This window comes from Nomascus leucogenys, chromosome 5 (assembly GCF_006542625.1).
Source record: "Nomascus leucogenys isolate Asia chromosome 5, Asia_NLE_v1, whole genome shotgun sequence".
Classification (NCBI taxonomy): Eukaryota; Metazoa; Chordata; class Mammalia; order Primates; family Hylobatidae; genus Nomascus; species Nomascus leucogenys.
In genome coordinates, this window is record NC_044385.1 from 112,549,708 (window position 1) to 112,621,796 (window position 72,089).

Genomic DNA, 72,089 nt, shown 5'->3' on the forward strand with positions numbered 1-72,089 from the left:
CAAAGCTAAATTGTATCTTCTTTTATAATACACTTCTGAATTTAAATTGTCCTTTTGCCAGTGTCTGAAGCTACCTTGCAAAACTTAATGCATGTCTGAAAATAAACAAACAAACAAACGAAACGACCAGAATGCACCTCTCTGCAGGAATGAGTTTCAGGAGAGAATTGAAGAGAAAGGTTTATAACTAGGCATTTTTCAATTAACAATTAGGGTATTCCTGACAGTAAAGTAATGAGGGGGTAAGGAGAGAGATAGATGTTTTTCTAGTGTGTTCTTGTCATGATTAGGGAAAGAATAGTATTCTAACAGTGATGTCCACTGATATTAAAATATAATTTCAGAAAGGAGATAAGGCTGAGGGAGGAATTTCTGCTAAATCTCTGATTTTCTTTGAGGATATATAAAGAATAGCTATTTCACTACATAACAAGGGTGCTCAAAAGGGACATTTATTGTAGTGAAAGAAATCCCTAAAATTACATATTAATGGTCTCATGGGGGATTAGAACAATATTTTCATAATGTGTTCATGAAATAACACACTTAGAAATAACATCAGTTTATTTATTTATCTTAAACTGAAGATTGGTTTCAGATGTAATTGATCAGCTGAGGAGTCAGTGTTGCAACATAGGCCACCCCAAGGGATAAGGGTAGCAGTATATTACACATATATTAGACATACTTTCTTTTTTTTTTTTCTTTTTCTTTTTTTTTTTTTTTTGAGACAGAGTCTCACTCTGTCACCAGGCTGGAGTGAAGTCGCACCATCTCGGCTCACTGCAACCTCTACCTCCCTGGTTCAAGCGATTCTCCTGCCTCAGCTTCCCGAGTAGCTGGGACTACAGCACACGCTACCACTCTCAGCTAATTTTTGTATTTTTTAGTAGAGACAGGGTTTCACCATGTTGGCCAGGATGGTCTCAGTTTTTGGACCTCGTGATCTGCCCACCTCCCAAAGTGCTGGGATTATAGGTGCGAGCCACCACGCCAGGCCTAGACATACTTTATTTATTTATTTATTTATTTATTTATTTATTTATTTATTTTTATTATTATTATTATTATACTTTAAGTTTTAGGATACATGTGCACAATGTGCAGGTTTGTTACATATGTATACGTGTGCCATGTTGGTTTGCTGCACCCATTAACTCATCATTTAGCATTAGGTATATCTCCTAATGCTATCCCTCCCCTCTCCCCCCACCCCACAACAGTCCCCAGAGTGTGATGTTCCCCTTCCTGTGTCCATGTGTTCTCATTGTTCAATTCCCACCTATGAGTGAGAACATGCGGTGTTTGGTTTCTTGTCCTTGCGATAGTTTACTGAGAATGATGGTTTCCAGTTTCATCCATGTCCCTACAAAGGACATGAACTCATCATTTTTTATGGCCGCATAGTATCCCCTGGTGTATATATGCCACATTTTCTTAATCCAGTCTATCATTGTTGGACATTTGGGTTGGTTCCAAGTCTTTGCTATTGTGAATAGTGCCGCAATAAACATACGTGTGCATGTGTCTTTATAGCAGCATGATTTATAGTCCTTTGGGTATATACCCAGTAATGAGATGGCTGGGTCAAATGGTATTTCTAGTTCTAGATCCCTGAGGAATAGCCACACTGACTTCCACAATGGTTGAACTAGTTTACAGTCCCACCAACAGTGTAAAACTGTTCCTACTTCTCCACATCCTCTCCAGCACCTGTTGTTTCCTGACTTTTTAATGATGGCCATTCTAACTGGTGTGAGATGGTATCTCATTGTGGTTTTGATTTGCATTTCTCTGATGGCCAGTGATGATGAGCATTTTTTCATGTGTTTTTTGGCTGCATAAATGTCTTCTTTTGAGAAGTGTCTGTCCATGTCCTTCGCCCACTTTTTGATGGGGTTGTTTGTTTTTTCCTTGTAGATTTTTTTGAGTTCATTGTAGATTCTGGATATTAGCCCTTTGTCAGATGAGTAGGTTGCAAAAATTTTCTCTGATTTTGTAGGTTGCCTGTTCACTCTGATGGTGGTTTCTTTTGCTGTGCAGAAGCTCTTTAGTTTAATTAGATCCCATTCGTCAATTTTGGCTTTTGTTGCCGTTGCTTTTGGTGTTTTAGACATGAAGTCCTTGCCCATGCCTATGTCCTGAATGGTATTGCCTAGGTTTTCTTCTAGGGTTTTTATGATTTTAGGTCTAACATGTAAGTCTTTAATCCATCTTGAATTAATTTTTGTATAAGGTGTAAGGAAGGCATCCAGTTTCAGCTTTCTACATATGGCTAGCCAGTTTTCCCAGCACCATTTATTAAATAGGGAATCCTTATCCCATTGCTTGTTTTTGTCAGGTTTGTCAAAGATCAGATAGTTGTAGATATGCAGCATTATTTCTGAGGGCTCTGTTCTGTTCTATGGATCTATGTGTCTGTTTTGGTACCAGTACCATGCTGTTTTGCTTAGAACTTTAAGCATGTTGCAATGTCTTCTTAATGCTTGATGGACTCCATCAGGTGCAATCACTTCTTGGCAGATTGGAAACGTCTTTCTCTTTTCTTGGCTTATTTTGCTAACACATCTTCAAGGCATTCTTTAAAACATGTAATTGTACTGTCTGCATATCTATTGAACTCTGTCTAATATTTTGAGGTGCCTGTGCCTATGGAACAATAGTACAATACTCTTTGGAGCTGCATGCCTGACCAATCTTTTAAGACAAAACTCTTTATAGAAGCTCAGTTGGTACACGGGATTAGGTTGGGGATTCTATCAGAGACTTCTATTAGACTTTTAAATATTTGCCACTTTGGGACTACTACACTCAGGCCTGCCTTTGGCAATAGAGAGCAAGAATACTGGCATCACTTTCCCATATGACACCTACAAGCCCATATTTTGTAACATTTTTAAACTTATAATAATAATTGGATACATTTGTAGTTTATTATTATATTAATAATTAAAATATATGGAGAGTATATACATATATTCTTTTTGCATGAAGAAAACGAGTTTAAAGGTTTCTCTGTGTAAAGTCATAAATAGATGCTGAAAATCTAGACAGATATATCAATAACAGCTCTTATAGAATGCTATTTTCAATAATCCTTATTTTTGTATATTTTGTACATGTTATATATGCCAAGATCATTTACTGCATATAATCTCTGAAATGAGATCTTTAAACTTAGTTGTGCTCCTACTGTTTCGCTTTTTAACTCTGTTTCCAAGTTATGAAAGCATACGATTTTAGTTGGTAATCCAGTCTGAATGATGTTTCATTACAACTTTGAAGATTGCCTAATTTGAGTAGGGGATTATTTATATTTAGAGCAATAGATGAGGATCGAGCTTAGAAACATAAAGTGTGTTAAGATAACAGAAGTATACTGAGGCTAACGTGTACCTACTAACAAGTTAGTTAGTGTTCACCCTTTCTCAACTCCGTGTTCAGTGATGTCATGTGGGTAGCATTACGTCAGCCATGGTGGGAGAATTTACAGTACAGAAATGGGCAATACGGTGGACCTTTGAATAACAGGTTGTGAAGTACTCAGGTCCACTTATAGGTGGATTTTTCTCAACCTAATGCAAGAAAAATATATTTATGGTATAGAAAATCTCACAAGGATGACGGCAGGGCTTGGGTATGGACATTTCGTATATGTAGGGGTTCTCTGAAACCAATCTCCCATGTATTCCCAGAGATAGCTGTAGTTACAAATCAGTTCCCTTCTCCCTTCCACCTCAGAGTTAGATTTTAACATTTGCTATCCAGCCATCAATCACAGATGCCTTGTGTTTTATTCTTGACAGTTTAGGTCAATTTTGTCCAACCCATGGCCCATAGGCTGCAAGCCGCCCAGGCCGGCTTTGAATGCGACCCAACACAAACTTGTAAACTTTCTTAAAACATTATGAGATTTTTTTGGTGATTTTTTTTTAGCTCATCTATTATTGTTAGTGTTATTGTATTTAATTTGTGGCCCAAGACGATTTTTCTTCTTCCGATGTAGCCCAGGGAAGTCAAAGACTGGAAATTCCTGGTGTAGGCTATATTTGATACACAGTAAATGAAATTAGAAAATTGTATACAGCAAAAATTTATTTATGATTGCATCATAAAGAGTAATGTGGAAGCTTTTCTAAGTGTAAATGAGAGTTTTTAAGGAACTAGAGGCAGAGGGCAGGGCAGTGGTTGCTGCAGTATCCTAAAGAAGGATTTGTAACTCTCTAGTTGTGGTAGGAGGCAAATGAAATGAAGAGAGCTTCACAAATGTGTGTTCAGAAAGGTTCATGGATACATACCAGGTTTTAAGCCTAAGCAGCTCTTGTCAACAAATACAGTAAAATTGAGAGGAAAGTGATTTAATTTATAATGAAATAGACATAGGTATATAGATACAAAATCACGTGGAGCAGAGAGGCTATGTTGTACTTTTTTATTATTATACTCTAAGTTCTAGGGTACATGTGCACAACGTGCAGGTTTGTTACATATGTGTACATGCGCCATGTTGGAGTGCTGCACTCATTAACTCGTCATTTACATTAGGTATATCTCCTAATGCTATCCCTCCCCCTTCCCCCCTTCACACACCCACAACAGGCCCTGGTGTGTGATGTTCCCCTTCCTGGGTCCAAGTGTTCTCATTGTTCAATTCCCACCTATGTTGTACTTTTTAAAAAAATATTTCATTCCGGAAATCCTGAATTGGCCTGAAATTATACCCATGAAGGTAGTCTACTCTGCAACCATTCTCTGAGCATAGCACCTGGAGGGACCAAAACAAAACAAAACAAAGAAAGAAAAAGGAAAAGAAGAAGAAATTCAATTTTTCCCCCAGAAGAAAATTAGAGAACTTCTTTAACATATTTTTAACATATTTATTTTCATTAAATTTGCTTTTTAGTTTCTGCTAAAAATATACAACATTTTTGAACATTATGTGTGCATTATGTCTTTTAAATTCTTTCCCTGGAGTTTATCGATTTTTAAAAATTGATATTTATATTTATTTACTCATTTATTTATTTTGTGACAGGAGATGGCTTTGTCACCCAGGCTGAAGTGCAGTGCCACCATCATAGCTCATTGGCGCCTCTAACTCCTGGGCTCAAGCTGTCCTCCCGCCTCTGAATAGCTGGAATTTCATAGTGCACCAATACACCCAGCTAATTTTTTAAAGTTTTTTTGAAAAGACAATGTCTCACTGTGTTGCCCCAGGCTGGTCTTGAAGTCCCAGGCTCAAGTGATTCTCCCACCTCAGCCTCTCAAAGCAGTGGGATTATAGCCGTGGGCCACCACACTCAGTCTTTTACTGATTAAAAAAAAAAAGTTATGTGATTGATCACACAGATTTGAGGACCTTAAATCCAGGACTACTTATGCCACTACAGTTGTCACCTGAGATCTGTAATGAATTAGTTACAGGACTTTCTGCGGATACAAAAATATACTGATGCTCAAGCCCAATATAAAAAATGGTGTCATATTTGCAAATAACCTGCACACATCCTCCCAAAACACTAAATAATCTCTAGATTATGTATAATACTTAATACAATGTAAATACTGTGTAAATAGTTGTTGTACTATTATGTTTAGGGAATAATGGCAAAGAAAACAAAGTCTGCAGACACTTTTTATTCTCCAAATATTTTTTATCGGTTTTTGGTTGGATTCAGGAATGCAGAACCCAGCGATAGTGAGGGCCGACTGTCCTATGATGAACAGACCGTCGCGTTCCAGGACATAAGCACATCTCTCTGGGCTTATTTTATTTTTTTAACCAAAGGTGCATAACCAGAATGTAACCAAAAAGGACTAATTGAAGTATATTCTACACAATAAATGACATGTACTCTGCAAAAGTGTCAAGGTCATGAAGGCTGAAGAATGGTTCCAAATTGAAGGAGACTGAAGAAAGACATTACCAAATCCGATGAATGATTCTGAATTGTATCTGGGTCAGCTAGTTGCCTGACTGCTCTAATAAGGAAGGCTCCACTGGTCTTGGTTCCAAGTTGTAGGTTGAGTCCAGTCTGGTACCACGTGTTCATATTCTCAGCAGCTAACTGAAGCACATTTTTCCACAGTCAGAATTCAGGACAGGTTCAACTGCACAAAGATATTTCAAGTGTCTGCTCACTTCACATCTAAAACATCTAATTGGCTAAAGCAAGTCACAAGACCAACCCCAATGTCAAGGAGTTCATATGGATGCATAATACCGTCACTACAGGGCAGTGAAGAATTGAGATCAATAATTCAAGCTACCACACTAGCTAAGTGCCTTACACTTTCCTTGGCTTGCTACATGGTATAACACACAGTGGCAAATTCCCATCTCAAGTGACAATTAGTGCCAACCACATTGCTGAACCCATGGATGATGCTGATGCTGAATGATCTACTACTGTAAAATCTTTTTACTCTGTTGATGAAGAGGTTGCCATGCCAATGTTCTATAACTATGGTGGTTCTAGGGAAACATAGCTTTTTGGAAATTTACATTTACCTATTATAAAATCTGCAAACATCTTATAGCAGAAGTTCCAATTATATGGTCTGGAAAAGTAATTACAAATATGACCAAAAAAGAAAAACCAACAACATTGTGAACAAGGGGGGCTAGTAAGCATGAAATATGAGGGTGACAAAGTGAAAAATTCCCAAATTTCCTCAAAAGGGTAAGAAATAAATAATTCTGTCATTTCCATGACAGTTAAAAAGAATAAAAAATGAAGTGTTGTTTTTAAAAATAAAGAAAAAATAAAACAGTGAAAAATATAAGCTAGCTTTAGAGTCACAATGCCCAGATTTATGTACTGGCTCCAACATGTAGAAGGCCTGTTAACTGATATAAATTATCTCACCTATCCAATTCTTAACATCCTAATCTCTAAATCCAGACAATAAGAAGAATATAGTTCATGGAACTGTTTGAGAATTAAAAGAAGTAATACATGTAATTCCCATAAAGTGGTGGCTGGTTGGCCCTATTTAAAAAGTGTGTGGAACTTGTCAATACATTGAAATTATTATTTTATAATTATTTATTATCAATTTTGAGTACAGTAATGAAATGTCATTTATTAGTTTTAAAATAAACAAATATATTACTGATCTTAAAAAAGTTCCTAAGACTTAGTTATATATTATCATATACACATATTACAACATATATTTTGATGATAACTATATACAATATTCTTCATTATACATCTTATCTATGACAATATACGCATAAAATATTGCTGTCATTAGAAAATTTATTGTGTATTTTTTGTTAATAAAATAAATGTGATAATCTGGTTAATCATTTGGAAGAAAAATAAAGATTATTCTTCCCAGAATCATTTTAGATTATTCTTATAAATATGAATAACTCATATGTTAATAAAAATTGACATATTTTAACATATAAAATAAAAGATTTAAAGGCAGTAAAAATTAGTTAGAACTTTCATCATGTGAGGATGATAACAAAAACTATAAAAATTTTGCTAGCTAGCATTCTAGAAGAAAATGACATCTTTTTGTAATAAAACACATAATAAACTCGAATGCAGAGGAATATTGAAAGATTACATTATAATAACTTGTTAATGAATTTCAATTATATACATTTAAATTTTAATTAACAAAAACAGTTAAAAGTAACAATTTAAATCCTAAAATGTATCTTTTTTCTCAAGTATAAGTAACACATCTAGCCAAGCAAAAAAATGCATATAGATGAACTTCTTTGACCTCACAGATTAGATCAAGGATCTAGGTGCTTTCCAATAAAATATTTTTATTAATTTATTTGCTCTACTCTTGATTCGTGAACACTACAGATGAACCCTATAATAATTCTTTCCCAGCTGAAATTTGTTTCTGAAAAAAGGTACTTCACTTATTTGTTGTATTAACTACCTAATCCTCTGTTCAACACATTTCTTAATGCATGCAGGTATAAATTAATGTATTGTCTTATCATGTATTCAACATGCATGCTTACTAATGCCATACTTAGTTAATGAATATCTTCTAGATGAAGGACAATGTGCTAGAAACATGAATGGACACTAAAGTCAAGGATGTATATGAGACATTAATTTGGTATTTCATCATTTAACTTCATAGAATGTAAGAATTGTAGTGCATTATGAATTACTAATAGCCTGTAAACTCTTAGGGAAATGCTCTCTAGAACAGTCTGACACATTGCAATAGTTCACTTTCCTTTGCAATATCACAGCATTGGCTTTTACTATTCATTAAAGAGGAGATTTCTAATATATGAAAGGTGTTTCGATATTTGGAGGACCAAACAGTATTCATGAGACCACTTTAAGTAATTTCATAATATCCTGGACCTTACTTAGGCCTCTCTACTGCCTACATTTGCTCCACAGACAGACTTAATTACCTGCTCAATCATGAACACACGTTTCATCCTTTCTAGTCTCTATCATCTCCATTTAGTAATTTTTTTTAACTCTAAAATTTGAAAAGTCATCCCCATTATTTATAAGTGACAGGGCAACTTGCACTCCTGCCTCTCAGCCTCCCCAACTCATGTATACACACGGAAATGCACAAATCTTCAATATACTACAAACTATTGGTAAAATCAGAATGTACTTTCTATAGAAACATATCTTCCATTCGATTCCTTTGACTTCTTTCATAACAGTTAGTCATTCTTAAGTTCCTGCGGTAATCACATTCATTTTTAGTTCACCTAAACATGGAAGGCTTTACTGACTCACCTGGAAACTGTGATCTCACCACTACTAAGTTATCCTCATGCATTTTTATTGGCTGTAATAATGATAACGATGGTGTTAAAACCAACAATATCAATATGGCAATGTCTGTGATTACTTTGCATGTATTGTTTATTCATGCAACAAAACTGATGTGGCTATTGCAATCTACTTTTAACAAACAGGTGAGAGAGAATTTAAATAATTTGCCCAAGGTAACATAGCCTAGGCTATTTGTTTTATTCAAATCTATCTATCTATCTATCTATCTATCTATCTATCTATCCATCTAACTATCATCTAATTGTGTAAAACATGCATCTTTTTATCTATAATTGGATATATACAATATTTATGTTATAGTCTGTCTATAGTTTTAGAGATATATTTTATAACACAGTAACTGCAGTTAATAATTTATTATATACTTGAAAATTACTAAGAGAATAGATTTTAAATGTTCTCAAAACAAAAAAGTTAATTAAGTGAAGAGATAATCGTATTAATTATCCTGATTTCAGCATTCCACAATGTATACAGATATCAAAACATCACATTTTACCTCATAAATATATACAATAATAAATATTTCAAATGTTATGATTATTCCATGATTCTTATATCTTAATAGGTATATTATATTTCCCTTTTTTTAATTTAAGTGTATTTATTAACTCATTAGATTGTCAAATAATTTTAGAGAGGGCTATAATCTCTCTATTATCTTTCTACCTATCTATCTACCTAGTCCATTGGTTTTCTTGGCATAGTGGCCTGCCTGTAAAATAAAATAGTTGCTCATTAGGTGTTGTTTAAATTTAATAGTTGGTAAAAAAAGATACATCAAGGACTACAAATATATTGACTACTTTAACATCATAAAGCCCACCAATAGCTCATGTATAAAATTACATTAAATCTTACAGCAGTTTTCTTAGTTTTTTTTTTCTAATATATGTGTGTGGGCTGTGATCCTGACAAGCTTCGGAAAAACTCTCAGACTCTTGTTACTGTGGTGATCAAAGATCTGTTTGTATAACTGCAATCTCATTTCTTTTGGAGGATCAGAATGAAAAGAAATTGAGAATTCTTATGCTTGTTTTTCATCATGTTATTTTGTTATAGGGCTGTTGGTATTGGAAAATAGGAATCATATAATTTCAGAACAATTTTAGAAGAAGTATTTTGGTTTTATCTGAAATTAAGATTATACACTTTAGTAGCTTATAGTAATTCACTGATGAAACAATATTTCTAAATATATAAGAATAAATATAAATATAAATTATTAATATAAACAGAGAAACAATAAAGGAAGGTATTTTTAATTTTAAGAGAGACATTTAAATGGTTGCTATAAGGTAATATGTTATGTTCAGATTACTATGGTGGCAGCAATAATTATAACTGAACCACTGAGATGGGGGAGGGTATTAGAAGAAAGGAGAAAAAAGAAATAAATTTTGACTGCTGTGAAAATACATAATTTTGTAAATTTTATAATATCTTGTGACTATATTATTAAGATCTCTCCCTGTGATTGAAAGAAGCCAGTACGAGTAAAATTCATGAATGTTATGCTTTATTGGCTTCTCAGTAGTTCTGCTACTGTTCATCATATATATATATTAAGTTACATATATATGGATACATATATATGTAACTGCCGGGAGGCAGAGCTTGCAGTGAGCTGAGATCTCGCTACCACACTCCAGCCTGGGCGACAGTGCGAGACTCCGTCTCAAAAAAAAAAAAAAGAAACAGGTCAGATTTTCATAGTCTGTACTCCCCATGTGTCTATCAATCTAAATACCATGATGAGAATAAAATCATAACTCTGAGACAGTTTAAGCAAACTGTTTCTGAAAATTCAGCTATAATATGCTCAGGACACACACACACACACACACACACACACACACACACACACACACAGTTTCTCAGGATCACTGAGACAAAGGCAGATGGAAACCAAGTCATAGGTAAAATAAAATTTGTCTTCTCATTGTACAAGTTTAACTTGGGTTTGCACAGCCTAAAAGAGAAAGTCAAATATGATTTGCTCTGTTCTGAAGCCAAAATGGCATGTACACATCAAAGGCTCGATGCTGATAAATTGGATTATTTCTGCAGAAACAAAATAAATGCCTACTTGGAAGTACTTTATGTCATTTGTATAATTCCCTTTATCTCTGAAGTATATATTGATCATAATACTCTGGACCTAACAATTAAGATATTTCCTCAGTTTTCCATTTATCAAAAATAACTTCTAACTCTTCTTCAGGAGTAAAAAATATACTATGTCTAATACGAGTTATATTACTATAAAAATGTAAAATCCAAGGCAATTTAAACCCTTAACTGAAAACAAGACTGTAATCAAGAATATTATTTCTATGGAATTTGGAAAATAAGCCCGTGTCTGAACTGTATTTAAGGCAATTAAGAAAAATTACACATTGTTTTTCTTAATGATCTACAATCCCTGAAAAAGAAAACAAGTGGGCTAGAAATGAACAAATAAATAGACACTTTAAAAGTTTTATGTTCGGTAATCAAGAGTTTCAGAATTATTTGCCAGTAAAGTGATTCACGCCAATTTATAACTTATCCACCTCCTCCAAATTTGGCTAGCTTAAAATTCCATCTGATTTTTTAAAGCATATGTAATAGGTAATATTATTCAATGTGTATCTTCATTTGCTTTATCTGTACTTTTTTTATCTGTACATATAATTATTTAGGGAAAATAAGTTTCAAGAATATTGTTTTTTACAATATTGAAGACTGCTACTTCAAACTAAGAGTAAACTATTATAACACAACCATGTGAAAGATTCAGATATCCCTTCCAATTAATCTACACATACTCAGTGTAACTAATGTCCATTAAGTAGAACTACTATTTTGGAATGAATTATGCTGTTAGCACTTAGTGATAAGAGCTGTTCTAGCTATAAGACCTACCACTTCTTTTCTGTAACCAGACAAAAAACCAATTGACACAGTAAATTCATTGTAATGTTTTTAAAAAAGAGAACAAAGATTATACCCTTTAAGTGATATACCATTTATGCACTTATAAATGGATTCTTGCTTTATTGTAACAGCGTCATGGAATTTGTCTAGAGTGCATCTGCTTTCAAAAACAAACAAGTTAAGAACACTGTAATATTACATCCTCATGCCATAGTCATCCATCTAAATATGCAAAGAAATATAAATTGTTTTGTTACTTTTAGGATGCCACAAAACAGTCTTTCCTCTGAAATGTTAAATGATGCATGTTCTATACTATAAAGTTACATATTATATATATATAGTATATATATAATTATATATACTATATGTATTAGACATAGTTATATACTATACTATATATAGTATATAGTATATACTAATACATACTAATATATACTATATAGTATATACTAAGATATACTATTTTCAAAAGGTGGTTCCTTAGTGAGAAAATTACAATTGTGGTTTTGTATTGAAAAACAAGAAATCGATCTCCATAATTACAAGATAAGATTCTTTTTGTCAATATCTAGTACTCTTAGTATTTGAAATTCAACAAGGAAAAGACCCTGCGAGGTCTTTGGTGTAACACTTAAATGGTATAACATTTTTTCTCATTTCTTAAAAAAATTACAATGAATTTACACTATACTCTACTATATACTATACTATATAGTATATGGTATAGAGTTATACTACTATAACTAAGTAATTTTCCTAAAACATAAATTAAGGTATCGAAAATGTTAATGTGTTTTCATGGTTTTTCTTCATGATGTTGATTCTTACACTATACTATATTCTATTGTATAAGTTTTCCCTTGTTTTCTCCCACTGTATTGTATGAAGATTAGAACAAAACATTACCTACTCTAACACACAGAATCAAAATTTCTGAACTCTTTACACTCTAATGTCTATTTGATTATGTGGTATCTATGTTAAAATATTAATATAATATGAAATATTGAAGTTATATACTCTTGGATATTAACAGGGCAATTCTACATCTATATACAATATAATTCAAATTTCTACAAGCACAATGCTTTATGTTAAAAAATGAAAACATTTTTCTCCTGTTTGTTGAAGGTATTAATCCCATGAGTTTCTTGTACACATTTTCACAAAGTTCTGCAACCTGATTTCTACAGGAAATTTCAGATTAATAACTAAGCTTATGGATTTCGAGAACAACTGTAGTGAATTCAGAGATTTTACAAATTCTAAATAAAGTCGTAAATGTAATTCATCTACAAGGGACATTGTCAACATACGCAGTATTGAACAAGTTATTCTCCTTCAAACCTCGCAGGGTCTTTGCCTTGTTGAATTTCAAATACAAACAGCCCTAGATATTGACAAAAGGAATCGTATCTTGTTGTAATTATGGAGATCCATTTCTTGCTTTTTCAATACAAAACCACATTTGTAATTTTCTTACTAAGAAACCACTTTTTGAAAATAGATGAATGAGACTGACATAACACACCTGTAGCTGGGTCATCAAATCAGACTCACAGCAATTGGAGATCTTAGTCATTATTACGGTTTACCAATAAATCAAAAGACAGAAGAGATCAAAAGACACAGGTGAAACAAAGTTTGAGACAACTCTTGGGTTCATCTTAGCTGTTTTAGAGTGCATCCAGACTGAGATCCAGCATATGATGTATCTAAGTGATACACAAAGAAGCATCGCCTTCAAAAAGGGACCTATCTCAGTCAGAAAATATCTCCACCTTTTTTTGTCCAATAATGCTGTTTCTGACATTCTTCAGTAGTCATCAGCCATATGACATAAGTTTCAAATTTTGGACCATAAGCTACACGGACAGAATATGTTTCTTCTGTTAAAAGACATCATAAGGAGGACATCAAATGTTTCGTGGGTATTTTTACAGAATCATTTTATTGATTCTTATTTTTGTGTTCCCCTAAGGTTACAGACTAGCTGCTCTCCCTTTCCTTACCAGGAATATAATTTAGGAAAGTACCACAAAGATTAAAATTAAGATAAGGACTCTTAAGAGATACAGCCCTGCATTAATTGGACTATTTATTTTGAAAAATCTGTCTAGAAATTATATCACATTATATTCCTAAATCATGTATTGATTTTTGCACTTGAAGCTGAATAGTCAAAACATTCATTTTGTTGAGTTTTTAGGATCATCATAATTTATTTTATTTTGCTATCCAACAAAAGGTAAACATAATGGCAGACAAAATCTTATGGGCTAGGAGTGAGAATAAAGTATAAAATCACAGTGAACCACAAAGACATAAAAGAAATAAAGTCTCCAACAGGAAATGATTAAATTTGATCTTAAGAATGTATTCTGTGCTTTCTTCTTAATTAGAAAATAAGAAATAAAAAGTCAATACTGTTCATTAACTACCCAGCTAATAATGGAAGTTAATTTCTCAATGTCAAATACATATCAGGATAAATACTATAATAAGAATCATCTGGTTCAAAATCCTAATTTTCTGAGGATATGAAATTTTCTCGAGTTAGTATATCCAGGCAGGACAGAGCATGACAGCATAAGATTTTATCACACTACTAAGAGTGGCACACAATTTAAAACTTACTAATGATTTTAATGGAATTTCCATTTACCATTTTTGAACCATGACTGACCACAGGCAATCAAAGCCACAGAAAGCCAAACCATGGATATTATTATATAGGATTTTGAGTTAACGAGTCTCTTCTTTCAACGTCTGAAAAATATTTTGCCACTTCCATCTGAACTCATGGTTTTGGGTAAGAAACCTCCTGCCTTTCTAATTTCTTCTCTGATATCACTTAAACCTGGCTGCTTTCAACATAGTTTGATTATGGTTTATACAAGCTTAATTATGAAGTGTATTGGCACGGATTTCTTTGAGGTTATTCTGGTAGACTTTGGTCTGGTTCTTGAATCTATACTTTTATTTATGTATCTTGCCAAATTTGGGAAATTTTCCGCCAGTATTTCTTAGAATACATTTTTCGCCCCACTCATTCTTCTACCCTTTCTGTTTTCCAATGATAAAAAATTATATTTTATGTTATATTTCCACAGCTCCCTGAATGCCTCTTTATTTTTATAAGGAATTTTCTGAAGGAAGAATGTTGCACAGATTCAGTAATAACTATTGTTCTTTTTTTAGCCACTGATTTTTTTCTTGTCCTCTCCATTTTGTTATTTTTGAGCCCATAATCTGAAGTTATTGTATTTTCAGTTCTTTCATTTGTTATATCTTCTATTGTTTGTAAAGACTTTCTATTTCTTTCCTAACACTTCCGATTTTTTTTCACTTGTTTCAATCATGCTCATAATTGCTCACTGAAGCTTCTTTATCATGGCTGCTTCAAAATCTTGTCAGATAATTCTACCACTTTGGTGTTGGTATCTATTGGGTGACTTTCTTAATTTAGGTTGAGATCTTGATTATTGGTATGATGAATACTTTCTTTTGAAATATCGATGTTTTTATATACTGTCATGTGACCCTGAATCTTAATCTCCTGTTTTAGCTGACATTTTCTGACACTAGTTAGCATGGAAATGGGGAAGGTTCTGCTTCATTACTGATAAGTGAAAGTACAAGTTCAGGTTCTCCACTATAAGTTATTTGACAGGCAACAAGCTACTATCTTCCTTATTGTTGGGCAGGTGTGAGTTTAACTTAGTTTACACTGACACCATGTGGGACAAGCTGTGTCAAAGCTCTGACTCTCCCCTATACCTCTTCTGACACTATGCCCGTGGAGAGAGGGATAGCGCAATAATGATATCCTGGCTTCCAAACTGACCTTCTTTGAGATCACTTCAGGGATATTGGGATGCTTTATTACAGTGGGGTGAAGCTCAGGCTTCCCACTCAGGTTTTGCTTGCATGTGCGGGATTTAGGTTAATGTTTTGTTGTTGTTGTTGTTGTTTTCTTTTTTGTTGTTGTTTGTTTGTTTCTCCATGTTGTTTAAATGTAGGGGATTGGTTACTTCTGAAAGTTGTCTGTTATACTAGCTGCACTCTTCCTGATGTTTTGACTAGAGACAGGTGAGTCTGTGGGGGATAGGGGAGCTTGCCATGGTATTTGTGTTGTCAGTTTCTTCAAGTCAAAATCGGAATTTTTGTGGGAAAAAAAGGAAACCTTAGTGAACTCAGCATCATGTGTTTTTGAGGGTCACCAAGTCCTCTCTCCAACTTTTAGAGGCTTCTTATGTATTTTTGACATGCTTTGTCTAGTTTTTATATTTGTACTTATTGAAAGAAAGAGAGGACACATATCAATTCCATCTTCCTGGAAACCAAATTTTTTGTAAATACTAATTTTAAGTTCTATTGATCTATATATTATATTTTTATTGTGCATTTGATCTATGCTTAAAATTCTACTATTAGTTTGTAGGGTATAATGTACACAATTTATTAACATTTACATATGTTTATATGTTTATAAATTGACTACATTATACCATACAATTTATAAACATTTACATATCTAGAAGTTGATTAATTCACTTAACAGTGATCTGTTGAGTAACTGTTACATAAAAGAAATTAGTCTGGATGTTGAATTACAGAGTATATACTCACATGATACTCATATTTTAGTTGGAGAAGCTATAAAACAAAAAGAAATCTACAAAATAAAATAAATGAATATATAGGATAATGTCAGGAAATAACTTTTCAATCAAATATATTCCTTTTATTCAGTAAACTTCCAAGAATTTTTTTGATGAGTTGAAAATTGGGCCATGATATGAATAAAGAATTAATTCCTATTTCTTGTGAACCAAAATGATACCTACCTCTCTTTCTCTCTTGCCATGGTACAAATTTGACTTCTCTATGCTATTATCATGACAGAGGAGCCTGAGGTCATTCTGATACTTTTATCTTCCATATCCTTTATTCAACTTTTGAAATATCTATTTTAATGTTGACATTGAGAAATTTTATTAGAAGATATCTAGTTGCTAATTTATTTTCCATTTGTTGATTTTGTTTAATACCCCATAAAATGTCTTCACATAAAGTACATATTTACTTAGAACAGAAAATTTATTTTTAGCTCTTCACTGTATTGTTGCTTATATTTTTTACATTTACTTCTCTTCTGTAATTTCTACTATACGGATTTCAAAAAACTATTTTACAACTTTCTTATTATGTTTGCTCATCAATATTAGTTTGGGAATCCTTTTATTTTGAATTATGGAAGAGTGCTAGAGCTAATCCTGGTGTCTCTATCACAGTGTTGGTAAGTATATTAACTATTAGTGCTATATTTTCAAGTTCAGTAATTATGTTTTTCTTGTGAAATAATATTCTGATACATATTTCCTCTTTTATATGTGTTATACATAATACACATATATAAAGTATATGCATATATACTATATATTTTTTATATTTTGTATATATAACACATATATATGTATATATTCCTTTTTAATCTTATTTAGAATACAACATTTTTGCAAGAATTCATTATTTTTATTATGTTGATTCTGTTATATCAAGGACCATTTAATTTAATTGCTTATAATCATTCTATGATTTATGTTAATAAAAAATTAGAAGTGCTTTTGTATATTTTCATTTGTAAAAAAAGTTTTCCTGTAACTTTTTTCCTGAAATTGATTTTATAATGGAGTATTTTCAGAGACTGGATTGGCCCATTTTTAAATCATTTTATACCTGTCAATGAGGAGTTATATATATATATATATAACTTCATTCTGGAATTCTCTAGTGTGAATATTAGGGAACTTTTACCCTCTCATTATTTGTGTTCCTGCTCTTGTTCCAGGTCCCTTACCTGGAAGTTTAGCATTTATTTCAGAAATTAATTTTAATGTGAAGAATAATGAATAAATTACTAGAAGCAGTTAGGTGGTTTTTAACCTCGCCATAAGACTAGATGATTCTTGTTTTTTATTTTATTTATTTATTTTTTTGAGACGGAGTCTTGCTCTGTCACCCAGGCTGGAGTGCAGTGGCTCAATCTCCACTCACTGCAAGTTCGGCCTCCCAGGTTCACACCATTCTCCTGCCTCAGCCTCCCGCGTAGCTGGGACCACAGGCGCCCGCCACCACCCCCCGCTAATTTTTTGTATTTTTAGTAGAGACAGGGTTTCACTGTGTTAGCCGAGATGGTCTCGATCTCCTGACCTCGTGATCCGCCCGCCTCGGCCTCCCAAAGTGCTGGGATTACAGGCATGAGCCACCGCGCTGGGCCATTTCTTGTTTTTATTAAATCTATTTCTATGTTGGTTTTGACAACTTTCACTTACTTAGGGTGATGCAACCTCTATTCTCCCTACTATCTGCCTTTTAAAAATCACATTTAAGCAAGGTCCTCTAATTTGGGTACCTCAGTCCAAAGGAAGCAAAACTTGGACATGAAAACTATTGTCAATGTTTCAGTGCAAGAATCAAGTAGAATTCCAGACATTCTTTTCATAAACTCCCTGTACTAATCCTACTTCATGCTAAAAAAATCTTAATAGTATCATCACAACGTTTCCACTTGAGATTTTTCTGAACAAATTAGACAGTTATTCCCTCTGTTCGTAACAATTAGTCTTATTTTTCTTGCATCTATATGCCTTTGGGATTCTGAAAAGACTTTGAGTTAAAAGCAGACATTTGATTTCTACATTGTTACTTCTTAATTAAATATTTTGTCCATTATTTATTTTAATATAATAAATATCTACCTGAAAACTTGTATGAAAATATTAAATATCACTTTAGTATTTTTCAATATGTAAATGATTTATAATTTTATGACATACTGGATATTAGAATACATACATTATTTTCATTAGAAGCGTTGCTTTACATTAGAAGGAATATTATTTACCTAATTAGAGTATTCTTTTCATAAAGGATTTCAAAGTTTTTTTTTCTTTTATTGTGTATTCGTTTTTGTCAAAAACAGACCAAATATAAAGAAATGTAGAGATTAAAGTAAACCATTACAAGGCCTGAAATTATCTACTACCTGCTTAATATTAAGTGATAAAGACCTGATTTATTCTTAAAATATTTATCTAACAAGTGATTTTATTAGAGTTCAAGCAAAATACTTAATATCCTGGCTATTTTACTCTTATTTTGAGGCAACCCTTGTTTCCTTTTTGAAAATGTGTTTATGTGTACGTGTGTGTGTTATCAACTCGGAAGTTTCAAAATTATATGGAACTCTGTTTCTCCTTGAGTCACCCTGCTGTGGAGTGTGAATAAATCTAACCAGCTATTTCCTCAGGCTTATCTGTGTGTCTAACTCCAGTGGAGGTACATGGAAAAACATCCATCTGAGAAGTAAATGAATTATTCTGCAAACCATGTCTTACCATTAAAATGAAGACATTAAATTCTCAGCTTCATACTTAAAAAGCATCAGCAGGTGGTTTATAATTTTAAAATAAAATATTTAATAAATTACTTGAACGTGTACCTAATTTATAATATATGATTTAGTAAAATTATTTATACATAAAATAGACCTGAGACTAAGAAGCAATGTAGTATTTTATTAATTTTGGAGCAAAGTGAGGTTGTTGCTTCACATATGCTATTTTTCTCTGACAAATACTAATCCAGTTTCATTTTGCCATGCCTTAAAGACTAAGTTAAAATTCATAATTGATAAGAAAAATTGAGTTTTACTGTTAGCAACATATCTCCATTTTCTCCTACTTAAGAGTAGTTAAAAAAATCATTAACTGTACACATTGAAACCCTCAAATACCACAAGGTTACACACAGAAATGAAATACCAGTCTTACATAATTTATTCCTTAGAGAAATAGTATTTTTAAAAATTTACAACTATAGCATTCATTGCCATGTTGAGTATTAGATGGACACATAACTACATATTTATATATGTTTATAACATTTTTTAGTCTTAACTGAATTGCAAGTATTTATTTTGAATTGAGTACATTATATTCTATTGTAGTACTATAAATGTTGTCAAGATTATTACTGAAATACAGTACCTTATTAATTTAAAAGCTCACACGTATGGATTTGAGGTTAACTGATGACATTACAGAGTATTTACTGAATATAGAAGAGTTCTTTTTTGTTTTGTTTTGTTTTAGTTTTTTGGAATCAGAGTCTTATATCTCACTCTGTCCCCCAGGCCAGAGTGAGTGGCATAGTGGCGTGATCCTGGATCGCACGAGAGATCCTCACACCTCAGCCTCCTGAGTAGCTGGGGCCACAGACACGCACCACCACATCTGGTTAATTTTTCTACATTTGTAGAGATGAGATTTCACCATGTTACTCAGGCTGATCTCAAAATCCTGGCCTCGAGTGATCCACCCTGCCTTGACCTCCAAAACTGCTGGGATTATAGGCATGACCTGCTGCGCCCAGCCCAAACGTAATGAGCTCTAAATTTTAGAAAGCAGTTCTTAGGATAGTCAGTCATTGAAATTCAAGAGGATCTCTATCTGATGTTATGCTAATATACTAATATAACTAATATCCTAATAACCAATATACTAATCAGTGGGCAAAGGTAACGTTAAAATTAAAAAGAGTAATTTAGTTGCAGAAGTATTTTAATGTCACACTTTGTTTTAATTTCAAGCATATCATATTTCATGTCATTGGACTGTGCTGGTTATCAATTTATTGAATTAGAACTCCACATTCATATTTCATTGCTTGCAGTGTAATAATATAGTCTGGCTCGCTAAACATTTTTCCCATGATACCTCGCGCAATCTTAAAATTTACAGGTAGAAGGTATTGAGGTTCTTTGAAGGAGAAAGTGGCTTCTCTCCTTTATTCCATTGTGCTTGCGTTCCCTTTTCTCATCTGTCATGACTTCCATATGGAGAATGCTCATAGTCACTCACCCCCATCCTGTTTCAACATCTCCTCAGGAAACGGCTTCCCAGTGAGTTTCCCTGAGTTCACGGCAAGTTGCACTGGTACGTCAGAAGGCAGAATTGCAAGAATGTCCTTAGGCTTTCCTAAGCATCTCTGCACAAGGTTTTCAGTTAATTTAATCAGCACAACAGAGGATTGTTCACTGCTTGGTTGTCCTAACTTATGGTACCTCAATGGACTTTCCCATCCAGTAACTCAAGGCCAAAAACTTTTCAACACAGTCTGAAATTTGGGTTCTAATTGGAATTGAAGGAGCTTTTTCATTTGTTTTTCTTTGTTTCCTCTGTTTCAGCCCTCAAGAGAGTGGTTTTCCCTATATTTGATATTCTTTTATTCATTAGTGTTCTTTTAATAATTCACATTTAACCTGTAGTTATTAATTATTTACATGTTAACTTTCCTCTGTCAAATTGTTGTATGGTTTCTATCGCTTGATTTCCCTACAAGATACATGTATTAACACAGAAAAGCAATTAAATTTGACACTAAACTATTTCAAAGACAATGATCAGATCACTAAGAATAGTCAAAACTATTATTTTACACTCTTTTCTTGTTGCTATCTGCTTTATGCAGTATCAGCATCATTCAGTGCAATTTTTTTAAAGGCAGAAATACAAAATGAGAAGGAAAAAACCTTCAAATAAACTTATTTTTTTCAACACTGGGATCAAATACACGATTAGGGATCAGAGTGCCTTCCAGCTCTGAGGATGTGGCTGTCCTGTTTTTAAACACTGGCCAACTCATTCCTCAATGTATTTTCTTTCTTGTCTGGAAAACACAGGTTTAAAAATACATCTGCATCTAATTTTAAATGTGTACATATCTTTTATTAACTTTTAACAAAAGCAATTAGTCTCAATAAACCGACCTATTTCAATCATAATGATATTTCCATTGCTTTGCCAGTTCTGGTCTTTTAACTTTTTGGCACTGAGCCTTTTTTTTTTTTTAGTTTGCTTCCCTGAAAGCTCATTAATAGAGAAAGAGTCTTTAAGAAACAAGTAATACTTTAAGACAATAATTTGGGAAATTAGATATGGAATTGATGCTCTTAAATGTAGTAATCAGACCGTGCTTTGAAAGCTTAATGATGGATTCGATACATGTTAAGCATACTATGTTATAATGTATACAAAATCACAAGAATATACAATAATATATGTTTGGCAAAAGTTCTAAAGTTGGGAAGAGTTGTTAAAATTTTGATTAGAAAATTTTTTTTGTGTCTCACAAATTAGTACCAATGAGTAAAGTTGAGAATGGTATGACATTAAAATAGTGACAATTACAGCTTTTTTATATGAAGTATATATAAGTATATATATGAGGTCTATATATCAGATCTACCTCAATACTCATGACAACACCTTAATGGAAAGTAACTGTCTTACTACTCTTACAGGTGAAGAAATGTAGATTTATAGTTTATGCAGTATGCCCAAAGTCACACAATTGATAAGTGACAGAGGCATGGTTTAAAATCAAGTTATTTGAACTTACAGTTCATATTATTTATATTTAACTTATTGGTTTAAAAATCAAGTTAGTCCATTTTTCTAAATTTTATTAAAAACTATTCACAAATATGTTTGCTTTATGTTTACAAAAATTATAAATATAATTTCAGATAAGGAAAAATTAAATCCCTTAAATTACTCAGGTTTATTATAAAATTAGATATATTAAAATTGCAATCAATATTCCAAAAATTATTCAATTGACAGCAATATAAGAAAGAATAGAGAGATATAAGAATGGGAATTTTCACTGACCATTTTCTATATCCACCCCAAACACTATATTATGTAAGCTGGAAATGCTAGTCTTTGAAATATTTTGAAACAATGTTAAATGATTATTAACTTTTTCAGATTATGTTTGTGTTGTGTTATTAACTTTTCAGATTATGTAAGTTTGTGAATAATAGAGCTTTATAATAAAAAGATGTAAACAAGACACATTTTATTTTTCTTCCAGGACTGCTATAACATTTCTACCACATAAAGTTCTTAGCAACTTAGGTTCCATTTCTTGAGCTTGATGGGTGACATCATTCTGACAGTTAACATCTTGCCAGTTGGGTTTTTCTGGAATCAACTCGGAGTTAAAGATTGGTGTGAAAGAAATTTATTAGCATTTACTCTTGGGATATATGTCTTAGTAGGAAGGAGAGGAAGCAGCACTGAACAGAGGATAAATTTGGCTGCAATGCTGTTACAACAAAGTCTCTTCTCACAGTACAGGGAGCTCTGTAGCTATAATAGCTTTTCAGAGTTGTCCAGTGTTGGATCAACAGGCTGGGGCTTTCTACCCACACTAATCGCTTACTAAATGCAGGGTGCTGTGAAAACGTGGTGGGATCTTGGTCAAGATGACTTAAGTCCTCCCAAGAGAACAATGCTCTAAGATGGAAGGATAACTCCTTCTTCCTTGACGAGTGGCTCTGAAAGCACAACTCTGAATCTACTAGAGACCCTGTGGTCTAGTTTCTAATTTCAGACAGAAACAAGGAGAAAGTATGAATGAGAAAGTATTGTACTGAAATTTTTATAAAGTTTAAACTGCAACAAAATACTTCTACTGATATATTATTAGCCTGAACTTATTATTATAATGAGCCCTCTTAAAATGAGAGGTTATAAATATGTATTTATTTATAATACATTAAATTTGTCCAGCTGAAAATTGGAGAGGGAGTTTATTAAAATAGATGAAAGGTGTGTATATAATAAGAATTACCTCTATTTGGTACATCATAGAAACAAGAATTCTGAATCAGAGTTGAAATAACTTGCCAGGGTCAGATGTCCATGTATTAAACTCCTAAGTACACTAGCGTATGTCTATTTTCTTTCCACTACCAACAATTACCTTTCTAAGGTAAGTAAGATAAGTGTATGAACAACTCAGTTTCTAATCAATTACAGTAAGTTACATATTCAAAGGGAAGCTACTGGGAATACCAAATAAATGCTTTCAGAATCATGCAATTATAACATACTGCTCTTATTTAATTACAGGCAACATCAATATTTTGATGTAAGTAGGCAATTCATTTCCTCTTTCATTTCATGTTTGAGATGCTGAAGCTCAGATAGTATCTGACAGCACATAATCTGATAGTAAATAGTAAAATAATTCAAGCTGCATAAAAATGTTATCTTTTATCTTCTTTTTTAATTATTTCATTTTTTTGCTTTTTCTGAAGACCAAATGATCAAAAATATTATGTTTTTTAAATTCTTAAATAAGAAATTCATAATCAATTTTATTAGACTTTAAATATCACATCGTGCAATACCCAAATCTTGTTAAGACTATTTTAAATCTAAAGATGTCTGGTGCAGAACCAAAATTTTTGATAGAATGTAAATCTGTATACATTAGAATAACTAAAATTGTAGTTTATTGTAAATGTGTAGAAAAATATCACATAATTTAAGTATGAGGAGTGTCATAAGGTTAGTCTTACTCAGTTTGTTTCTAAATTGAAAGTTGCTTTAGAAATACCAGCCAAATTCAAACACTGATTTTAGTGCTTCAGCATCCACGTGATTTTGTTTCATTCTATGTATCGTTGCTTTTTTGTGTTTCGTGAGTGAGTATTTTTTTTCCTTTTGGTACAATCAGCTGAGGCCAGAGGGAATAAATTTACAAAGCTGAGAAGGGGCGGGTTCTCTGTAATTGGAAAACCATCCATAAACAAGTTCTAGAAGAAGTAGTTTACATTTACTGTATTATATTGCTATATTTTATTTCCCTGTCTACTTTATATTGATTAAATGATCTATTGTTAATTAGTTAAATTCTGCAAATAATTTCTAAATGTATTTAGAAAATAGAAGATAAAGTACTTAGTGGATGGAAATAAACATATTAATATGAATAAAATCTGTCTAATTAAAGTAAGCCGTATTCAACTCTTGAGTCATGTGTGTGTTTACAGATGATTCAAGTTATTCTCAGTAGTTACCTTCTATAAATTTGGCTGAGCACTGAAGGAGTAAATACTGAAGAGTGCTCCTGGCTGGAATACAAGTTAAGACTCCTATGAGACACCCATGACAACACCTTTGTCTACCAATCAATGCATAACCTTGTTTAATGTGCATTTCTTTTAAAAGGCATCTTATTTAATAGATATTGTTGATTTATTAACAGAGAACTGGCCAAAAGCATTATATCTCATACCTCAATGTAGCTTATTTAACAAAAGCATTTCCCCTTAAGGCATATCACAGCCATTCTGAGCTTAGGAAACGTAGATTACACTTCAGTACTATACTCAGAGTCCACTTTAAACAGGAAAATCACCAACAAAAAGCACAAAAATGCAAAAAATATAATCCCAAATATACTTTAAAAGGACCTTTGTTTACAGTATGAGGACTAAAACAGAAAGTAGAGCACTGTCTTGTTTAGCTTCAGCTGGGAACGTGTGTGTCAGGTGACTAAAATTGTTCAGTGCTGTCCGCATATCCATGAATGATGGTAAAAGCACCAGGTGTGTTGATTTTGGGGTTACACATAAATGTTAAATTTGTAAAATTGGCACATTTGCAAATATAGAGTCCATAAATACTGAGGATTTTTTAAATATATACACATTACTTTCTTTTAAAATAAAACCTGTGTTCCCCTAAATGTTTATGCCATATCAACATGATGGACTAGTAATATTTTTCAGTAACATTTGGATATGGGCACAAGATGTTTTATATCAATTTATCTATATATTTACCCCTTAAAAAGTCCTCATTAATTTAATTAGTAAAAGTAATTGTTTTCTTATATATTAAGATGTTTGTTATAACATAGAGTTTGACCAATTCACTCCAAATGTTGAGTGATTTTTTTATGTACTTGAAAAACAATTTATAAGTAACAAAATTTTCTGCTAATCGGAGTGCTAGCAAATGTTGGAGCTACACTTGAAAGCAAAAATGCAGTCCTTACTATTTCATATGTGCTTCTCTGAGACTGCTTTTATTAAGTCTAAGATGAGACAAGATTTGAGTTTGAAATTACATAGACTAGGCAGACAGGCAAACTAAAAGAAGACAGGAGGCAGGGAAGTTGAGAGGGGTCTCAGAGAAAGTTACTAGCAGGCATTCTCTGATTCTGTTTTTCTTTGCAGGTTTGTGATTGGTGACTTCACAGAAGGTTTTCAGGCACATGCTGAGAAGTCTAATTAAGAGAGTTATCTCCATTTGTGCAGGCTTGAGGGGGTACTTCAATCAAGTAGAACCTGTTGAAGTGTGAATAGGATGAGCAGGGAAAGTTGAAGTGTCATCAGGAGAAATAAGTTGGCTGTCGACCAAGAAGTGTCACAGGACAACTTTAGCAAAAATGTCTCCAGTTTCATAAGAAGAGTTGGGGCAGAGATGAGCTTTTAACAGCACACTGGAAATTAATCTGTTTCTCAGGGATAACTTACAGAGCCCTCAGATGCCAGTGAGTACAAATGTCAATTTATTATTTTGCAATGAGAAGGCAACTTACTCTTCTCATCTGAATAATATATTTTCTCCACAGAGGATAGACTTCCTTTAGATGTCGACACATTTTTCAATAATTGATTGATAGTCATAAAATCTAAATAAGGAGAAAATTTTAATAATAAATCCTGATAGTCTGATGCATGAATATTCTCAGTAGAAATATTCCTGCCTCCAGAATGAGGAAAGCCGTATATCTCATATATCTTCACATCTGGCTACAGAAAACTGACAGTGATATTATTTGCTTCTCCAACCTCTTTTTTTTTCCTCTCTTTCTTTGTATTACTGACTAGTTATTTTAACTGATCTATTTCAGAAGAGTATCTGGGAGTATTAATAAAACTATCTTTATAAACTTTATAAAATTAACTATTAATCGGGAAAGAAGGAAGGGGGAGAAACCAAAATAAACCAAGCTTGTAGCACATTCAGCACATTGATCATTAGGTCAGCTTACTCTCTAACTCAGTCCCTCATAGTTAGTTGTTCAGTGCCTATTCCCTCAGAATCATGCAGACCCTATCATAAGAGTATAGTTCTTCTTAACTGTTCTGTAGATAACAATGTGAACTTTATGAAATGTTAAGTTTCCCCTTTGAGAGATTCTTTCACGTCCTGCATACCAGTGAAACTGCGGATGTCAGCTGGTCTGAAGGACTCTGTGGAGAACAGCTCATCTGAAGGACCTCATTGATGCCAGCTGGTCTGAAGGACCCCAGTAGGAGCTGACGGACCAAATAGTGAAGTCTCAAAATCTTGGTGATTTCATCCTCCTTACCCTAACCAATCAATGACCTCAATTTTCCAGCCCCTTTCACTCTATGATCCTATTTTAAAAATCATGGCCCAGAAATCCTTGGGGAAATGAATTTGAAGGTCTCTTCCCATCTCCTCCCTAGGTGTCCTGCAATCATTAAACTCTTTCTCTGCTGCAGATCCTTCTGTCTCAGTGTATTGGTGTGTCACTGCATAGCAGGCATATATATGACCTATTGGTTCTACAGCATTAATATGCAGTTTTATCCCAAGAACTTGGAGGTAAGTTAACCTGTAAAAATAATAAATCAGACAAACCTGATGCCACAGAAATTGTTAGCAATCTGAAAATACAGTAATAATTTATCAGTGTATGCTAGGTAGTTTGGGAAGCCTGGAATTAAAAATGATAGTTTTCTAGCGGTAACTTGATGCAAATTTATTCAGGGAGTATGTCACAGTTACCTTTTGTTAGCTAAAATTTGACTTTTTCTTTCTTGTTTTTTTTACTTTTATTTCTTTAAGAGATTTTATGTTCACAGCATTGGATTAAAATCCTGGTTCCCAACTTATACCCGTCATTGCATTGTGCAAGATTTTATGTGTATATGTATATGTGTATGTGTGTGTGTATATATGTGTCTGTCTATTGATCTATTAATTTAAAAATACCATATATCTGAATGTTAGAACAAAGACAATAAGATAATCACCATGCGGTCATTCCCTATTTTCTCTTCTTCATTCTCCCTCTACATTTATCTTTATTATAAATCTTGTCTCATTATTGTTTTTTATATATAATTTGAATTATCTATGTAGAGGATAAAACTACATGTGAGATGTTTCCACTATACCGGTGAAGAAATCCACAAAGATTCAATTTCCTCTAGTAGTGAGAGAGAGTGGCAGAGCAAGCAACTGGGTGGGAGTGTTGACCCCAGTTTTGCTTAGAAACTCCATAAATATCTTTGTTCTGATTTCAAGCTCACCTCACAATCTAATAAATACACAGCAAATTTCCAAGTAAATTGCCTAGAGATAAAAATGTTCTAACAACTTTAAAGTTTTGTCTTATTAAATGTTTGCATTTTTCATTATAAATTTAACAGATATTGTCATTATAATTTGGCATGCCTTGTAGCATATTTAGAAGAGAATACACAAAGAGTTAGATTCTTTGAATATTAGTGCTGGAAATGCAATTGTTTTATTGAATGCCTGATTTGAAATTAAAACATTTTTCAGAGAACTTTAAGGAAAAAAATGAACAAACTAGAATTATTTTTCAAAATATTGATAAAAAATAAGAATTAAGGGCCAAAATATTAAATAGCCTGGGCTTCAGGATTTTAATAAAATCCAAACAATGTCACTTAAAAGTTATATACGCCTTTTTATTCACATAGCAATAATATTTTAATCACTTTATTGATGTATGTTTGACATAAATAAGGCTCTCTATATTTAATATATACAACTTGATTAGTATAGAGGTAAGTAAACACCCATAAAACCATCACCACAATCTGTGCCATATCTGTTACCTCCTAGTTTCCTCTTGCCTTCTTATTTATTATTTTTGTGGTTAGAATACTTAACATATGTACTCTGTTAACATTTTTTTAAATATACAATTACAGCATTGTTAACTACAGGCACCACTCTGTACAGTAGAATTACAGGATTAATTCATCTTATATAATTGAAACGTTGTACTCTCCAAATCTTAATTGTAATAACATTCCAAGTTCTTGAAATTAATAACTATATTACTAAAGCACCTATCATAGCGCTGGGCATATAACAAGTGCTCAATATATAATGCTATTTTTCCTTCTTCTCTTCTTCATTACCAGGTACATTTTTCTATGTTCAACCAAAATATCATCTTATGTTTTATTTCTTCACATCACGTTCAATTGCATGTCAATAAATGATACTTAAATTGCATGTCAATTGAATGTGATGTAAAGAAATAAAACATAAGATGACATATTGGTTGAACATATGTCAAACAAAATAATTGTTATGATGAAAACTCTCATATAATGCATTGTTGGGTGAATACATCATGTTTTAGATCATATAAAAGCTTGCTCTTCTCTAAGAATACTTGGGATCTTAGGACCATGTCACTGAATTGACTGTGACAGCCCTACTTCTATGGAACATTGGTATGCACACAGATGACACTATGCTCTCTGCCATCCGAAATATGTAAACATTCAGTAATGTTATCCAGAAATCTGTCATTCTGAAAACTAACCTCAAAGGGTGTATAACATAGGCTGGAATCTACTGTGGGTAAATGAATTGAGACTGCAGCACATCTTGTTGATCTCCTAAGCTAAGCACCTAATCATCAGTACTAATCAGATTTAGAGACATAACTAAGAATGCAGATTGATTAGAAAAAAAATATTAAAAAGAAGGAATAAAACCTGTGATCAGTACACAATACAAGGTATTGGCAATAAATGTAGTTGTGGGATCACTTGACCCCTGCAACATCCATAAAAGGTTAATCTGTTTCATGTAAGTAAATTTTTAGTGGCAAATTTCTAGAGAATGAAAGCATTATGCCACTCTCTTATCTTGAATTTTGTGTGAAAGAAACAGCCAACAAATCTTTAGTTTTGAAGCAATTAAAAATAAATATTGTTTTGCAATATTACAGAATCAGCTGCTAATTTAAGGATGACTCAAAAAACAGTATGCCTCAAGGTATAGTTTATGGAACATCCACAAATTAATCATCTGGCCTGCCTGTACAAAATTAAGATTTCAAGTATCTGTTTAGGTTAATTGGTATATAAACCCTGGGATTCTACACATATTATGATACTCAGATAATTTGTATGCATGAGCACCAATGTCCCAGGTAATCTTGGGAAAATGACCAAAACAAGGAGAGAGATATTACTTAGAGGCCATTAAAAAAAAAAAAAGGGCCACTTGAAGCTAGAACCACACACTGACGTTCAATATAGGCAGAGAGTGGCACTCTTGAGGCTTATTCCTCTAGCGGTGTAATCACAAATATAACTATTCTTAAAGATAGCTGTTGCTTTCTCTTATAAAAAAAAAAAAAAAAGATACTAGGCTGGGCATAATGGTTCACAACTGTAATGCCAGCACTTTGGGAGGCTGAGGCGGGTGGATCATCTGAGGTCTGGAGTTCGCGATCAGCCTGACCAACATGGAGAAACCCCGTCTCTACTAAAAATACAAAATTAGCCAGTCCTGGTGGCACATGCCTGTAATCCCAGCTATTCAGGAGGCTGAGTCAGGTGAATTGCTTGAACCCGTGAGGTGGAGGTTGCAGTAAGCTGAGATCATGCCATTGTAACAAGAGTGAAACTCCATCTCAAAAAAAAAAAAAAGATACTAATAATAAGTGATACAAATTGTGATAAATATTTGACTAACAATAATAGAATCCATTGACCAGGCTGTAAGGAAATAGGCGTTCATATTTTACTGTTTTGAGTGTAAATGAAACAACTAGTGTGGAAACAAACTTAGAAATAGCTATCAATATTAAAAATGAATTTATCCATCAAATCACCAACCCACTATTAAAAACATATCCTGTAGGTATAAGTGCACCTATACGTAATCATGTATGTATAGATCTCTTCATTGCAACATTATTTATAATAGCAAAAGACGAAACAATTCACAATGCTGCAATATGAGATTCGACAAATAAAAATAAAGCATGTTATACTTACACAATGAAGAATACTGCATCTGAAAAAGTTAGGTTGCTCTCTGTGTATTGAGATAAAAGTATTGCAAGATAGCCTGATTAAAACAACAACAACAACAAATTATAGAAGAGTATACGTAATATACTAACGTGAAAAAAGTGGAGTTTGAAAAAACATATCCATATTTGCCCTAAGAAAATCTGGTTGTTTTTATAAGAGACTACAAAAAGTAGGTTTGTTTTCATAAATTATATTTTATCTGAGAAAAGTAATACTTCTATGTATTTATGGAGTACAATATGATGTTATGTTACTTGTATAAATTGTTGAATGATTATATTAGGCTATTTTTTTCTTTGTGATGACATCTCTTAAATTTCTTTAAACAATTTTGACATATATAATACATTATAATAACTTTAGTATTTTTATGGGAAATTTAGGAGAAGAGTAGACGTCAGGACAGGACTGGGGAAAAATGTCTCAAACTATATAGCATTTTATGTCCCTTTGCTTTTTGACTTACGTTAATATATATCACGGCAAAACTAACTTGCTATAAAGTGTTTTATCTCAAAAGTAAAACCAAATCCTTGTTACAAAAAAGTAGATGTATTCTTTATATCACTTTCTCTTTTACTAGTACTTAACATATATTAAAGATTGTCAGCAGATAAAACAACAAGGAAATTTGAGCAAGCATTAAATTGATCCACATGAACATTGATGAAATTATCATTTAATGCTTAAATTATTCTTATATTTTTACTATATTCTTTTTGCATCATTTGTTCCCTGCCTTTCTGAAGAGAGGTTTGGATAATGAATCTGTTTTGGATTACTCCTGTGAATTTATATTTTATCTATTCTGTTTCCTTAGACATGTGAAAGTTGTCAGACTACAAAGAGGATTTTTCACATGGGCCAATGTGAACATATGATTTACTTGAAGCTGCAAGTAGCAAGACCAGAAATATCTATAACAGTGCTTGTTCCCGCTGGAATGAACTAGATTGAACTGTAATTTTCCGTTTAATTTCATTCCTCGCATTTAGTGTAGTCAGTCAGAATCCAAATCTAAATCGGTCTCAATCAAGTTTATATGCAGCAATTTGGCAGCTGAAGAAACATTATTCAAAACCCTAGCTGGCCATGCCTGTAGCATCTATTTCAACTGAAATGGAGACAAGCAAACTTAGAGTAAAACTGTTCAAAATATTTCCTTTGTATGCATGAATAACCAAAATATTCTTAGACTAGAAATTTGCAAGTAAATTCAAAAATATATATTTGTCAAATTTAGTGGGGAAAAAGATCCCGTTTTAGGAAAACATAATAAGCTACATTTTTCATTAGTGTTTTTTTTTTTTTTTTTTTTTTGGCAGTCCCAACTTTATCTGGAGAACTAAAAATTATATATCAACTAAACTAAATGTCTTATTTACGTCGTATATATTTGAAATATACTATTCTAAAGTGAATCAATGAATTATGACATTGTACAATCTGGTTGTCACAAAAGATTGCTTTTCAGAGGTTCATGTTATCTATAGTACTTATTATTATTTTGAATTAAAAACATAAATAAAGCTATCTGTGCTTGACTTTCCCTATTTGCAAATTTAAAAGTGAAATTCAAATAACTTATTTGCCTATATTTAAGTTATATGATACTCTGTGGTTCTTAAAGATTTTGCTAAATTATGTAGTCCTCAAGATAACTCTGTAAGATAGAGTCATTATCACTATTTTCATTCACTGGTGAGAAAATTAAAACACATGGGCATTAATTAATGTTTCTTATCCCTATCAATAATATAATTTCTATGCAGCCTTGGAATTTTCAGTATCAACAATTGCCTTTAGGAGATGACATGCAATTATTATTTATAAAATAGAAAGCATTGATATTAATATTGGACTTTTACATATTTTCACCTCTAGAAATAATACCTGCATGCCTGGGTATTACTTAGGTACACCTACATGTTTTAGCCTCTCTTTAAATTGTGCTTTGTTACACACTCACAACTCATTTGTTACTTCTTATTTACTCTTATACACGTGACAACTGCTGAGCAGAACTGTCTATACATTTTTTAATTGGATATCCCATTCAAATTTTGTGGTTTATGTCTGAAACGAAATATTTAAACAAGGATCATTTGACTTACTCTTTTCCAACTTGGATATACTTGATTTCTTTCTGTTGCCTGGTTGCTCTCGCTAGGTCCTCCCACACTATGTTAAATAAAAGTGGCGAAAGTGGGCATCCTTGTATTGTTCTAGATCTTAGGGGAAAGTCTTCAGTTTTTCCCTGTTTAGTACAATACTAGCTATGGATTTGTCATCTATGACTGTTATTGTGTTGAGGTATATTGCTTCTATACCCAGTTTTTTGAGAGTTTTTAATCATGAAGAACTATTGAATTTTATTGAATGCTTTTTTAGCATCGATTGAAATGGTCATATGGTTGTGGTCCTTCATTATGTTGATATGTTGTATCACATTTATTGCTTTGCATATGTTGAACCTTGCCTGCATCCATGGGATGAAACTCACTTGATCATGACGAATGATCATTTAAATGTGTTGAATTCATTTTCTAGTGTTGTGTTGAGAATTTTTGCAACTATGTTCATCAGATATATATTTATTTGTTTTCTGCTTTTAGTCATTGTCTGGTTGTAGTATAAGGGTAATACTGGCCTGGAATGATGTGTTTGGAAGTTTTTCCTCCTCCTCAATTTTTAATAGTTTGAGAAGGATGAGCATTAGTTCTTTAAATGTTTGGTAGAATTCAGCAGTGAATCTATCAGGTCCTGGAATTTTCTTTAAATGAAGATGTTTTATCATTGCTTCTTACAGGAACAGAGACCGGGAAATATCGGGTAGAAGAGGGCAGTTCTTTGGCAAAGGCCCCACCCTCATGCCTGAAGACCCGTGGCCCTACATGAGAACAGGCATTTCTGTTTTCACATCCAAAAAGTTGCCTTTTGGCCCACCATACACCCTATCCTTCCCTATATAAACCCTGAATCCCAAGCTCTAGATGAGACCCACAAGTGAGGAGAAGAGGAGGCAAGCAGACCAGCAGACCAGTGAACCAGTAGACCAGCAAATCAATGACAATGGAAAGATGCTGCAGAGAAAGATAAAATAGGAAGGATGTCCGGGAACTGAGGGGAGTTCACCCATGGGCTGTCGGAAAAGAGTCAGCTGCTGGGTGGCCCAACTCCAGGGGAAGACCACCTTCCCATTCCTTCACTCCTTCTGACTCCCCATCCATCTCACTGAGGACCACCTGTACCACTCAATAAGACCCTGCACTCATCCTTTGAGCCTGAACATGATCTGATTCTTTTGGGACATTGGGAAAGAGCTCGGGATGCAGAAGGATGTAACACTGGCACACTGCCCTTGTGATAAGGCAGGATCCATTGAGCTGATTAAAACACAAGCTGTCTGCAGACAGTAAAGTTAAAGGAGCACACTTTAACACACGCCCTCTTGGGCTTGAGGAGTCACAGACACCCACCCCTAGAAGCTGCCAGAGGACTGAGAGCCCAAAGCACTCACCCTTGCCTCTGCATCTGCCCGACTGCATGCGCCCCCTAGGAGTTTGAGCTGTGGGGCAACCAAACAGGTGAGCCAGACCCCTCTTGCATGTCCTGTCCCTCAAGGGGAATCAAGGAAATCTCCCATTTTACTTCTATCTCATTACTTGTTATTGGTGTATTCATGTTTTGGATTTCTTCATGGGTCAATCTTGGTAGGTTGTATATGTCTAGGAATTTATTCTTTCATATCAGATTTTCCAGTTTATTGGTATACATTAATAGTTGCTGTAGGCCAGGTGTGGTGGCTCATGCTTGTAATCCCTCCACTTTGGGAGGCTGCAGCAGGTGGATCACCTGAGGTCGGGAGCTCAAGACCAGCCTGGTCAACATGGTGAAACCCCACCTCTACTAAAAATACAAAAATTAGCTGGGCGTGGTGGCGGGTGCCAGCAATCCCAGCTACTCAAGGGGCTGAGGCAGGAGAATCGCTTGAACCCAGGAGGTGGAGGTTGTGGTGAGCCGAGATCGCACCATTGCACTCCAGCCTGGGAAACAAGAGTGAAACTTCATTTAAAAAAAAAAAAAAAAAAGATTGCTGTAATAGTTTCTAATAATCCTTTGAATTCCCAAGTTATCAGTTATAATGTCTCTTTTTTCATCTCTGGTTTTAATTATTTGGTCCTTCTTTCCTTTTTCCTTTGATCTGGCTCAAAGTTTGTTGATTTTGTTTATCTTTTAGAAAAAAACTTTTCATTTTGCTGATCTTTTGTATTAGTCTCAATTTTATTTATTTCTCTTTTGATATTTATTATTTCTTCTACTAATTTTGGATTTTTTTTCTTGCATTTATAGTTTTTTAAGATACATAGAATATTTATTTGAAGTTTAAAAAAAATTTTTTTACATAGGTGTTTATTGCCATAAACTTCCCTCTTAGTACTTCTTTTGCTGTATATCGTAAGTTTTGGCATGTTGTATTTCTATTTTCATTTGTTTAAAAACATTTTCATTTTCATCCTAATTACTTCATTAGCCCAATTTTCATTCAAGAGCATATTGTTTAATTTCCATTTGTTTGCAAAATTTCCAGAGTTCTCCTTTTTATTGATTTCTAGTTTTATTCCTTTGTGGTGAGAAGACATTTGATTATGATTTTAATATTTTTGAATTTCTTAAGATTTCTTTTGTGGCCTAATATGTGGTCTATTTTTGAGAATGTTCTATGTTTTGAGAATACTGAGAAGAAGAATGTGTATTCTGCAGCTGTTGGATAAAATATTTTGTAAATTTCTATTAGGTCCATTTGGTCTATAGCACACATTAAGTCCACTCTTTCTTTGTTGATTTTCTATATGGATGATACATCCCATGACTAAGGTGGGGTGTTGAAGCCCCCTGCTATTATTGTAATATACTGTATATCTCTTTTTAGCTCTAATAATATTTGCTTGATATATCTAGGTGCTCCAGTATTGAATGCATAGATATTTATAATTGTTATGTCTTCTTGCTGAATTTATCCCTTTTTATTATATAATGACCTTTCAAACAGAATAGAGAACACAGAAATGAATCCATGCATTTACAGACAACTTATTTTGACAAAGGTGTAAAATTTATACATTGGGGAATTGTCAGTCTCTTCAATAAATGTACTGGAAAATTAGATATCCATATGCTGAAGAATGTAACTAGACCCCTCTCGTTATATACAAAAATATAATCAAATGGATTTAAGACCTCCACGTAAGACTTGAAACTGAAACTATTAGAAGAAAACCTTGGGGAAATACTGCAGGACATTGGTCTTAAAAACAATTTCCTAATTTGAACTTAGAAGCACAGGCAACCAAAGCAAAAATAGACAAATGGGATCATATCAAGCTAAAAAGCTTCTGCACAGCAAAGGGAACAAACAACAAAGTAGAGAGATACCCACAGAATGGGAGAAAATATTTGCGAACTGCCTATTTAACAAGGCATTTATAACCAGACTATATAAAGAGCTCAAACAACTCAATCAGAAAAAAAATCTGATTAAAAATTGGTAAAAAGTCTAAATTGACACTTCTGAAAACAACACATGCAAATAGCCAACACGTATATTTATAAAATGCTCAACATTAATGATCAGAAAAATGCAAATCAAAAGTATAATGGGATATTATCTTACCCCAGTTAAAATTACTTTTATCCAAAGAAAAGCAATAATTTATGCTGGTGAGGATGTGCAGAAAGTAAAATTATTTCTCCTCATACACTGTTGGTGAATGTAAGTTAATACAGTCACTATGGTAAACATTATGGGATTTCCTCAAAAAACTATAAATAGATCTACATATGATCCAGCAATCTCACTGTTGAGTACATATCCAAAAGAAAGGAAGTCAGGATATCAAAAAGATGTCTGCAATCCCATATTTATTGCAGCACTAGTCACAATAGCTAAGATATAGAATCAAGTTAAGTGTCCATCAGTGAGTGAATGAATAAAGAAAAGGTGGTACATATACACAATGCAACATTATTCAGCCATAAAAGTATTGAAATACTGTATGGAGCTGAAAGGTATTATGTGAAGTGGCATAAGCTAGGCACAGAAAGACAATTATCACATGTTCTCACTCTTTAGTGGGAGCTTAAAAAAAAATTGAATTCAATGAGAGAGAATGGCATGTTAGTTACCGGAAGCTAGAAAGAGTAGTGGGGAGGAGGGGAGGAGAGAATAAAGTGAGGATGGTTAATAGGCACAAAAATATAGTTAGTTACAATGAATAAGATCTACTCCTTGGTAGCACAATATGACAACTATAGTTAACAAAAATACATTGTATATTTTAAAATAACCAAAAGAGTGAAATTGGAATATTCCTAATCTTCCTAACACACACAAAAATGGTAAATGTTTGAGGTGATTGATATCCCAATTATACTTATTTTATCATTATACAATGATGCCTACATCACAATATCACATTTACTCCATAAATATATACAACTATTATGTATCCATAATGATATTTTAAATTTTTAAAAAAGAAATCAAGATATTTATCTTTAAAATTTAGGCATTGTCAATGCTCAAAGGGATCATAAAGAATAGTTAATATTTACATTAGGAATGCATATTAAGTTTTATTATAATAAAATCAAAATACAAATTTTAATGAAAATAAAACTATAATGTACATAATTTTACAAAAGATACATAAAATTTACAAAAAAGAATGTAATTTTATAAAATTTTATAAAAAGCTACAAATCAATGAAATGTTCCTTTCACATGAACCCAATAAATATATGCCACTATTATGTATTCATTATAAGTAAAAATTTAAAAATTCAAAAATTAGTGATATTTACAAATAGGAACGTTAAAAGTACTGCAACCCAACAACGTTTTTTAAAATTATAACTTATCTTTGTAAATTTCAATCACACTATTACAAAAGATTTGTCAAAAGTGATATTTTATTCCCTTAAAGTTTACATAACTGATAAATTTTCTAGATATATTTTGAAAAAAGTCACAAATTAACACATTTTTAAGAAACACTTTGGTTAGCAGGGTCTTTAGCTTTAATTAATTGTATTCTATGAATGTAGACTATGGAGAGAAATTTAGGAAGAAAGCAATGTATTACTAAGTATAGTGACCAACTTTCAAAATAGATCTCTTGAATTTATTCTTCTTAACGGAAATTTTTTATCCTTGACCAACATCTGCCCAATCCTCTGTTCCCAAACCACTTCACTCCTTGGTAACAACCAGCCTACTCTCTAGTTCTAGGAGATCAAATTTTTAGATTCCACACGAGTGAGATCAAGCAGTATTTTTCTTTCTATGCCTTGGTTATTTCACTTAACGTCTTCCAGGTTCATATATATTGTTGCAAATGACAGAATTTCCTTCTTTTTTATGGCTAAATAGTATTCCCTTGGGTGCATATATTGTATTCCTGAAAAATGCTAATAGGGTGCACGTAAAGTGTTCTCACCACAAAAGCGATAACTAAGTGAGGTAATGTGCATGTTACTTAGCTAGGTTTAGTCGTTCCACAATATTTATATATTGCAAAACATCAGGCTGTACACAGTAAATACATACAATTTTATCTGTCACCTCAAAAGTAATTAAATTTATAAAAATCAGGGATAATTTCTGCTCTGAAAATAATAAGTTAATCGTATCTTTCAGAGACTGACAAATTCCTCCAAGAGCTGATTTTAGAAGACTAGGTGTAAATATTTAGCTCTTCTTTTTGGAGTGGGTATGCTAAGAGGGTATTCAGATATCAGAAGATCCTTACAGATGTAGGTTGCCTTCCATTATTTTTCCTTCTCCCCTCTGTGGTCCTATTCTGAGAAGGAGAGTTAAAATTCAGGTGTAATGCTTCTATGGAGACAAATGGGCTACTCATTTTGGCTAACCCTTTGGGAACATATGTGATTAAACTTTATCAATGGAGGAAAATTGTGTGACTTCAGTAATTTCTCTTTATTATTCTTTTACTCCTCTCCTTAAGGTGGGGAGATTAGAGAGCAGATATATTTCCAGAGTGCCACTGAAGGCTATAATGGGAATTAAACAACCCACAACACTCTTGGAGGAAAAGCTATTTAAAGCTTCACTGAGGAATCTTGGCCTCTAAACCCAGTATTTAGTGATGGCAGGACAGAAAAATTGTGGAATGGGAGGTTGCTGCAGAGTGTAGTGGCAGCAGAGTTACTCATTAGGAGGCAAGACATGAGGTCGTGTGATGACCAAGACGTCTGGGTGGCAGTGGTTTGGCTTCTGAATACTCAAAGCACCAGAACTCTTGTGATGAATTACAAGGGGGATTTTAAAGCTTTATTGTCATTAGCTTGACCAAGTCATTGAACTCATTGGTTACTATAACGAATGAGTGAAGGAGTTTGTCATCAGAGATAATAAGTAACAGTGTCATTAAATGGGAAAATTGTTGAATTATTAGTGTTAGGGCTGAACAATCTCTACCATTTTCTCAAAGTGAAAAGTTAATGAACATACAGTGATTCTTTACAAGTCCTTGGAGAAGAAATTGAATTGCTTCCAGGTTGTCAGAAAAGTGCTTTTGCAGGACAGTTAGGAGGAGGCAAGAGATAAAAGAGAGTGTTTCCTGGCCAATAAAGGACAAGGATAACAGTGAGTTGCAAAGTTTGGAAACTATTTTTTTTTTTAAATACAGTTTGAAGTATGTCTTGATTTCTTTAGGTCAGAATGACTAAGATTGGACAGAGTGAATTCATTACAGTCTCACAGGAGGGCTTGTTTTTAACAACTGTTATTTATCAATGAAAAGAATAATAATTAACATATTCATCGTTTACTGAGCATCAGGCAATGTTTTCAGCACTTCACTTAAATGAACTCACTTAGTCTTCACAGAAAATATGTGGTAGATTTATCAGTTGCTACCATTATTCCTGAATTAGAGGGAAGGAAACTGCAACAGAAAAAATTTATGTGACTTGAGTCTCTGATATTTGAGTCTCTAATCAACTAGCAGAACTAGTTCCAAATCTTGTTCAATTAATTACTATTAGAAGGGTTGGGTGGCTATATTTAAACATTGTGTTTTTATAGGCAAAACTGTTAAGATTGTATTCTTAAAGTAATTCAATATTTTAAATAGGAAATAGCATATTATTATCTATTGGAAATTAATCTATGTAGGTTTGTCGTTGTCATTGTTGTTGTTGGCAGAGTCTGGCTCCATCACCCAGGCTAGAGTGCAGTGGCGCAATCTCAGCTCAGTGCAATCTCCATCTACCTAGCTATTTACTAAAATAACTAATCGTGCTACATTTGGAGATGTTTTCTATCAGTGATTCCAGCATGAATAATTTATAAACACACAATGAAATGAAAATTATGCTTCCAAGATAAGAGTAAACATGCGAAATAACTTGTTTCTGTATAAAATTACCAAATCAATCATTGAGCTGATCTAACTAATTTTACAAATAAATATAGTCTGAGGCTACTTGACTTGCACAAGGTCACTCAGAGTTCTTTTAAGGAAATGGCATACAGAGGGTTTCGACCTGTCTTTTGTTGTATATTTGGGTTGTTTTCAGTCATTTTCTATAAGAAATATACAGGAACATTGCAAATGCATGTTAGAAATATATTCCTGAAATACTTTTGCTGGTTGAAAATGTGAGTGTCTATGTCATTTTGCAAGATTTTGTCAAATCTCTCTTCGCAGTGCTTCTATTATTTTGCATTTAGACAAGAGATACATGAATTTATTCATTTAACCACAAGATTCCCGACAGAATATATTACCAAATTACTGCACTTTTGTCAATGTCATAGATAATTTATGGGATCCTAGAATATTTTACTATGGTCAATTCTAATTAAAAGCAGGATTCAACATTATTTTATATATTAGGAATATTTATATATCTCTGTGTTTGTGTGTGTATGTGGGTGTTTGTATGAAACTGCTGTTTATCTTGTGATTATTTATTAGATTGTTGGTCTTGTTCTTATTTATATTGTAGAAACTCTTTATATAGAATTGTTCAATATGTGTTATATAATTTGTCAGTATTTTCCAGGACTTTTCTCACTTTTGTTGTTGTACTTTACAAGTATTTGTTAATCTTTTCAATCATAGGACAGCTTTTGACTCGTAGGATAATTTTTCAACAAATTAAAAATTATATTTTTCCCCATATTTTAAGATGCACCTTTCTTATGTGCAACTTTTCCACATATTTCAAAATAGATCTTGTCAACTCTATTTCCTAGATATTTTATAAAGGCTGTTATGATGGATGATATATGCTCTAGGTGCAAGCTGATAGCAAAGTTGCAATACAAACTTCTGTTTCTCTAACTACAATATTTATGTACTTTACACAATTACAAAAGAATTTCACAGTTCTTATGAACCTGACAATTGTCTAGCTATTTTACATGTATTAATTAACTGTCTAGACCCTGTGAAATAGGTACTGTTATCCTACTCATTTTGCAAATTTGAAAACTGAGATTTTAGAGCCACAGATTGAGTGCAGACAGCCAGAGTCATTTTTCTAAACCACTACAACGCACCATATTTCACACTGTTCAGACTGCAACCATCCTACAAGTTGATATTTCTTCAGGTCTTAAAATACTTATCATTTAAAATTGAATATGATATGTAAAATATTAAATATTGTACCCACCCACTTAATTCAAAAAAATATCAAGCAATATTGCACAGATTTTATTAAACTTATTAAATATAAATTTCATACTATTTTAGTATTTCACGTTTTCTACAAATGGTATTATTTAACTGTAGCATGATATTATCAGCAATAGCAAAAATAGCCTGTTTATGAATGTCTTCTACTTGTATAATCACTAAAATCATATCTGTCATATTGAGAGGCCATGAAGGAAAGTAGTTAAAAGTGCTAGCTTGGAATCAGCTTGAATACAATATGTACTCAACTGCTAAATTATTTTTGTAGTCACAGGCATATTTATTGTTTAAATGTTAGTTTCCTTCTCACTTGAATGGGGAAGAAAATAGTATTTTTACTTTTTCTCTAAAAATTAAATGAAATATCAGAAACGTTTTACACAAAAATGCTATACACATTTTAGCTAGTATTATTTCAAAAAGAGCTAGCCATTTTCTATACAAAGAGGAAAACAATACAAATTAACTACATGTTAAAAACAAATATAAAGTAACCAATGGATTTGCATTCACTATCTCTAATGAACTAAAATGAAAGTCAAAATAAATTTTTACATGTGATTAGGCATGAGAAATAAAGCACGCTGCTCTGATAATTGGGTTTGGAGACCACATAGAACTGTGATATCTTTTTGGCATCAGTGAAATTGACACTAAGCAAAACTAAGAAACTAATGGGAGAAACACAGTGAGTGATGAGATAGGGAATGAGAGGAGATTGTCTTCTCATTATTCTCACCTGAAGGAGGCAGACACAAGTGGAGGAAAAAAAAATGTTGTCTTCTAAAAAAAATCCAATTAGGTAACAATAGAAAATAAATTGAGAGAAAAATAGAAAAATATGTATGGAATTTATTCTAACTCTTTAGTAGTCACAATGAAAAATAAAAGCATATTGTATAAGTTACCCAATTCTTACTTTTTAGTAATCTCTGAGCTTCTTGGAATAACTTCATAAAAATAAGAAAAAAAAGTCTGTTGACTTTGCACAATTAAAATAAGCTACTTACATATAGTATTTTGGGGATCTCTTAGGAATTTTATTCTGATGTTAATTTCTTTCTCATTAACTTGTTCACACTGAAATTCTAATGTCTTTCACTCTTTTGGGTTGAGAACCTCAGTTTGAGAGTATGAATATTAGCTTGGAGACATATTATATTACATCAAACTTTTGATGGCTAATAATTATGGTTGCACAATTAATCTGTTGTCTGTTTTATATTCTCAACCTTCATCTGAATCACATGAGTCTACACTTTTTTTGGCTTTCAGAAAAACAAAGAAGCCCAGATGACATTCAATATTTACAACCTACATAGCATCTTAAGAATTATCCCTATAGCAACATATTAACATTTCTGCAGCTAATAAATGATCACACTAAGTGAGACATATAAAGAACATAAGTAGTCTTAAAATAGTTTTCTTCAGGTTTTTTACTAAGTAACTGTATTATGGCTTTCAGAAATTTTTGGATTCTATAAGTATGAATAAGTTAATGCCTATAAGCTACTTAGCTACATTAGGTAGCTAGTTACACAGATGTTGAAGTAAAAGGCATTAGTGAACAAGAAAGTGAATACGAAGCACTCCAAGCTATTTGGAGAACAAGCCCAGAAAGTGGTTTCAGAAACATCAGAACCTATTGCCATCACCATGAACATTTTCTTCATTTTTCCTTTGAAAGGATGATATAAAGAAAATTTTTGGTAAATCTAAATATACAAAATGGATCTTATTACATGAAAAATAAATAGTTCAAAGTTGCAACTCAAACATAGAAGTAGTCATAATTATAACATAATTACATGGACTATCACAAATGTGAGTAGATTAGATAATTTTGAAAGTCTTAAAAATCCTAATTATAATTTCACTTAATGTTATGACAAAATTTCTTTATGGAATATCTCATTTCAGTTTAAATAGCCCAATAAAGTATATCGGAAGTGTTTATTTTTGTGGAAAAATTAATTAATCTTAATTTAAAACAAGTAAGAACCTTATGCATATTTCAGATTTCAAACCACTACTTTCTGCTACCCAGTTTTATAGAGTAACTCTAGGCAAGTTGCAACACATTTAATTAACTTTATGTTGCTTCACTAAAATAGAGATGTGGTCTGTTCCTTTATATCCTACTTGTAATGAAAGCATATGAACTTATAACAGAATATTTATTTTATAAAATAAACACATATGAATGCGTATTACTTAGCAATGGCTTTTGATCTGCTTCATGGCTGATAGGGCAAGAACATTATGTAATAATATATTGTTCTGCTTTCAACTCTTATTTGATTAATGTGGCATATGGATATTTTTATTTTATTAAAAGTTATATTTTAATGACCTTCATTTGATTATTTTTGAAATGTAATGTGCGTAAATAATATGAATTCTTTCATACACACTAGTGCTAGTAAATTTGTGGAACTGCTTTGAAGAAGAATGACACTTATACAAATTCAAATAATTTGACTTTGAATTTTGAAGAATTTATTTAAGCTGGAATTGTCAAATAAGTGTGCAGAGACATATGCTTGATGATGTTCATTGAAGCATTATATACAATGGCAAATATGTACATATAAGGTGAACTTTTATCATTTAGAGTATGACTAAATAAATATTCTTAAGGCAATATTATTTGTAGCTAGTAACTAACATAGTGTGAATCTATAAATACTAATAAGGTAAGGATGCCTATGAAATATTGTTCACTAAGCCTGCTAATCAGTATTTCTAGTATAACTAGTTTTTTTATATGTAGATAAATTACATATTCAAATATTAATTTCTATATATTTATGAATTTCTGTATAATATGTATGTTTATATTTATTAAGTACTTGTGTCTGATTATGTCAATATATTATGTGTGGCAAAGAGGTATTTTAAGGAAGATTTTGAAACACCATAGAACAAAATTGGACCTGTAAATCTATTTTTAGAAAAAAATTTTACATCATATAAAGATAATATCAAATATTAAAATACCTAAAACTGTACACATCTATAATGTTTTATGGAGTCTCAGAAAGAAAAATGAATTTAACTTTAAAAATTAACATATATTATTGACTGTCTATATTAATATCCATGCAAGGGTGCAAGACATAAGTATATAGAAAGAAAGAACAATCCAATTAACCAAGAAAACAGACAATTTGCAAGAAGTTATGGTAATGATTATTACATCTGTTTAGGAAATTCCAGGTGCTCGTTGGATGGTAAAACTGTTGAACATCAAATTTTACCATTTCTTTGTTGGAATTTAATTCATTCTTGAAGTTTCTGTAATAAGAACTATAAAAATTCCTGACGAATATTTAGGGAGAGTCATGGGGTTAACTGGAAACAAAACATTAGCATCTGGTTCTACATCTTTCTGCCTCAGCAATGCTTGAGGATTTGACACTTCTTAGAATCCTTCTTTGAACGACAGCCTCAAGGAGTCAACAGAAGTTTATTTATACTGGATCTAAGATGAATGAAAATGTGGCTTAGTATTATCACTCTTACAAAGCATCTGTACTTCATTTTTTAAATTAACCACAATATAATTAGTAACTGATAAATGATGAGACGTTTTTGTGCTGGAAAACGGCATTTTCTTTTTCTTTTCTTTCTTTTTTCTTCATATATTTGAGAAGTTGTACGGCTTACTAAAGTATAACAATTTATGCTGTCATAGGCTTCTCTAAAATGAGATTATCCATGCACACTCAGCCTCTTCTCTTGTGTCCCCACATATTTAAATGTATATTGTGTGTATCAGATGCCGTGCACTGAAATTGTAAGCCAGTGCCTTGTTACTTGCCTTCTTCAATTGTGTAAGGTAAGTATGCTTCTGCTACACAATGCCTTTAATGTCCCATGAATGTGAATATTAAAACAATCCAAATATGGCTAGCTTAGTCAAATGCACTGTGTCCAACCAAAGTTAACTTATAAGATTAAAATAAACAGATGAAATAAATTATAAATTGAAAGATAGCAACCCACAGGCTATTTTTTGAGTGATGCTCTGGGCAGGAGAGGGATGTGGAATAATAAAAATATTTTCAAGCATATTTAATGTTTTAAATTGAATGTGAATGATTGGAATAACTAGAGTACATCACATTCATATTTCTCATAATGATCTTCATTAAACTTTCTGTAATTCATCTATAATGTATCCATTTTTATCCACCATCTTTACCTGTTGGCGTTACTGTTTTGGTAGAACTGTGAAATGGAAGAAAAATTGAACCTCCTTTTCTGAATCCTAATGTAGCTGACTTTTGCCTATGATAATTTAAGTAACTTGATGCTTTTATTAGTCTTTTTTTTTTTTTTTTTTTTTTTGAGACGGAGTTTCGCTTTTTTGCCCAGACTGGAGTGCAATGGCGCGATCTCAGCTCACTGCAACCTCTGCCTTCCAGTTTCAAGCGATTCTCCTGCCTCAGCCTCCCGAGTAGCTGGGATTACAGATGTCTGCCACCACGCCCAGCTAATTTTTATGTTTTTAGTAGAGACGGGGTTTCACCATGTTGGCCAAGCTGGTCTCAAATCCTGACCTTGTGATCCGCCTGCCTTGGCCTCCCAAAGTGCTGAGATTACAGGCGTGAGCCACGGTGCCTGGCCTTATTAGACTTTTTTAATATTGCCCAGGAGAACTAAACACATTCCGATTAAATCAGTAGTGAGTATAAAAGGTAAAAAAATCCAACTTTTTAGAGGAAATAAAAAACATATCAGCTATTACCCAGTCATACTAATAAAACTACTATAGTACAGTTTATTATATTGATGAAGAATTGAGTTGTGCAGATATGAGTTAATAATATGCCACACCTCATTTCATAGACAATAAATAACCCTAATGTGGTGGATATAGGTTGTTGAATGTGTATGCTAACTTGTGATATACATAACTTAGAAACAGTAATTCATACAGTATTTGATATAGAGATAATGTATTTACTTATCAATTTTCACTTAAGACTAATTTTAAATATCAGCCCATATAGACTAATGTTCATTTAGAATTATCCAACTATCTAATTTCTTCCAGTTTGGTGGATATAAAATGGTATCTCATAGATACTTTGCTGGTTATAAAGAGTTTGATGTCTTTGTATTTTTAGGCATTTACACTTATGTTTAGTGTATTGTGTACACTTAATCTTCATTTTCTTACTTTTTTCCATTTTAAATGTTTTGTTATGCAAAGAGTTCCCTGTCAGTTTTAGGAATTGCAAATATGTTCTTTCATATTGTCATCTGTCTGCTAATTTTACTTAAGATTTCCTTTGTTGAAAATAAATCTGTAATTTTTTTTGTAATCAAACGTCTCAGTGTCAACATATAAAGTGTACTTTGAAGTATTGTTAAGTTACTTCAACCATTGTGGAAAGCAGCATGGCGGTTCCTCATAGATCTAAATGCAGAACTACCATTCGACCTAACAATTCCATTACTGGGTATACATCCAGTGGCATATAAATCATTCTAACATAAAGACACATCACACGAATGTTCATTGCAGATACTATCCACAATAGTGAAGACATAGAATACACCTAAACGCCCATCAGTGAAACACTGGATAAAGAAAATGTGGTACATATACACCAGGAAGTACTATGCAGCCACTGAAAAAAGAGATCATGTCTTCTCTGGGAATATGGACAGAGGTGGGGGCTATTATCCTTAGCAAACTAATACAGAAATCTAAATGCTGCATGTTCTCACTTACAAGTGGGAGCTAAATGATGAGAACTCATGAACACAAAGAAGGGAACAATAGACACTGGGCTCTAGTAGAGGGTGGAAAGTGAGAGGAGGGAGAGGAGCCAAAGGGAAAACTATCAGGTAGTTAGTACCTGGGCAATGAAATAATCTGTATGACACACCTCTGTGACCCAAGTTCACATAAGTAACAAACTTTCATATGTACCCCCAACTCTAAAATAGAAGTTCAAAAATAAATAAATAAATAAATAAATAAATAAATAAAATATTCTGCACACGTCATGGCCAGAAAGACATCTGTGCACATTTTCATCCATCAGGTTTGCTTTGCCTTTCACATTTGCTTCTTAAATATAGATTTCAGATTTCAAAATAACATAAGAAATTCAACTTAGTGTTCTTTCAAAGATTAATCACACCCCTTTAATCCTTTTTACTGAGAAATTCTTGCCTCTTCTATTTACAATACTAACTTTTAATTAATAAATATTCTATCTATAAATAAATCTGTGCCTGAGCACATTTATCACTTGAATTTTTTGTTGTTGTTCCTGCATCAGTACCATACTTTTAAATACTTACCTTTACAGTATGGTTTCATGTGTGGTTGGCTACAGCTTCTTTTTCAGGCTGATTGGTTTCTATGATAATACATACATATTCTTTTATATACATTTTAGAGTCTATTTTTTAAATATCTCCAATATTTCTTTGATTTTTTTTTGTTTTTTTTTTGAGACAGAGTCTCACTCTGTCACCCAGGCTGGAGTGCAGTGGCGCGATCTTGGCTCACTGCAACCTCTGCATCCAGGTTCAAGCGATTCTCCTGTCTCAGCCTCCCAAGTAGCTGGGCCTACAGACACCCACCACCATGGCCAGTTAATTTTTGTATTTTTAGTAGAGGCAGGGTTTCATCATATTGGCCAGGCTGATCTCAAACTGCTGACCTTGTGATCCACCCGCCTTGGCCTCCCAAAGTGCTGGGATTACAGGCATAAGCCACAGTGCTCGGCCTATTTCTTTGATTTTTATTGAAATGCTTATTCTTGGTTTGTTTGGGTATAGAGACATCATATACCTTTTTATGTTATTATTCATATTTTGACATATTTTTTATTTGCTGAAGGAAGTATATTAAAATATCCAATTATAACAGTTTATCTATCCCCATAATTTTGTCAGGTGCAAATCCATTCCAGCATGCTTATACTGATTTTTTTTCTTTCTGATGTGCTATTCTTTTTCCAATAGATAATTTCCCAGCTGGGTGCAATGACTCACTCCTGTAATCCCAGCAGTTTGGGAGGCCGAGGCAGGTGGATCACCTGAGGCCAGGAGTTTGAGACCAGCCTGATCAACATGGAGAAACCTCATCTCTACTAGAAAATACAAAATTAGCCAGGCATGTTGGTGCATGCCTGTAATCCCAGCTACTCGGGAGGCTGAGGTGGGAGAATTGCTTGAACCTGGGAGGCAGAGGCTGTGGTTAGCTGAGATTGTGCCATTGTACTCCATCCTGGGCGACAGAGTGAGACTCCATCTCAAAAAATAAATAAATAAATAAATAAAAATAAAAAGATAATTTCCCATTTGTCCTTTACAGTATCTATTGAAATACGTTTTCTTTGAAAACAAAGTGGCTTGCACTGATTTTTATTTTACATTTTTCTAGATTATAATAAAATTTATTGTTCATATAAGGATATGTGAGAATAAAACATATCTAAATCTAATTAAAATTTAGAAATGTTTGTTTATTTAATGACATATTGGACTAATAGAACGGTAGACAAAAAACAAAATTTATTTATTTCAGGATTACAAGAATTCAGAATAGTATAAGTATATGCATGTTTTCATCACCCATTGTAACAATGAACAAATCATCACAAGTTCTGCCCACTACATTAATAGTGACATTTCCTTTTCTCTTGTTATTTTGAAGCAAGTATTCCACTCTGTCATTATAGTGCAAAAGCAGCCTTAGATAATTAATAAAGAGTGCGGCTGTAAGCTTTACGTCTAAAAACAAATGATATGAAGAATTTGACTTGTGGCCATCACTTGTCCACAATTTGGTAACTACTGGTTGAGCAAATATAAAATTTGGGCCTTTACATTACTCTCATTTAACACCCTGAAAATGTTACTCCAAGGTCGAGCTTTCATGTTGCAAGTGAGGTATGAGATAAGTAATTTTCCTTTTAGGCGATCTCTTTTTCTAAGACATATTTTGTACATTTCCCTGTAATCTTTAAAGCTTTTAAATTGCATTTTTGGGTGCTTACTAACTTTTTATCATTCATAACTATTTTTGAACCCTATAAACTTTTTCAAGGTGCCATCTCTATCAATCTTTAATCTTAGGAAATCAACATCGTTATTTATTCAAATTTATTTATTCTTTAGATTTTTTCTCCTCCACCTGAAAGTGCATGATCAAGAATGTTGACAGGTCCACATATCACAGTCATTCCTGTGAATTGTGTTAAGCATTTTTAAATGTTTTCTGATCATGCTTTTCTTTTAGGAGAAATTTTGACTGTCTTTCAGTTCACTGTTAAAAACATGATTGCAAAACAAACTCTATCAAGAAGATAAATAGATCCAGAAAGACATCATGGTGTACAAAGAAACTAACTGTCCTTTAGCTATAGCCATCCAACTTTATCAACTGAACACCAACTTCTTTGTTTTTCAACCATTATATGTTTAAAACCCAGTATTTCAAATGGATCCCTCTTTTAATTATTTAATATGGCTTACTATTCTTGTACACTTATGATTTTGAGAATATTTGCAAAACTTAGTTAACATTACTTATCCCTTTTGTCAAAAACTTCTGCTGTAATTTCCATAGGTTACCACACTTGCCATTATTTTTTACTTCTCTTTTTTGTTGTTATTTTATATATATTGTTGTTATACCTATATTTATTCTGTGAGTACATTATTTTTCTGGATAATATTTTTCTCCACACTCATAAAACTTGCCTGATAATATGAAGGGGCTGAGCAGGAAGGCTCAGGTTATGGCTCTCCTCATTATTACTATTTTTTCATTTGTTGAGTTTTATACCAAAGAATAAAGAACCCATTGCCTCAATGGAGGATTTTGGTCATTATTGTCTGTAGGGTCATTCTGTATGTCATTTCCCAATCTCAAAGAGGTAACAATTAATTCTGTTCTTTTGGACAACCTATACACTACACTACGCTACTTGAAGAGTTGTCCTCTGTTTTCATTTCCTCACTTTTGAGGAAGGGATGATGTATTTTCAGAAATTTCCTATTTGCCAGATTGTGTAGTCATCTATAATTCCACACAGCTAAGTTCCCACTGCCCTAAAGTTTCTCTGTCACCCCCTAAACTGCACTGGGCTGACTAATATGTTTTAATTCTTCACAGTTACAAATATATTATCCAAATTAGTGCAGTGGTGGCTTTGTTAAAATATTTCCCCCTATTTTTATCTTGTCTGAAATAAGGTAGAAGCTGGTGATATGTCAATCTTAAGTATTGAAATTTGAAGCTATATATTGAAAGGTAATTTTTTATGGTTTTAATCACATTATATTTATTTCACTTACTGGATTATTAAAAATATAATATCAGAAAACGTTATTAAAACTCAAATTTTACTACAGCACTTGCAAATTAGAAGGAAGAGAAAATCACTTTTATTTAATCTTTTCCTGTTAAAGTATTTAATTTTCAATTCTTTTTCTTGTAAATATCAGAATCATTTTTGTGTACAGATTGCTATACTACATGCTATAGCATTTTTTACATTCAAGACTATTTCTTTAAAGCATATTGTTTTGAAGTAGAAAACCACATCAGACTATGAATATTTTAGAATCTTATGCCATAGCATCGTTCCTTTAGAGATGGCTATAGACATTCCATCACAACTTCCTCAAATTTAATTTAAAAAATACTAATTTAGTTTCTGAAATGACATTTTATTGTTGATATTAACCTTCAGTACTAGCAATGTTAAAGTTTCCCACACTGTCGTATATTTCTATGAATGTTTTGTGAATTGTCTCTTCAAACATTGTGTTCATTTGTGTGGATATCTCAATTTCATCACACAAAATTAAATATAATACAATGAACACATTTAACTTATCCGGTTCTTCCAAAATATTTCAAAATGTATTTTTATGTATTTTTTACATTTTTATATTGACAAATTTATCTTTTAGTAGTTATAAATCTCTGTTCTTTGTTTGCACATATTGTATTTTATCATGAAAATGATAAATATTATTCCCATTCATTTTTATAAATATTCTTATTAATATTCCCATAGTATCTATGTTTTGATTTCCAAATAATGTGTTTTTTCAAATGAGAAAAATGTTTTCTTCTACATTTTGCAGGTCTAAATTTAGTTATTATATTCACAAAACTACCCTGTAAAAATCAGTTTATTTTTATGTTGAGTTATGATTCATCCATTTTTTGTGTAAAAACTCTTTAGAGAAAATAGTTTCTATTTCTGGACCATTTCCTTAATAATCTGTTTTTCTCTTTAGTAACAAAATACTTATAAGCACTGCAGCTATTTCCAATGATTTAATATCTCATTATGTTTCCTTTGTAAATTCTTCTCTGAGAATTTTATCTTTTTCATCTTACATGCACACTGAATAAATGGGAAAAGAGATACGGACATCACTCACTAACAAGAGAATAATGTTTATGTTATTTATTATATTTCCTTCATAAAAAAAGCACCTGCAAAATTCTTGTTTCCATTTGTATAATCCTCTGCATTGTTTTTCAATAAATAATTTCTTATGCATCTTGAATCAAAACAATAAAATTTCAACATTACCAACTTGTCATCAGTTCTGCCTTTCCATTTCTATATTATACAAGTTTTTATTTTCTATATACCCAGGAAAAAACTTATAAAATTTACTCTTTTTGATACAACCAATTTTTTTGACATTTTGCCCTGCTTCCAGATTCTATCATTAAATTTCTTATTGATACTATTATTAAATTTCAGTGGGTTGTACCTTTGAAGTGTTAAAATAACCTCTGCAAGCCTGAAATTATTTAAAATGTCAGGTAATAACTGCAATTCTCCTTGATGGTGTTCAGTCAAAATAGTAAATAAAACCTTTATAAACTAGTGTGTGGCATTCAAATAAAAGTCAAGAAATATATTTCCACCTTCAGATAATATTAAAGACTATTACAATGAATATCTCATTTTTATATCTGAAATAAAATTTACATTCAATATATGAATGTATTTTTGGATGTTTTGTGAACATATTCATAATTTTTACTTTACTCAAGTAGAACTATGTTAGCAGTACAAATTGTATATGTATAATGGCAGTATAATACACAATATTAATTTAATTAGAATTTTTCAGACTAACGGATTCAAGTTTTTATTCTAAGACGTCTTGTATGTTTTCGAACAATTTTAATTTTTAATTATATATCACTAAACAATGATCATTAAATATAGGGTTAGTTGGTTAAATTCTCCTATATCATCCTATGCAAATTATCTCAGGGAGAAATTTCATGAAAATTTACTGTTTAGATAAGATAAAAACTCAATTTACTATTTTTAAAGAAAACTAAATAAGAAATTACCACTTTCTTTAAGCACATGGAGGGCAAATCTACCTGAAACAGAGATATTAAATATATATATTTACAAAGTACAAGCCATGTACCCAGTATCTGGCCATGATGCTGTAACATTTTATTAGGATACACACACACACACACACACACACCATAATTTTTATGAGATCTGAAAAAGAAAATACCAAGAGGCCAGAGAAGCGACTGATATACTTTTCTTTCCCCCAATATCACTCAAATTCACGTAATTTTCTCCAAACGCCAAGTAAAGAATATGGCAATATGGCTCTTTTGTCACTGCCAAACTGGGCTCCTAGATACTCATGACTCCTTGAAGACACAAAAAGAGTACATTCCCTTTGAAAGCAGGATGCTACTACCTTCTTACTGGCCCTACTTGAAACAGCAAGATTCCGTTTCATTTTGTTTATCACAAATTGATTCATGCTAATCCATCCAGTTCTAAGGAGAAGCAGATAAATCAGCAATCCATTACAATGAAATAGGTTGTCTGGGATGTTGCAAGGTAAGAGAGCATAACATACTATTTTTTTCTACTCATCAACCTTATTTTTTAAATGTAATTTTTGTTATACTCAATATGTTTGTGAAAGCATATATTACTGGAACTACAAAATATTATATATAGTTAATCAATTTCTGACAAATTATTATATTTTTGTATATTTTGTTCTATATAAAAATGTTGACAGCTTGAGAACCTTTAATTTTAAAGTAGGAGTTATCATTTAAACCAATTATATCTCACATTAGAAATAGACAGGGAAAAAAGATGGTGAATAAAGGAAGAAAGGTTATAAATAAGTTAAATTTGATATAGTAATAGTCAAATAAATAATAGACAAAGTTACTATTTACACATAGCATTCACCCCTAGTCAGGTTCAAACCCACAAGCTCCCTTTTCTTCCACCACAGTGAATGACTGTGTATCCTGCTGACTGCATGCTCTCATTATTTCAACTTCTACACCAGATATTTTCTGAAAGTATATCTCCAAAATGTAAAACAATCATCAAGCCAGTTTTTGACAAATTAATCTTTTCTCATATGTAAGAGGGATAGAGGCAAATATCCATTGGAATCATTTCCTGTCAAGATTCTACCCATTCTTATGTCCTGAGGCAACTGATAATTTTTTATATATCCTTTACTAAGAATCTCAAATAGAAATGCTGTTTATGTATTTTTTACAACTAACAAAAGTCTTTGTACCATAACATGTTCCTGTTATTAAAGTCATTTTTATCTACATTTTCTCCACAATGTTATAAATCCAGCATGGATTAAAGTCATAATTTTACTTACCCTTTAGCCTTCAATTTCTCATGTTTTAATTATTGTTAAGTATACAAACATGTTTTGAGCAAACAAATTGTATGTGAGTTTGGAATAAGGAGGAAAATGGGTAACGGTATGCTGGGAAGAAAAAGAAGAGTTCGAGAGCATGCAAAACTATGGTACTTTTTTTCAGTGTAAACTTTGGCAAGTTTAAGGATGTGAGAAAATATACTAAACTTTGGAAGCTCAATGTTTCCTATTAAACAAAACACAGAAAATAAATTTCAATTATATTTTCTTTAAAATTTTCTAAATTGGGATTGTCACAAACAGACCTAAACCATTTTGTTTTTTTACCAGTGAATGGTTTTGGGAAAATACTCTTGAACTTTTTATTGGACTAAACTAAGTGAACTAAAAAGAATATGCTTTTAGGATATTTTCAATCTGAAATATTCTTGTCACTCAGCAACTCTCATGTCTCTAAGAGACTAAAAGAATTAATAATAGTAAATTATTTTATACAAACATTTATAATACATCAGTTTATATGAACATTTAAGTCAATAACACAGAGTTCATATATATACACACATATATATATATTAGCATTTAAGTCAAATAAGCCAGGAAAAATGAGGGAAATAGTTGAAAATTATTTAAGAATGTAATAACATTAAGTATCTTGTAAAGCTCATGTGATTCAAGTATAATTTTTTGTTCAAGTAATTTTTCCCACTATTATATTTGCAAAATGAATATCTCCTAATTTTGTTTATTACTAAAAATGCTTGTTCCACCTAAGTAACAGATATTTGTTTCTGCTACATTGACCTTCACTAAAACAAACAAACAAAAAACACTCATGTTGGTTCCTTTGTATAAATGCGCTTCAAGGACAACTGATTTTCTTTACACACCTCATAAACGTCAAAACTTCATTTGCTGAGAGCTGATGTTTTTACACGGTGTCACTTTTCTTCTTCCCATGGGGTAACTGATGCCTTTACTGTAACCACATGAGTCACCATTTATGATTACCGTTGCCTAAGACACTTTGTCCACTGCTGTTTCTCCACATTCCATTGCTGTGTCATGTCGTGGGAAGCTGTGCCTCACTGAGCACTTGCTGCGTTTCTCCTGCCTGCTGCGTGCTGGTGGTTTTCCCTCCTCACCTCACCATATCGCAGCTGTCATCCTGCTGTCATCTGTTTTCTGTGGATTTCGTCCCCAGCAGCTCTGTTACAATGTGCATCGCCTCATTGCTCAGAAGTCGGCTGTGATCCAAGAACTTAAATGTGGCAATCCTTATAAATAAAAGCTTTTGCCGATGCTCTTAGTCATCATAAGTATATTGAAATGGTATATGCAGGGCAGAGATCAGTTTCATACCTGCCCACCTAAATGACTGCAAAACAACTAAATAAATTTACTAAGGATTTCAATATTAATTTAAACTGGGTAGCAAAATGAATAAGGGGTCTCTATTAGTCTGAAATATCCAGAGAAACAGACCAATAGGATACATGCATGTGTGTATGTGTGGGTGTGTGTCTGTGTATGTATATGTAAAACAAGGAAGTGGCTCACATGATATGGAGGATAGGGAGTCAAAATCTGTAACGTGGGTCAGATAAGGAGTGCAATGTGCAGTTTCAGCCTGAAGACCAGTAAGCAGAGACCAGCGAGAGCCAATAGCATGAGGAAGCCTGCAGATAGTCAACTGGAGAATTCTTTATTGTTCTGGGAGGCTGACATTTTGTTCTAGTGAGGCCTTCAACTGATGCGGGCCACCAACATTTTGAAGAGTAATCTGTTTTACCCAAAATTTACTAATTTAAATGTTAATCGGATCCAAGAGCACCTTCAATGTTTACATAAAATTAACCCTCACAGTGTGTGTTGAAGTATATTCATTTCATTTTAAATACATTCTCTCATTTTAAATGAATCATTTTTATTATCTATTTAATCTGTTTAACTGTGTCCAGCTTGGCTATCTATACTATATTCATTTTCAAGATTACTGTAATTAGCTGATCTGATGTTTCAATTTAAGCAACATCATACTGTAAACATTTATATATGACATGTTGTGAGCTTAGCAAACACAGTAAAGAGATTTTTTGAAATAATTTTTTTTTAAATGAAGAAAAAAGAAATCAGTGAGTTGCATTATGATTAATACATATTTAAACAAAATTTAGGGACAAGTATTAAATAGAGTTGTAATAGAAGGAAAAATATATTTGTATTATTAGGCTTCCACCAATTTCGGATTACATGGAAACACACGCAATATTAAGAGTGTAATACCCCAAAATCAAAAAGAATTGCAAAATGACATGGGGCTCAGTCGCAATTGAATGCGTGACTTCTATTTTGGTTTGTAGCAAGGACTATTGCACTTTGGGAGAGCCTGTATGTTGGGAATGAGACGTATTTCAAAGACAAATAGATTACCAAAAAAATTCCAAGGATTAAAAAGAATAAGAAAAACTGAAAATAGATGGGAATAAATAGCATGTGTCTTTACATATTCAAAAATATATTCTGAGCAGTTACAATGTGAAATATAGTTTTGGAAATTTAAAAGAAAACACAGCCATTCACACTCACAATGAAAACTCAGAAACCTAAACATATGTTTCAAATATTATAAAATAAATGGAATTAAGCTAGGTGTACATCAATGGTGGACTGGATGAAGAAAATGTGGTACATATACACCATGGATTACTATGCAGCCATAATAAAGAACAAAATCATGTTATTTGTAGCAACATGGATGCAGCCAGAGGCCATTATCCTAAGTGAATTAACATAGAAACAGCAAACCAAGTACCGCATGTTCTCACTTATAAGTGGGAGCTAAACATTGGTTATTCATTGATATGGTTTAGTTCCTCATTGATATGGTTTGGTTCTGTGTCCCCACTCAAATCGCATCTTGAATTGTACTTCTGTAATTCTCATGTGTTGTGGGAGGGACCCAGTGGGAGATCACTGAGTCATGGGGGCACATTCTGCCATACTATTCTCGTGGTAGTGAATAAGTCTCACGAGATCTAACGGTTTGATAAGAGGAAACCCGTTTCACTTGGTTCCCATTCTCTCTCTTGCCTGCTGTGATGTAAGATGCGCCTTTTGCCTTCTGCCATGATTGTGAGGCCTCTCCAGCCACGTGGAAGTGTAAGTCCAATTAAAATCTTTGCTGTATAATTTACCCAGTCTTGGGTATGTCTTTATCAGTAGCGTAAAAATGGACTAATACACTGTGGGACATACAAATGAGAAAAAAAGACACTGGGGACTACTAGAGTGGGGAGGAAGAGAGGGGTTCTTGGACTGAAAAGCTGTCTATTGGGTAGTATGCTCATTACCTGGGTGATGGGATCATTTGTACTCCAAACGTCAGCAGTATAATATGCCCATGTAACAAACTTGCACATATACTCTCTGAATCCAAAATAAGTGTTGAAAAATATAATGATAAAAATAAAAATAAAAGGACAGCCTTTTACAAAACAAAAACAACAACCAAGAAAACCCCCAAATACTTTGGGGACATAAAGGTAAGACCATTTAAGTTGTATTTTAAACATCGTACATAATTTTAATAGAGTAGTATACTGTGACTTCAGTGATGGAAGTTCCATGTGAAGTATGTATTGCTTTTAACACACATTTGCAATCCAGTAAATGGTCTATGTAAATAACAAATGCATTTAATTAGAGATTACATGAGGCCACAAACATCATCATCATCATCATCACCTTATGTTGGAATTCGGGCAGCAAATTTTAAGAGAGGAAATTAATGAAGCTAATTAAAGCATTGCTATCATCTACATAGATGTTCCAGGGGATACATCAAGAGCGGTTTGAAATATAGAGTTTGAATATATAGTCGTAAAAGGTAATGTCAGTGTTCATACTTCTACAATTTCTTTATTCGTTATGTTATTTTTATGTTATTATTTATGCATTTTATTTTTTAATACTAATCTCAAATCTTTTAATTGTATGCTTATTTTAAACATATCATTTGGAACTTGGATCCATGTTGTATCTTTAGGGTTAAAACATAATTTCTTTTTCTTTTTTTTTTTTTTTTGAGACGGAGTCTCGCTCTGTCACCCAGGCTGGAGTGCAGCGGCGCGATCTCGGCTCACTGCAAGCTCCGCCTCCCGGGTTCCCGCCATTCTCCTGCCTCAGCCTCTCCGAGTAGCTGGGACTACAGGCGCCCACACACCACGCCCGGCTAATTTTTTTAATATTTTTAGTAGAGACGGGGTTTCACCGTGGTCTCGATCTCCTGACCTCGTGATCCGCCTGCCTGGGCCTCCCAAAGTGCTGGGATTACAAGCGTGAGCCACCGCGCCAGCCGGGTTAAAACATTTTCTTAAAAACCTGTCAAGTAATGATTACAACTTCATGACTTACTTATACATAATATATTCAGGGACTGTATTATCTTTAATATTTGTTCTTTAGAAAGTTTATTTAAGATTACATGGCCGGACGCAGTGGCTTATGCCTGTAATCTCAGCACTTTGGGAGGTCGAGGCGTGTGGATCACCCGAGGTCGGGAGTTGGAGACCAGCCTGACCAACATGGAGAATCCCCGTCTCTACTAAAAATACAAAATTAGCCGGCCATTGTGGCACATGCCTCTAATCCCTACTGCTCAGGAGGCTGAGGCAGGAGAATCGCTTGAACCTGGGGGGCAGAGGATACGGTAAACCGAGATCGCGCCACTGCACTCCAGCCTAGGCAACAAGAGCAAAACTCCGTCTCAAAAAAAAAGAAAATAAAAAGTTACACTTAGTTTTCACTGATCTGTGAAAAAGAATATGTAGCTGTTATCATAATAAATATCTTATATAACAATTTTAAATATTGCTGTAATGAAAATACTTCTTAATATATGAAATTTTGCTGAATATGTATGATATATTTTGACAAATTACCAAATGTTAATCAAAAATAGATATTTGATATTTTTAAATGATAAACTTTTTAGAATATATGCCTCTTTAAGTCTTGTTATAAGAGAATTGTTAATTACTTGTATTAATTTCATTAATTGCCATTAATAAGAAATATGCTCATTTTTCTAAAGTTTGTATAGCTTAAGGGAAGCTCTGCAAATGTAATAATGACTATTCATTATTGCTATTGAGAAAAGTAAGAAAAGAGCCAGAGCCTAGAAATGCACACTGAAAAAAAAAATCTGTATAGAACCAAGTGTGAGTGAAAATCTTTAAACAACATATTATTTTGGTAGTAAACTGACATCTGGATTCAGGTGCAGTATGGTGGCCCCCTGCTTCTTCACATTAGTGCACTAAATTAGCAATCAACTAGTTCATTGTGAAATCAACTGCTGTTTCCAAACAAAGGATGCCAGCATCCAGTGTCAGGGTTGCTAAGTGCCTGATTACACAAAGACAATGATGGGCTGCCAAAGCAATCCTTTAGCCTAGCTTTAACACTAAAGCCAAGAGGCATTTTGTATGCAGAGCAGAACATAGTCAAACACGGGTAACTGAGAGATTTAAATTAGGTTGTTTCTGTGTAGTCCCCTTTTCTTACAATCACATCCTTATGTTTTCCTTGGACATAGTAAAGGGTATGTTTGGATCTAAATAATTTTTATAGAAATAAGTAAAGAGCTACTAAAATAATCAATTATATATCTTTATATTCATTCCATATTCATCGGACCCGAAGTGGTTTTAAGATATATGTATATTCACCTTTATTTAACACAATTGCTCCAACCTCCAGGCATCCTTTGTTGTAGTTAAGGTCCTAACAATCCCGTCACAAAAATTATATTAGATGCTCCCAGTGAAAATTTACTTACAGCCATTTTCTTAACCAGGACTTCACACACAATGGCATGGTCCTCTCCCTGAATAGGGCCTTGATGTTAGTTATCACCCCTGGCTTTCTGAAAATAGACATGTTGACTGAGCAATCAGGACAAAGCAGGAAAATGAAGGCTGTTTTCTTCCAAAAATGTCTGACATGCTTGTGTGCTTGATCACTGGACATATTAGACCTTCAATCATTCCGTAGCTTACTTAGAAGCTGTTGTCTTCAACTTGCTTTTTTCCCCATTGTTGTACCAAAAATTTCATACTTAGGCAAAGTAATAACCATAGAAATGCTTTAGACTCTCATATTTACATATATATATGTATATATATATGTGTGTATGTGTGTGTGTGTGTGTGTGTATATATATATATTTACATAAACAGTCCAGGTCTCAGTCATTTACTCTTACATCCAACTTCTTGTTGTCATTTCTGTCTGGGATATTTTAATTCTTCCAATTAAAGTGTCTCCTACAGAATTCTTTATTTTGGTAATGTCATTACCAAATACCTTATTTCACAAGTTAGGGTTTGTCATTTATCTTTGCCTCCATCCTTTCCCCTACAATATCCTTCACTCATTCAGACCACCAGCATTTCTTACATTGTAATTCCTTTGTCCTTCTCCAGTCTGGTACCGTGAGAGATATATGAACATGAGAAGATAGCCTTGAAATGAGAAGATAGGCACGAAATACTAGTCATCATTTCTAAGATTAAAAAACAAAACAAAACAGCTTCTCTAACAAGACATAGAGGTCTCTCAGTGACTTGGATCTGGCCCAGTGATTTGAATCCTGCCAATATTAGTAAACTCATCTTTTTTGTCCCTTACCTGACACATTAGGAACCTGCACAGTAGATTTTGTATAGTTTCCAGACAAACGTGGTCTTCTGCAATACTCATTCATGTATTTATTATGTTGAAAAATACAAATTTGCCATTATACAGAGCTTCATTTCGTCTTTGCTTTCTCTCTTTCTTCCCAAAATATGCTTCCTCCCTACCCTAGCTGGTTGAATTTCTATCATTATTTAATCCACATCAGGTGTCACTTCACTGAGTCTCTTACATGTCTACATCTGATGACTCATTCATCAGGTGTCACTCTCTTGGACTCTCTTTTATATCTACATCTCTAACTCTGTATTTGGTATTGTATTAGTCAGACTGCTCCAGAGAAACAGAAACAACAGGATATCGAGAGAGAGGAGAGACTTATTATAGGAATTGGCCCATTTGATTATGGAGGTTGCAAATCTAAAATCTGCAGTGTGGGCTGGCATGCTCAATACCCAGGAGACCAGGTGGCGCACTCCCAGTCCAAAGGCAGGCAGCAGAGACACAGGACAATCTAAAAGTGCAGATAAAGTCTAACAGCAATTTGCTGGAGAATTCCTAGCTTGGGAGGGTGGTATGTTAGTTGTGTTCAGGCCTTCAACTGATTGCATAAGGCCCAGTTATATTATGCAGGGAAATCTGCTGACTCTGACTCAAGTTTCACAAATAAAATGTTAACCTCATCCAAAAACATCTTCCAAGTTGACACATAAAATTAACCATCACAGGTATATATTTTAATAATTGCATATCAGCCTTCTTTATGGTCCAACAATATTTGTGATTGCAAACATTTTTTCCTTATTTTATGACAAAATTAGTAAAAAAAGTCATATATTGTAGGCGATCAATAAGTGGTTATTAAATTATTGCAGAGGTTTATCAAGTTTCTCTAAATCTAAAATTATTCCAACATGAAAACCTCACTTGACTTATTGCTACCTTCTCTCTAAACATGAATACATTGTTCCAAGTACTCAATTCCCACATACTATTGCCCCTTCCAGCAGGCTACATGAAAGAGTTCATACATATTTGACACAATGGAAAGAGTTTGGCTAGTTACCAATTTTTCTGGATTTCAATTACCAGGGCACATAAATAGAGACATTACAAATACCTTGCATGCTTATTATCATGTAAATTTTTCTACAGGACCTGCAGTGTCATCTTCGTATTATAGATACCTCCTCCACCCTGTACAACTAACTCCCTTATATCATGTTAATATTCTATCTAGTGAGTTTCAGGTTAATTTAGTGTTGTTGTTTAAAGTAACTGGAAAATGTGCAATGATTGATAGATATAGTGGATTACCAATGAACAGTGAGTTTCTGAGAATCTCAAATTAAAATATTAAGCATATTAGGCAATGGCATATGTGTAATTAAAAGAAAACTAAAAAGTATATACCGAATCACTGATAGTTAATGATTTTCAATTTTGAGGTAAAAGACATTATTTTCTCCACTGTGTATTTCTTTAATATTTAATCTTTTAACATGAGCCTGTATTACTTTTTATACAAATACATGTTTGTGACGGGAAATACAGTATACAGTATGAAAGATTATCATTCATCATTACAAAAAGCATCTTATGCAAAGTAAGAGGTATGATTAGCATGGGCAAGACTTCTTTCATTCACTCTTTAAAGAAATAGAGTTTACACAAGCAGTTCTATTAGAATTACCAGTTAGATTTGTGTATCTGTCGATCTCTTATGTACATACATACATACATACCTACATATATATGTGTGTGTGTATATTTCTATCGTGTGTATGTATATATATTTCTATCATATATACAATATATAAGAAAAAATGAAAGTAATCTGAGTTGTAATCTTTTTTTACTGACCCTAATATGTAAAAAAATTGGTAATAAATAAATTAGTGAATAATCATGACATAGTCTTTGTTTTTATAATAGTCAAGAATTCAAGATTTGAATATGCTATTAAATCTATAGGTGAACTACATATAAATTCTGGGGCATCTCCGTTGAATAATTTTATGATTATAAAATTAATGTCAGTAACTAATGTTAAATTATTTTTTAAAACTCTTTTCAAGTAAATATATGCATATATCAGAAAGATAATGCAAACTATACATGCCACATAGGCTTTCAACTTTTAGAATCTGCATTCTGAAGAATGTTCACGAATGAAAAGTTTCTAGCTATAAATAGGAAAAGGAAACACTAAATATTTAAAAGAAGCCAACTTGTCATTTTCAGGCAGAAGGTATGGCCTAAAGGAGAAAAAAACTGCATCTGTATGTCTGAGGCACATTCCCCTCATTCTGAAGAGTCTCAGCTGCTGTTTTTCAAAGCTGATGTGAAAGACAATAGAAAGTAGAGTTGTGACATAAATGGGTTGGGGAATTTATAAAAGGAAGGTGACATTTAGTCCTAGAATTTCTTTTAGTGCACTTGTCCTGCTACGTTTGGTATAGAATTTTATTTTAATTCAGACACCTCAGAGTAAAGTATTCAGCTTTTAAATTTGTGTTTCTAGAAAGTATTTTGTAAATATTTTTAAACATTTTTCTGTTTCTTCCTTAACAGCTACATAAATTGTGCATATAAGACAATTTCTACTCCCTGTCTGATCATTTACAAGCTAAAGCTACATATACTAACATTTCCCACGGTGGCAATGGCTACAAAATTGGAGTCATGCCAAACTGCATTTTAGTTCTGACTGTGTCACTTACTAATTGTGCGATTAATAATAAAATTCAAATTCTCTAGTCCTCAATTTCCTCACTTGAAAATGGTAATCTTTTTTCTAAAGGAAACATTTGTCTTAATGTCTAATACAATAAAAAGTTGAAGGAATGCATTTTGTGAACTTCGGTCATCCAAAAACCATTAATTGGATACACAGATCCCATGCTAGATGATAGAAACACATCTCTGAAAAATAAAGACATGGTTTCTGTCTTCTGGGACCTAATGCATTTGCATACCTCAAGTTACGAAATACAGAGCAATAATTGTATTATTTATGTCTCTGTAAAATACAGAGACAAAAATAATACCTACTTCAGCTACTATGAGGATTAAATAATATACCAGGCACCTGGAAATAATTACATGCCGGGTACATTTTCTGTTTATTATTAATGCCATCTGTCTTCTCTACATCTCTAATGCTGCCTTCAATATGCTCTTCCCAAAATTAAAATCTGGATACTTATCTTTTATTATAATTAGAAAAGAATTATTTGGAGAATAAACTTGATTTATATAAACAGTGAGGGTTAATATTCACAACCAATGTACCTACTTTTTTTTTTTTTTTGAGATAGAGTCTCACTCTGTTGTCCAGGTTGGAATGCAGTGGCATGATCTCAGCTCACTGCAACCTCCGCCTTTCCAGTTCAAGCAATTCTCCTGCCTCAGTCTCCCGAGTAGTTGGGACAACAGGCACCCGCAACCATGCCCGGCTAAGTTTTGTAGTTTTCGTAGAGACAGGGTTTCACCATGTTGGCCAGGCTGGTATTGAACTCTTGACCTCGTGATCCGCCCACCTTGGCCTCCAAAGTGCTGGGATTACAGGCATGAGCCACTGTGCTTGGCCCAGCAGTGAGACTTCTATGTATTTATCCAAAATAATTAACATCTGGATCTCAAAAAGGTTTCTGCACTTCCATGTTCACTGCACTGTTATCACCATAGCCTGATGTGAGCTCAACCCAAATGTCTAAACAGAAAAAAAGAGATAATAAAAATGTGTATATATACAATGAATATTATTTAGGCATAAAAATGTGAAATCCTGCCATATGCGACAGCATGGATGAATCTTGAGAACATTATGCCAAGTAAAACAAGCCAGTCACAGAAGGACCAATACTGCAGGATTCCACTCATACAACGTATCTAAAATAGTCCAACTTATAGAAGTCTAAAGACAAATGGTGGTTTTTAGGGACTGGAGAAAGACAAATATGGGGAGTTTTCACTGAGTGTGAAGTTTCAGTACTGCAAGATTAATGAGTTCCAGGGACATTTGTACAATATTATGCTTATAGTTAACAATGCTATTGGTATAGTGTGCACTAGAAAACTTGTTAAGCTGATAGATCTCATGTTATCTGCTTTTGCTATAATAAAAAAATATTTTCTTAAAAAGTCATTCAGGTGACAGAAAATGTATTCTACACAAATTTGGGCCTGTAGAAAAATTCAAAACATTGGAAAATATATGAAAAATATATACAAAAAATTGGAAAATATGTAAAATATGTATATACTGTGTCCAGTTTCTTATTTGAAGATAATGAAATGTGTAAATCAAACATTATGACAGTGTATTGCAGAGTTTATAACATATGTAAAAGTAAAGTGTACAATGATACTAGCACAAAGGGTGAGAGATAAGAAGATAAAATTTTAAAATTCTTACAACAAACATGACAAGGTAAAATATGATTTTAAGGTAGACTGATAAATTAAAGATGCTAATTGTAAACATTAGAGAAACCATGGAAAATTTAAAACCAAAATAAATATCTAATGAGTAGGGGAAATATAAAATACAAAAAATAATCAATGTATCAAAAACTGAGGAGGAATAGAGAAAAATCACCAAGGACAGAATAGATAAATAGAAATCAACAAAATTAGACTTAAACATAATCATACCAATAATTATGTTAAATGTAATTTAATAGTACACCACAATTAAAACAACAAATTTTGGATTGTATTTGTTTTCTAAAAAGCAAGGCTCAATAATATACTGCTCATAATAAAGAGCTATGATATGCAAAAAAGATGGGTCATATCACATATTTCATGTCACATATTATTATGAGAGAATAAAGAATTTACTCAATGTACATCAAAAAGTGGTTTATCATTAGTCATTAAGGAAATACCAATTTAAGCCACAATGATATACCACTCTACAGTGACCATAATGGTTAAAATTTTTTGAAAAAACAAAATGACAAAAAATTATTGTAAGAATGTAGAGGATATAGAAATATCATTAATTGCTAATAAGAGTATAAAATTGTACAAGTACTTTAAATATTACTCTGACATTCTTTGTCACATAAATTTACACAACCCTATGAATCAGAAATTCTATGTGTAAGTATTTCCCAAGATAAATTGAATCAGATGCACACACAGAGGCACAGAGACATATAAATGTTCAAAGCTACTTTATTTTTTTAAGGGTATGGGATACGTGAATATATGACTTTTTAAACCCTTACATAGATTTTTATATTTAAGATATGTTTGTGGACTATGTACAAATGATACTTCGATGAAAATTAATAATTTTTAAAGAAATAATTTTGAGGGAAATACGACTTAGCTAATATCATTCCTGCTTTTGCATTTTTCCTGCTTTAATTCCCTCTTTTCTCAGATATCTGGAAAGAAAAGACTAGCTAGCAAGCATAATAAATCAGAAACTTTGAATTATTAGCTACTTTATTTCAAAAGTAATTGAATAATATTTTTATCACATATACAGAAAGGTTCCTTGAAGTGACAAAGCTATAATCTTATTGCCCGTTACACTCATACTGTTAGGCTCTCCTTGAATAAGCATTAGCTCTGAAGAATCGTTACTGTATGAATAAAACTTGACACTGAGTTTTAGGACACTTGTAATTTCCTACGCAAACACAGGGCTTATAGTATTGCTAACACAAGTTTGCATTTATTCTGCTGGCCAGGGTACTGGCAATTTTCCTTAATTATAAAATGTCCTTATGCTTTGAGCATAATGCACATATGGACAAGGCAAAATGTTAGCAATTAATCCTTTAAGTAGAAAGCCATGTGGATACAATGCATCGTGAGTTATTGTATGCTATTGCAAATCCCACAAAGGGGCTCTAGCATCAAGAGGTTCAAAATAACTGGCTTTGAACACATAGTTAAAATTAATATAAAGTGTACTGCCATTGGCACCCAGTGTGCACTGCAAGAACCATTTTAGACAAATGTGTAGCCTAATCTCATACCAACTATAAATCATGAACTTTTCTCTTTTCAACACTGTTGAACTGTGGCTTTATTTTCTAGTGAGCAATTTCAACATTCTTACAGTTAAAACTGTAAAGAAATGGCATACACGTATAAAGAAGATTAAGCCATTTGTTGAGGTTGTCAATGATCTGTTTTCTATACCAATCTCTCATTGCTGATGGTCTGATATTTTTTATAAAACTTAGGATAGATCAGCTTCTTCCCTCTTAAGACTATAGCTAGTTCGTATTTATTCATTGGAATTTATTTTTTTTCAAATGTAAGGTTCTAAGAGTAGAACTCAATGTTCTATGTACACATTGCAGATATTATTTCTCAAATTATAAATAAAATATTTTCTATATGATGCTAAAATGATATTTATATGAGGTATACCTATTCAGGCATAATACAATATGTGAGGATATTTTATATGACAAAGATTTTTAAGAAGTAGAGGTAAAGATTAAAAGAATAGCGTACAGAAATATTATTTTAAGGTGCATATTTACTTAATAACAGATACACAGAAAATTGAATTAAAATGTAATCATTGCTTTATGTTTACTTTTTAAAAATTGTTGGTCATCATATTAGTTTCCTAATACTGCTATAACAAAAACAATCAATAGGGTGACTTAAAACAACAAAAAAATGTATTCTCTCACGCTTGTGGAAGCCAGAAATCTTAAATCAAGGTATTGACACAAGCTATATTCTGAGATTTGAGGGAATAATTTGTTTTGTTCTTCTCTCCTAGCATCTAGTGGCTTCCAGTAATGCTTGGTGCTCCATGGTTTGTAGTTTCATCTCTCCAACATACCTTCATTTTCACATGCCCTCCTCTATCTCTCTGTGTATGTGTGTGTGCCAATGTGTGATGTCCAAATTTCTCTCTTATAAGGATGCCAATCATATTGGATTTAGGGCCCACCCTAACCAAGTACAGTGTCATCCTAACTTGATTACATCTGCAAAATCCTTATTTCCACATAAGATCACATTCAAAGATTTCCAGGGAAGACAAATTTTTAGGAAACACTATTAAACCCTGCACAAATACAATAAAATGAAGCTCTTCTTGTTAGCATCGTGGTGAGTATTCCCACCTGTCATCAACAATAAAAAGTATTTTTAATGTCATTTCACTTTAGATTTTTATTCTAATTCAACTCAGTAAATGAAGTATGCCACTTAATAATTTATTTACTGTTTTAGTCACAAATACTTACAGAATACCTATTCGGTGATACTGTGGTAGCCACTGGTGATTTAAAAAACAATAAAAGAAAAAAACAAACCTAGAGATCGACAATAATAAAAAACACCCAAGCTATTAATATTTGTCTTAAATATATTGACTTTGACAAATGGATTTGATGCCATGTTGCTAAGTGTAGGGTGCCTAATGACAATAATAATGCCATTTCAACAAAAGATATCTTCCTTGCAGGATCCAACGTCATTTCATATGGGCCCTTGGCTCCCAAATGTCAGTTTCCTGGGTTCTGGTAGTGAACAAATGATTAACCACAGCAATAACAATTTAGTCATAGACATACTGACAATCTGCTGGCATTATAATAGTATTTAGTTAGAAGAACAAGATTACTCGAATTATTCCCTAAAACATAGCACCCTGTATGTGGTTACTATAGGCAAAAAATGTGGAACTGGGTAACAGGCAGAGATTGCAACAGTTTTGAAGGCTCAGAAGAAGACAGGAAGATGTGGGAAAGTATGAAGTTTCCTAGATACTTGTTGAATGACTTTGACAAAAGTGCTGATAGTGATATGGACATTGAAGTTTAGACTGAGGTGGTCTCAGACTGAGATGAGGAACTTCTTGGGAATTGGAACAAAAGTGACTTTTGCTGTTTTAGCAAAGAGACTGATGGCATTTTGACCCTGCCCTAGAGATCTGTGGAACTTTGAAGTTGAGATAGATGATTTAGGGTGTCTGGCAGAAGAAATTTGTAAGCAGCAAAGCATTCAAGAGAAATCAGAACATAAAAATTTGAAAAATGTGCAACCTGACAATGAGATAAAAAAGAAAAACTCATTTTCTGAGGAGAAATTCAAGCAGCCTTCAAAATTTTGCATAAGTAACCGAGAGCCAAATGTTATTCATCAAGACAAGGCTCTAGGGCATGTCAGAGACCTTCATAGCAGCCCCTGCTATCACAGGCCCAGAGGCCTAAGAGGGGAAGATGGTTTCCTGGGGCTGGCCCAGGGCCCTCCTTCTGTGTGCAGCCTCAGGAATTGGTGCACTGTGTCTCAGCTGCTCCAGCCATGGCTTAAAGGGACCCAGGTACAACTCAGGACTTTTCTTCAGAGAGTCCAAGCCCCAAGCCTTGGCAGCTTACACATGTTGTTGGGCCTCCTGGTGCACAGAAGTCAAGAATTTAAGTTTGGGAGCCTCCGCCTAGATTTCAGAGGATGTATGGAAATGCCTGGATGTCCAGCGAGAAGTTTGCTGCAGGAGTAGAGCCCTTATGGAGAATCTCTGCTAGGGCAGTGCAGAACAGAAATGTGGAGTTGGAGCACCGACACAGAGTCCCCACCATGGCACTGCCTAGTGTAGCTGTGAGAAGAAGGCCACTGTCCTCCAGAACCCAGAATACTATACCTGCTGGCAGTTTGCACCAGGCACCTGGAAAAGCCACAGACACTCAGTGCCAGCCTGTGAAAGCAGCCAGAAGAGGGGCTGTACTCTGCAAAGCCATAGAGGAAGAGCTGTCCAGGTCTGTGGGAGCCCAACTCTTGCAGCAGCTTGACCTGGATGTGAGACATGGAGTCAAAGAAGATCATTTTGAAGCTTTAAGGCGTAATGACTGCCCTGCTGGATTTCAAACTTGCATGGGGCCTCTTGTCCCTTTGTTTTGGCCAATTTCTCCCATTTGGAATGGATGTATTTACCTAATGCCTGTACCCCCATTGTATCTAGGAAGTAACTAACTTGCTTTTGATTTTACAGACTCATAAGCAGAAAGGAGTTGCCTTGTCTCAGATGAGACTTTGAACTTGCACTTTTGGGTTAATGCTGGCATGAGATAAGACTTTGGGTGACTGTTGGAAGTGCATGATTGTGTTTTGAAATGTGAAGACATGAGATTTCGGAGGGGCCAGGGGCAGAATAATATGTTGTTTGCCTCTGCTTTGCCTTCTGCCATGATTATAAGTTTCCTGAGGCCTCTACAACCACGTGGAGCTGTGATTCAATTAAATCTCCTTCCTTTATAAATTACCCAGTATCTGGTATTTCTTCATAGCAGCGTGCGAATGGACTAATACGAAGGGAATGGATATTTAGAGAGAACAGGATGAAAAGCACAAGTGAGAGATGAGTAATTTTTAAAACATGTCAGAGACATGGTAATCTAGTAAATCAATGACCACTTCCCTTTTGTGTTGAGTTGAATGTAGCCAGAAAATCTTAAATGAATAATTTAATTCTGTCTTCAAGTAAATAAGCACAGAACTGCCTTCTGCAAATGTATGAGTCATTAAGCTGTCTACACATAGCTTCATTCCCAGATTTTACAGTTTTTTTCTTCATGATAAATTATAAGGACATTGTAATGAATTGTTATTATGTATGATAACAATTATTATAGTGATGTGTATAAAATACTATTCAGAAAACACCTACTTGGAATTAAATGTATTCCCTTATTAACTGATTTACATGTGAGGTTTTGTTGTGGCCCAAAGCATTGAAAATATTTTAAATGATACCAAATTCTATGTAGGGAAATGCTATTTCAAAACAGCAGTTTAAAATTGTTTTGTATCATTATCATATTTTCGTCAAGTAAAAGCTTCTCTTGAAGCTGACTATAAAAAACCTATAAAGGTGATACTATTACATTGGATAGAGTAAAAGAAAGAAAGTTTCTGATAGTTGAACCCTTGTTATTTCCCAATGTATTTGGAACATATACCTTGGAAATTCAGGTTATGATAACAATTTGAAAATGAATATTGAAAAATAATTAAATAGTTTATAAACATATATTATGATTATCTGTTTTGTTATCTTTTAAAATGCATAAAAATGGGTATGGATGTCTATCAAAAGTGTCTATACAACACCATGAGCACTTATAGGGTTAGTAGATTTGGCCAGATTCATCATCACAAAACCAAAACTTTGCCCTAACAAAGCCTCACCATGAGTTCATATTTGAAAAAATAATATATATGTATGTGTGTGTGTATATATATGTATATATAAATATATACCTATATATTATATAATATTATATATACATTATACATATATACATGTAAACCAGATCAAGAACATAAAAGCAAAGTTCTTTTTCAGTTGCCACTAAAATGCACTCTGAATCTCCAGTTTACTATACGGGGCTGAATTGAAGATTCCTTTTGCTTAGGCTCAAGGCTAAACTTAGTAGTTTCTTCTTCCATCGCCAGTAACATCACATCAATCTGACAGTAACTTCAACAATAGTGGCAAAGGGAAAGGTGCCGGACAGCTCTGAAGGAAATCAGAGACGAATTGGTGATCACCTTCAACCCAGAGAATATGTTTTAAAGCCAGCTTAATCTCCCCATTGGACATCACTCTAAAATAAACACAGCTTCCAAAAAGTAGCATCCCTGAGTCTTCTAAACAGGATATCAATGTGGAACAAGAGAGTAAAAGAGACAACACTTTAATAAGCACTCATAATTTCACCTACTCTAAGCTGTACCTCTTCTTTTGAGGTGACATTGGTGTGGGAATATAACAGTGAGAAGCTATGTATCTGAAAACAAATAATAAATTCACAAAGCAATACCTCATTGATTATATAATTTAATAGTACCTATTAGTATATCTGCATATTTGGAATTTATAAATTGCGTTTTATAGATGAGAAATACTGCTCCTCAACAAAGGTAACTATTATCTGGATTTACAGCAACATAGACTAGTTCTGCCTGCTCTTGAATATAATATAAATTATATCGTATAGTTTTTATTTATGTATGACCATTTTCTTTAAATTGTTTTTTTAATATGGTCCTGATGCTGTCCATAACGTACTTTATTCGTTTTCTTTCCTATAGGGTACACCATTAGAGGACTTACCATAATTAAATAATTTGTTGCTGCTGATAGGGAAGTGCATTATTTACAATCTGTACTACTATAAGTAATGCACATATTTTGTGCTTGTCTTATTGAAAAGACATATATACATTTCTGTT

General features: G+C 33.0%; 1 long non-coding RNA gene across 2 annotated transcripts; it reads left to right on the top strand.

Moving 5' to 3' along the window:
- Window positions 1–20,089: 20,089 nt before the first annotated feature.
- On the top strand, window positions 20,090–34,317 carry LOC115835201. 2 transcript variants are annotated; one of them, XR_004030195.1, is made up of 4 exons: window positions 20,090–20,181; window positions 25,921–26,962; window positions 27,103–27,241; window positions 33,545–34,317. It is a non-coding gene; the product is annotated as an uncharacterized LOC115835201 (long non-coding RNA). The 2 variants fall into 2 exon arrangements; XR_004030194.1 differs by having other exon boundaries at window positions 25,921–27,241.
- The last annotated feature ends 37,772 nt before the right edge of the window (window positions 34,318–72,089 follow it).